At 43.6% G+C, this 68,203-nt stretch overlaps 9 protein-coding genes and 2 pseudogenes across 9 annotated transcripts; 6 read left to right on the forward strand and 5 right to left on the reverse strand.

The window, feature by feature from the left end:
* Positions 1-231: 231 nt before the first annotated feature.
* Positions 232-4,613, forward strand: LOC127784781 (oryzain gamma chain). Its single transcript, XM_052312151.1, has 8 exons — positions 232-520; positions 643-764; positions 840-958; positions 1,657-1,730; positions 3,449-3,713; positions 3,806-3,937; positions 4,061-4,196; positions 4,305-4,613. Exons 1-8 carry the CDS (start codon positions 315-317, stop codon positions 4,340-4,342), a joined length of 1,092 nt encoding a protein of 363 aa, XP_052168111.1. The 5' UTR covers positions 232-314; the 3' UTR covers positions 4,343-4,613.
* A 1,524-nt stretch (positions 4,614-6,137) lies between these two features.
* On the forward strand, positions 6,138-9,236 carry LOC127784199 (protein GAMETE EXPRESSED 1). The gene is made up of 7 exons (XM_052311389.1): positions 6,138-6,263; positions 6,463-7,040; positions 7,119-7,706; positions 7,785-7,911; positions 8,042-8,228; positions 8,343-8,499; positions 8,605-9,236. The coding sequence occupies exons 2-7, from the start codon at positions 6,535-6,537 to the stop codon at positions 8,957-8,959; spliced, it is 1,920 nt and encodes a 639-aa protein (XP_052167349.1). The 5' UTR covers positions 6,138-6,263; positions 6,463-6,534; the 3' UTR covers positions 8,960-9,236.
* Positions 9,237-16,595: 7,359 nt separating this feature from the next.
* LOC127785016 (probable GTP diphosphokinase RSH3, chloroplastic) lies at positions 16,596-20,158 on the forward strand. Its single transcript, XM_052312440.1, has 6 exons — positions 16,596-17,589; positions 17,693-17,878; positions 18,335-18,795; positions 18,898-19,056; positions 19,134-19,485; positions 19,580-20,158. The coding sequence occupies exons 1-6, from the start codon at positions 16,912-16,914 to the stop codon at positions 19,871-19,873; spliced, it is 2,130 nt and encodes a 709-aa protein (XP_052168400.1). The 5' UTR covers positions 16,596-16,911; the 3' UTR covers positions 19,874-20,158.
* Positions 20,159-23,110: 2,952 nt separating this feature from the next.
* Positions 23,111-29,177, reverse strand: LOC127785288 (ATP-dependent DNA helicase DDM1-like). The gene is made up of 15 exons (XM_052312722.1): positions 29,011-29,177; positions 28,700-28,844; positions 28,098-28,592; positions 27,903-28,004; positions 26,837-27,183; positions 26,582-26,768; positions 26,315-26,490; positions 25,290-25,546; positions 25,098-25,202; positions 24,921-25,015; positions 24,694-24,813; positions 24,394-24,513; positions 24,005-24,103; positions 23,828-23,929; positions 23,111-23,699 (listed from the first exon to the last, which is right to left on the reverse strand). Exons 2-15 carry the CDS (start codon positions 28,802-28,804, stop codon positions 23,472-23,474), a joined length of 2,538 nt encoding a protein of 845 aa, XP_052168682.1. The 5' UTR covers positions 28,805-28,844; positions 29,011-29,177; the 3' UTR covers positions 23,111-23,471.
* A 3,422-nt stretch (positions 29,178-32,599) lies between these two features.
* Positions 32,600-36,097, forward strand: LOC127784459 (uncharacterized). Its single transcript, XM_052311775.1, has 8 exons — positions 32,600-32,877; positions 33,857-33,908; positions 34,119-34,167; positions 34,679-34,774; positions 35,006-35,059; positions 35,159-35,224; positions 35,451-35,529; positions 35,665-36,097. Exons 1-8 carry the CDS (start codon positions 32,683-32,685, stop codon positions 35,740-35,742), a joined length of 669 nt encoding a protein of 222 aa, XP_052167735.1. The 5' UTR covers positions 32,600-32,682; the 3' UTR covers positions 35,743-36,097.
* Positions 36,098-38,545: 2,448 nt separating this feature from the next.
* LOC127784458 (O-fucosyltransferase 35-like) lies at positions 38,546-43,304 on the forward strand. The gene is made up of 9 exons (XM_052311773.1): positions 38,546-39,293; positions 40,415-40,537; positions 40,625-40,694; positions 40,778-40,848; positions 40,925-41,013; positions 41,173-41,305; positions 41,389-41,621; positions 41,961-42,437; positions 42,568-43,304. Exons 1-9 carry the CDS (start codon positions 38,781-38,783, stop codon positions 42,773-42,775), a joined length of 1,917 nt encoding a protein of 638 aa, XP_052167733.1. The 5' UTR covers positions 38,546-38,780; the 3' UTR covers positions 42,776-43,304.
* A 1,281-nt stretch (positions 43,305-44,585) lies between these two features.
* On the reverse strand, positions 44,586-47,229 carry LOC127783923 (F-box/FBD/LRR-repeat protein At1g13570-like; annotated as a pseudogene).
* Positions 47,230-48,152: 923 nt separating this feature from the next.
* Positions 48,153-50,600, forward strand: LOC127783792 (F-box/FBD/LRR-repeat protein At1g13570-like; annotated as a pseudogene).
* A 1,329-nt stretch (positions 50,601-51,929) lies between these two features.
* LOC127783793 (uncharacterized) lies at positions 51,930-54,242 on the reverse strand. Its single transcript, XM_052310956.1, has one exon. It carries the CDS (start codon positions 54,240-54,242, stop codon positions 51,930-51,932), a length of 2,313 nt encoding a protein of 770 aa, XP_052166916.1.
* A 6,404-nt stretch (positions 54,243-60,646) lies between these two features.
* On the reverse strand, positions 60,647-63,981 carry LOC127783929 (mediator of RNA polymerase II transcription subunit 20a-like). Its single transcript, XM_052311087.1, has 4 exons — positions 63,898-63,981; positions 63,445-63,802; positions 61,788-61,877; positions 60,647-61,094 (listed from the first exon to the last, which is right to left on the reverse strand). Exons 1-4 carry the CDS (start codon positions 63,912-63,914, stop codon positions 60,867-60,869), a joined length of 693 nt encoding a protein of 230 aa, XP_052167047.1. The 5' UTR covers positions 63,915-63,981; the 3' UTR covers positions 60,647-60,866.
* A 695-nt stretch (positions 63,982-64,676) lies between these two features.
* Positions 64,677-66,348, reverse strand: LOC127784260 (serine/threonine/tyrosine-protein kinase HT1-like). Its single transcript, XM_052311456.1, has 4 exons — positions 66,235-66,348; positions 65,472-66,138; positions 64,937-65,079; positions 64,677-64,850 (listed from the first exon to the last, which is right to left on the reverse strand). The coding sequence occupies exons 1-4, from the start codon at positions 66,346-66,348 to the stop codon at positions 64,677-64,679; spliced, it is 1,098 nt and encodes a 365-aa protein (XP_052167416.1).
* Positions 66,349-68,203: the final 1,855 nt, after the last annotated feature.

A 68,203-nucleotide genomic window follows, 5' to 3' on the forward strand; every position in this document is an offset into this window, starting at 1 on the left:
TAAAGTAATAACTGATTAAAAAAATCAGCAGAGATGCATGATCCCAGTGCTAATGTACATGATACTGTAGATCAAGAAGTTGTAAAATGATAATGAAAGTAAATATGTTTCTAATTAATCGGATTTCAAATATAGCTAACTGAAATTTTCAAAACTGCAGAAAAAGACGCAACCAAAGTTATCCAAGTCATACCAGTGGCCAGCAAGGCTGCGAAGCCCTATATAAAACCCAGAGATCCATCCAAGCTTCCTGCCCCCACTGTCCACTCTCACACCAAAACCAGTAAAAAAATATCGTCACCATCGCCGGCGAGATGGCCCACCGCCGCATCATCCTCCTCCTCCTCGCCGCCGCCGCCGTCGCCGCGACCTCCGCCGTCGCCGCCGCGTCCTCCGGCTTCGACGACTCCAACCCGATCCGCTCCGTCACGGACCACGCCGCCTCCGCGCTCGAGTCAACCGTCATCGCCGCCCTCGGCCGCACCCGCGACGCCCTCCGCTTCGCCCGCTTCGCCGTCAGGTCGGCGCCGCCCCCCCCGTTCGGTTCCCCCTAATCCCACCCCACTGCCGCTGCCGCCGCCGCCGCGGCCATTCGTCTTCCTCGTCGTCCTGACCTCTCGTTCGATCTCGTCCTACGCGCAGGCATGGGAAGAGGTACGGCGACGCGGCGGAGGTGCAGCGGCGGTTCCGGATCTTCTCCGAGAGCCTCGAGCTCGTCCGCTCCACCAACCGGAGGGGCCTCCCCTACCGCCTCGGCATCAACCGTAGGACCTCGAGCCGAGCGCCTCCTAATCCTCCTAATCCTCCTCTCACACACCCCCGTCGCGGTGCTTTTGCAGGTTTCGCGGACATGAGCTGGGAGGAGTTCCAGGCGAGCCGGCTCGGCGCGGCGCAGAACTGCTCGGCGACGCTCGCCGGCAACCACCGGATGCGCGACGCCGCCGCTCTCCCGGAGACCGTAAGTGCCAAAGCTCTGTACTGTAGTAACGTGGTAGTAACGGTAGGTAGCCACACACACACACATGTGGGAATTGCTTCTTGGGGAATTCTTGCATCATCCGCCATGCGTGAGCTGGGGATCAGGCTCGGAGAGGGTTTTAATTTCTGATCTGAACTCTGGGCTTTGCAAGGAGCAGCAAGATTTGCTTTGCTCATCGCTGCAGCGTTCGCTCGATTCGATTGGCTGTCCCTACCACGTGTTACTGTGTCCTCGCGGTCGCGGCTTCTATACCCCGTAAAGAACATTTTTTAATGACCACTTAATTTCTTCTGTGACCTCTGCACATGATGTAGTTACTGATACGAACAACGAGCCTGCTATGCCTGGTTAGTTTTCTGAAAAATAGAAATCATCCATCTTTTTTTATGAGGGGTTGAACTGTAGTGTACAGCATTTCTGCCCGTATTTGTAGGTGCGATTGTGAGTTGTGAGAGTATGGCATTCATACTCGCAAGACTGTGGTCCTTGCATGCTTATTGTGTCGCTTGATCCGGCCATACAGTGTGTCGTTACATGCTTATTGGGTCGCTTGATCAGGCCATACACTGTGTGTCTGTGTCCTTGCATGCTAATCGGTCCCATCAGGTTATGCATTTTGTACGTTTTAGCACTGAATTTTGGGGGACTTTTTTTCCTGATTGTTTTAGTTACTGCAGAAAGACTGGAGGGAGGATGGGATCGTGAGCCCCGTGAAAGACCAGGGTCACTGTGGTTCCTGTTGGACCTTCAGGTAACTACTTTCTGGTGCAAACTGTGTGAGTATTTTTCTAGATGCAAACTGTAGTAGTAATTTGAGAAATTTTGGTCCTCAAGGTACCTAAATTTTACACTAATTTTTTTTTACCCCGAGGTATTTACTAACTTAAAGATACCAAATTTTATATTACAAAGTGTGATATACTGATATCTACTACTCCCTCCGTCCCACAATATAAGGGATTTTGGGTTTTTGCTTGTAACGTTTGACCACTCGTCTTATTCAAATTTTTTTTGCAAATATAAAAAACGAAAAGTTGTGCTTAAAATACCGGAGATAATAAAGTAAGTCACAAATAAAATAAATAATAATTTCAAAAAATTGTGAATGAGACGAGTGATCAAACGTTGCAAGGAAAACCTCAAAATCCCTTATATTATGGGACGGAGGGAGTAGTATTTTTTTAAGGATGATAAAATTACTTAGTACTATCTTTTGAGGTGCAACATGTATTGGTAATCCTGTTGTGCTAATAACAATAGAATCCATCGAACGAAAAAGAAAGAATCCGTGCTATTTTTCTAAATATCTTCCCTGAACTACTGAACCTATAAAAAAAAGTTACGGCAAAGTGTGCTAACAAACGGGGGTTGCTTTGATAATTATTGAACTGAACTTTCGAAATTACGTGTAAAAGGCTATCTTACCAGACGGGAAGTACCAGTTGGAGTCTGCTTGTCTGGCGTCAGGACTCGCAAACTCTGATTCAATCATGGTCTTGAAAGTAATCGGGGTGGATGCACTTTCCAATTGTGCTGCTTTTTGGTAAATAGTTTTAAACTACGTTGAATGGGGACTGGCAGATCAATATGTCGGTTAAGCTGGAGATTGCTAGCTCTCGAGTACAGTAGGTGAGAACTGGAGAACTTTCACCACAGAAACGATTACAAAAATATTTGAAAATGTTAAGCATGGGACTTAAACTATTGCACTCGTGTGACATGCGAGTAATAAAATAATGGAGAATCTGACATTATTGTCTAACTAGGGTGTGTTCGCTACTAGAGGTTCCCAACCAGGAGCGGTGCACACGAAAAATGGAGCGGTCCATTAGCGCGTGATTAATTAAGTATTAGCTATTTTTTTTTAAAAAAAATAGATCAATATGATTTTTTTAAGCAACTTTTGTATAGAAACTTTTTGTAAAAAAACACACCATTTAACAGTTTGAAAAGCGTGCGAGCAGAAAACGAGAGGGGAAAGTTGGAACCGGCAGTAGTGACGAACACCCCTCTAGTGCTGCTTGCTCGGTTGCTGATAATGGAGCCTTTCATATCTCCTGTCTATTTGACGTGTACTTCCTCCGTCCCAAAAATAGGTGTCCAGATTTATCGTTAGAATTGGACTTTTTTTTTTTTGGATGGAGGGGTATTTGTCACTACTCTCAAATAAGCATACAATTCAATTATCATATGTCTTTCATGAATTTATTCTGTTACTTTTCGTCCATTTGGCATATATTCTTGCTACTCCACAAGTATAGTGGCAAATATGCTTCACATACCAATTGACAAACCTATGTTGAAAATGTTCCTGGAATGTTACTTTCGATTATAACTTTATATAGTGTGACCGTTGTAGAAAAGGTGCCTCATTTCAATTATAGCAGACAAAGTAGAACAAAGGAAAGTCACGGGTGGGGGGTGTCCTATAATCAGATCATTTGAGTGACCTTTAACTTATTCTGGCAGCACCACTGGTTCTCTTGAGGCAGCATATACTCAGGCCACTGGGAAGCCTGTCTCTCTTTCTGAGCAGCAGCTGGTTGATTGTGCTACTGCATACAATAATTTCGGATGCAGTGGAGGCCTACCATCTCAGGCCTTTGAGTACATCAAATACAATGGTGGCCTTGACACTGAAGAGGCTTACCCTTACACGGGTGTCAATGGCATCTGTCATTACAAGCCTGAAAACGTTGGAGTCAAGGTTTTGGACTCCGTTAACATCACCCTGGTAAGGAACCCCGTTGTAAAGTTTGATGGGAGCATCTAGAATATACTGTTCTGATTTATTGATCCTCTTTTTTTGGTTATTGCTCTGGTAAGGGTGCTGAGGATGAGCTGAAGAATGCTGTTGGACTTGTTCGTCCAGTTAGTGTTGCCTTTCAGGTGATCAACGGTTTCAGAATGTACAAGAGTGGAGTTTACACAAGTGACCATTGTGGAACTTCTCCAATGGTGAGTGTACAAGAGATCTAGCTCATTTTTCAGTATATGATTTGATTTGTTTGTGTAGAGTTTTTCTTTGTATGATTACTGTCCAATTATACCCTGAATTGTGAGTTCGAATGCTATTACTAGGATGTGAACCACGCTGTTCTGGCCGTTGGCTATGGTGTCGAAAATGGCGTTCCCTACTGGCTCATTAAGAACTCATGGGGTGCAGACTGGGGTGACAATGGTTACTTCAAGATGGAAATGGGCAAGAACATGTGCGGTAAGTTTTCCATATTGACGTCCATGGCTACGATGAACTGATATCGCATTTGTTACGCTGGATATATTGCACTGCATCACAATATTGACTTGAATATAAATTATGCAGGTATTGCTACTTGCGCATCCTACCCTATTGTTGCATGAGGTGCCCACGGATTAGTTCCATTGTGTCAATTTAGTTGGCCTCAATAATATATTTTTCTGTCCAAGGATGAAGATGGGTATACAGAAACTGAAACTTTCTTGTGAATATAAGATCATAAGGACATGAATTAGCCCAGTGCATGTAATCTTCTCCTGTATGGTTGTGTAGGTAATCCAGCAATTGGGGTTTCAGAGTACTCATTACATGGCTGTAAATTCCTATTTATGCGACAGAATGGCCTATTCATATTTCATAGTGCAGTTACGAAAATTCCGGGTCATGTGTAGATTATTATTCGAGTGATTTTACAGCCATCTATTATAGTTTCTGGTATAAAATTTGATAACTCTTGGTACTTCCGGTACTAGAAAATTTATACTAAAAATTTTAGTACCACTGGAGGACCTTCAAATCTCTTATTATTCTCGCCGTGTTTAGTTCTAAAGTTTTTCTTCAAACTTCCAACTTTTCCATCACATCAAAACTTTCCTACATACACAAACTTTCAACTTTTCTGTCATATCGTTCCAATTTAAATCAAACTTCTAATTTTGGTGTGAACTAAACACAGCCTCTGTCTTGTCTCTCTACTCTCTGAAGTTCAGTTCAGTTCACCGCATGGATGTTTCATGATCCATTTGGAACGCGGGTGACTTTTCTTGTTCCTGTGAAATTCCTGTCGAGTTTAGTATCCTTCAAAGTTCAAACAAACAGGAAAGAAAAATAAAATTGGAGAAATGTGAACCAACTTTTTTTTTGCGCATGATGTAGCATCTCCAAACAGAAATGCAAACTTTGCCAATTTCAGACGGTTGCTGTACCGAACACTTTCAAACTTTTGCTAATTCAGTGCTCACTCAACGAGCGTAAAGAGTTGCCAAATTTTTGTACTACTACATCCCAACCGCGTGCATGGCACACGGCACGGCCAGCGCCGCCGCCGCCTCTTGATCTCCGTCTGTTTCTCACGCGGAGGTTCGCCCGTTCGCGCCGTTTCGAGTTAACCGGCGCGCGTTTTCACCGCGAACTACCGCCAGTGAAATCACGGCCGGTTTAACCTCTACATATATGGCGGCCGCTCTCCCTTCCTACAGCTTCGCCTCCCGTCGCGCTCCGTCGCCTTCAACCTCTGCCAACGTCAGGCGATCCGGTGAGTAAGTTCTTCCTCCATTTTTTTTCCTCTGCTCTTGCCTCTCTTTTCCGAATCAAAATACAGCGAGATTTCTTTCTTCTCTCTGAACTTCACCGGTGCAACAAAATTGAACCATCGTTGTAGGTTCGTTCGTTCTGAACTTTTCAGAATTTCGCGGTATATGTTCAGTGTTCATGTCAGTAAAGATAGCCCGCAAGGTATAGGAGAGGAGAATTTGATTGGCCCTCTCTCACTGGCATGGTGGGCCAAGCGCTTGCGCCTCTTGGAGTAGTATCTTGTGGTGTAAGCCAGTGCATGCAACCGACTTAAATTAGCACCGACTTGATTTGTCATTAACTGATCAAGATCTTCCTTGCTGGGAACGGAACATAGAAACGGCAAGAGATCTGTGCCCCACCATTCAACTTGGCATCCAAGTAGCTTTCCACACTTCCATTGGTGTAACCGTGTAAGATAACTAGCACATTCCAAATGTAAACCGCCATTACTAATATCAAGTTCAGTGCTGTTCACCGTGTGTTTGCGTGCGTGTCGCTGTCATTTTCGGTGTCAAAAGTCCTAAACATTTGGTTTAGTTTAGGGTGATTCTCTCTTAATCTTCCCCTGCATGTGATGTGACAGGCTCATCTGGATCTCTCTGGCTTGCCGGCTAAGGAACACCGGGTGCTATTTATCAGGGAGCCCTTCACACCGCAGGGGAAAGTTGCAGCTATTTTGTCACTGCCCCTTGTTGCATCTTGCTCCGGCGATTTGATTTAGAATTTTAGGTTGTTACTGGCTTCGATTAATCATATTTTAGTCTGAACAAATTTGCAAGTTAATTCCTATTCTGTTCAATTTGGTGATTCAATTCGATTGGGGTCTTTGGGTTTAAGAATTTCAGAATGTTATTAACACGGGGCGTAACAATCTGCATCAAATGAATAGGCTTTAATTCTTGCCTTCTTGATTGTTCCTTCCTGGCAGGAACTGCAATTAACCCGTGATTTTACTCACCAAGATCGCTTCTTGCCCGGTGCAAAGTTCACCGATTTCACCATGAGGAGACACGCAGGGACGATTATCCTGTTGTTGATCTTGGCCTGCCTATGGCTGTGCCCTGGGAGGAGCAGCGGCTTCTCGTGGAACATTTTCTCCTCGTCGTCGTCGTCTTCGCCGCCGACGGCCGGCGAGAGCCGCGCCGCCCCGATGCTGGAGCTGGACGGCGCGGTGGCCGACTTCTCGATGGACGGGGCCGACGACCCGAGGGCGGTGAAGCTGCTGGAGAACGCGAGGAGCAAGCTCGCCGGGCCGAGCAACTGCTGGCAGGAGGCGTACCGGAGGCTGTTCGCCAGCTGCGGCGACATCATGGCCGACAAGGAGATGCAGTCGCGGCTGGCGTGGCACCTCAGCAGCTGCTTCCAGGAGGACTCCGGCCGCCCCCCGTTCCCTCGCTGCGGCGAGGTCTCCGACATGGTGCACTGCCGCAAGAGGCTCGGCGTCTCCGAGGACCAGGTGTTCCTCGAGTTCTTCCTCGAGACCAACACCCTGTGCCACCAATTGCAGTAAGTGCAATTCTCCCATTTTCAGTTTGCAATTCACTTCTGCTTCTTGAATTTTTCATGTTTTGTTGATTTGTGTAGAGCTGAAGCGTTCAAGCATAACACGGAGAGGCTTGTCAACGACCTGACAAGGACATCCAAGTCAGCCGAGGAGAAGCTGGAGGTGATCGAGGAGAGGTCAGACCAGATCATACAAGAATCACGCAAAGTTCAGGAGACGATCTCGTCGATCGAAATGCAGGCAGATCATCTCGCAGAGGCGTCGAAGAATGTCGGAGACCAGATCGACGACGTGCTGGCTCACTCCAAGGCCATCTTTGAGCAGTCCAAGGAGATTGCAGACTCTCAGGCAAAGCTCAGAGAAGGGCAGACCGAGATGAGGGAGACGATCGATGCCGGCATGACGCGTATTCAGGAGTCGTATGAGAGCCTTGGCAATGGGATGGATAAGCTGAAGGAAGAGGCTGTTGATATTCAGAGGGAGATCAAAACTGTTGGTGATTCCATGTCCACCAAGATGCAGGATTTGCAGAGCACTGCAAATGATATTGGGAGTGTGGCTGGCAAATCATTGGAGAATCAGATGCAACTTTTGGATGGACAGAGCAAGGCCATGGACGGTCTGAATAATCTATACAGCTTTCAGGCACAAGCTCTTGAGGAAAGCAGGTATCTTTCAACTTCTCGCTTCCATTATTCTTTTTTTATTTCATTGTAAAATATACTGATTTTGACTGGAATTTTCAGGGAGACAGTGCAAAAACTTGCACAGTTTGGCCAGCGTCAGCAGGAAGAGTTATTGTCCAGGCAGGAAGAAATCCGGCAAGCTCATGAACACCTGATTCATAATTCACACTCAATACTGGAAGCTCAGGTTATTGTCTCCTCCTGCATATCAGAATGCGAGAATAGTTTTCCTTTTGTTTGACTGCTTAACCATGATCAATGAGTAGGCATAGGATTGACTTCTTTTTCAACTGATCTTTTTTCCTTTTGTCCTGCAGGAAGAGTTCAGAGCAAAGCAGGCCAACATTTTTGCTGCTCTGGACAAACTTTACATCCTCCACAACGCCATCTTAGCCGAGTCACGTTTCATCAAGGCGTTCTTCTTCTACTGCTGCATCGTGTTTCTCATCTACATGCTCACAAGCGCGAAGCAAACTTTCAGCATCAGGGGACATCTTTACTTTGGTAAAAAAAAAAAAAAAAAACATCTCAGGATATTTCACATACTATTAGCAGTTACTACCTGTATTTACACCTTGTAAAATGCTCAATTGCTATTGCTTTTTACTCTCCTGGCAGGCTTGTGCATCACGCTTCTGCTCGAAATTGGCCTGATCAAGCTCGGAGCTGACGACATCGACAAGCAATTCTGGGTCATATCCAAGGTGTTCCTTGTCAGATCAGTGTTCCTTGCTCTTGCCACCGTTCAGATGTTGCATGCCATATTCACATTCAGGTAACCACCAAATCCAGTCCATGTTCATCACGATCAGATCTTTGCATGCATTCGTGATTCATCTCAATCTCCTGGTAATTAATTAGCCTGTAAACTTTTCTTCAGGGATTACGAACTACTCAACCATCACCTGCTCCAGACGCTGGTCGAGAAGGTCCGGGCGCTGGAGGAAACCGCCGCCGCCGGCGAGAAGATGCTGCCCTACGGCGGCGGCGGCGCGGAGAGCGAGAGGAGCCTGATGGACTACTCGTGGGTGTTCGACGAGTTGGCCGACGAGGTGGACAGCAATGCGGATCCGAGCTACGCCTTGCCGGGGGATGAGCAGCGGCAGGTGGCGGTGGTCGCTCCTCGCCGGAGGCACTGCGCCTCGCCGGAGGAGGTCGTCGGCGAGAACTCCATCACGACGTCGGCTGGCCGGAGGTACAACCTGCGGCCACGGAGTAGTTACAGGCAGACGTGAGTTTGGTTGGGGAATTAACTGGAGATCGCTTTGTGCGCGTAATACTGTGAACGTTGTTGTTTCTGGGTTTCCAGTGTGAGTTTGGTTTGGGAGAGGTAAAGTCGTCGTGTACCGTAATACTTGTACTACGTTTCTGATTTTACGGGATGTTGACGAAATCTACACGAAGTGATGCTCTTGTTACCGAGCGATGTTTGTAAAGGTTTGCTCTTGAAATACTATGGGTGTGTTTGTTATTTTTAGAGTAGGTCAGAGACTCAGCTTTTAATTGAAAGCCGCATTATGGGTACTCCCTCTGTTTTACGATGTAAGGCTTTCTAGCATTGCTCATATATATATATATATATATATATATATATATATATATATATATATATATATATATATATATGACATTCATATGGGGCACCATAGTGTCCGGGCACCATGGTATCAAATGCACAAAATCACTTAAATTTTTCAAAATTTTCAAATTGTGAGTATATACCTAGTTATAATAATTCGATTCATACCTATACCTATCAACAAAACAACTCAAATTTAACTTTATTTCACAATCCATGATTACATACCTAACTAATTATATATATGGATGCTATATACCTAGAAACAAAATCTAACAAAAACAAGTTCAAATTCAGTTCAAACTTGCTTTGAACTAGCTAGTAAAGTAGTTAATGTTAATACCTAAGTAATTGAAAAAGTTTCATACTCATTTGAATTGGGTATATACTCAATTTTAACAATGGTGCCCGGGCACCATGGAGCACCAAACAAATTTACTACACATATATATATATATATATATATATATATATATATATATATATATATATATATATATATATATATATGTGTGTGTGTGTGTGTGTGTGTGTGTGTTAATGAATTTAAACACATATACATATCTAGATTCATTAACATCTAAATAAATATGGGCTATGCTAGAAAGTTTTACATTGTGAAACGAAGGAAGTAGCTTTTAATTGAAAGCCGCGTTATTGATGTATTTGTTCCTGGCCACACTTTACCACAACTAAAATTAGATAAGTTATGATGATCACAAAAAATGTGGTGAACAAATTTTAGTCACAAACTGTGTTAAGAAAAAGTTAAATCTATGATATACGAGACATGCTATTAAAAAAGTGTGGTCAGGGATGAATCTACCGTGTATTGGGCCGGTGTCAGATGACACTGACTACTGACGACTTTCAGTAAAACCTATATTTAAACTATTTATCCATAAATTAGAATACTATAATTTAAGTATAATTAGTATACTATGACTCTGATAGACACGTTATGACATCAAGGAACTAATTTTCTGGATCCTTCACTAAGTGTGGCAAGCCAAGACTATAATTGTGAAATAGTGAGTCAAAACACATACCTAACAAAAATAAATTGTAGCGTGGTCAAGTGTGGCTATAGATGGCCATATGGCCCGAGGCCCACGGCTCGGCCCGAAGCCCACAATTTTGGCCCGGCCCAAGCACGGCACGGCCCGCCTGGGGTCGTGCCCGTGCCGGCCTGATCCAACAGCCGGGCCGTGCCTGGGCTACACCCTCGGCACGGGGTGGGCCAGCCCGGCACGGCCCGATCAAATAAAAAAATTAGGGATGCAAAATAGACTTATATAATCATGTAAGGCAAGACCCAAGACACGAGGTATAAAAAATAGACTTATTTTCCAGCCATTTAAACACAGTCCGCAGAGTTGAGGGACCCAAAAATAGACTTTTTCTGAGAGGAAGCACAATGGGTCTTCGTGCCTTCGAGCTGGCCCCGAGTAGTATTGGGTCGTATATGCCGCCTGTGGGCTGGCACGGCACAACACGGTGAGTCGGTCGGGCCGTGCCAGCCCGACAAGCCTCGGCCGAGGCACGGCTAGGCTTGGGCCATGCTGTGTCGGGCGGCCCAAATGGCCATCTATAAGTGTGGCTAGGAACCAAACATACCCTATATGCAGAGTCCCTAATAAGACCATTCTTAGCATTCCAAAGTGAAATTAGTGAAGAGTAAAAATGATCAAAATGTTTTTATTATTAGAAAAAGTAGTAATGGTGATAGATAGAGGACATTTAAGGGATAAAACTTCCTGTTTATATGTTGAGGGTAGGTAGAATAGTATAAATTAGTTTTTTATGGGATAAAATTGAGGGCTTATTTGGTTTGATACCAATTTACTACCCTACCAAAATTTTGGCAACTTTAATAGTAGCAAGTGGATGTTTGGTTTGCTACCAAATTTTACCCACCATAGTTTAAATTGAATACTACCTAATTTGGTAGTGCCAAAATTTGCCAATGTTTTAGTACTACCTAAATTTTAGTAGGGAAAAAATTGGCTCCAAACCAAACAAGCTCTGAAACAACACAAGTTAACTTTTTTTTTTTTTTGAACGGGGGAGTATGCTACAAGGCTGCAAACGAACACAGTTTTTGGAGCAAGTTTGCGGCCCACGACAGTATCCTGCCTGCGTCCCTCAACTCCCTTTGACGCTTCCTTTTTCTTTTTCTATTGTTTATTTATTTATTATACAAGGAAAAAATACTCAGCAAACTGTGGATTGTTTAATTTTCTGTATCCTACCAACCATTTGACTACTTTTATTTTCCCTGTGCAACAGGGGAAACATTGTGAGACCTTTTGCTATAGAAAATACGGAGTAGTTGACATTCTGGCAGTACGGCAACATAAACCCAAAAACTATACTGTTTTTTATTTCATTTTCTGAAGATTTTTTTAATTCATTTTTCTATTTCATAGTTGACCTTTTTTATTTCATTTTTGAAGACTAACCATTTAATCATGTTTCTTCTTCTTCCACCTCTCACCTTTTTTTTTTAAACTTGATCCTATCGTGCACGTATGCTCTGCCCGTGGAGTAGGAACAGACGAACAGTCGTACGCTTGCCACCGGCACCAACCAAAGCCCCCGGTAAAATCCATTTCACGGGTCAAGAGACCAAACCAGAAACCGGGCACGGGGGCACGCATCTACCAGAAACGCAGTACGTGCACGGCCCGAGCTCCCACCGTATCACTATCCGCGATCGAGTATCCGTCCCTCTCGCACCCGCGCCGAGCGTGGCGTACCTTCCGTCCTTCCACCGGAGCAAGTGAGTAACCAGGCCAAAGTAAACGGCTAGTACGTACGTATACGCACACCCAGTCGTCGTACGCACATTTCCCACACGTTTTCACCTGTAAAATCCCGCCCGCCAGCGACGGCGCGGCGTATGCGTCCGAAATACCGGCGCGCGCATGTACGGGTAGGCCATCGGCCAGCGGCAGCCGTAAGCCGCCACCTCGGCTCAACCGCAGAACGGTTCGCCTCTGCAGCCACGTGCTCCTGGCGGGGCGGAGCGCGCGCGACGCGTGCCCCGGCGGATCGTTCCGCCGGAGGCAACAAGGCCCGCTCCACGCGTCCACGTTGCTTGGCCGGCCGTGTCTATCTTCTCCGCCGACCGTTCAGGGCTGCGTTCGTTCATTGGGATATTGTCACTCATTTTCCGCGCGCACGCTTTTCAAACTACTAAATGGTGCGTTTTTTTAAAAAAAATCTATAAAAAAGTTGCTTTAAAAAAATCATATTAATCCATTTTTAAAGTTTAAAATAGTTAATACTCAATTAATTATGAGCTAATAGCTCACCTCGTTTTACGTATCTTTCCAAACTTCCTAATCCTCCCTCCATCAAACACACCCCCATAAAGTTCAGATCAGCAACAAAGCCTACGGATAGTGTGAGATGAGCATGTGAGAGCGACACTCGGTTCCTCCTAAAGAGTAAATTTCATACTAATTTGATTAATCCATCGTAAAACCATGTATTTAAAAACATATGTGTATAAAAATCCAAACAGATTTAATATCATATTTTCACAAAACTACAGATTTAATATATCGTATTAGAAAACTACAGATTCAACATTAATTTTATCAACATAATTACAAATTTTACGACCTCAATATGTTATGGATATAAACTCTAAAATTTATAGTTTTGTGATATGATACTTTACATCTAAAGTTATGTGTTAACTTTGACATTAAATTTGTAGTTATGTAATATATATTTAAATTTATAGTTTTGTGATAGTTTGATAATGTGTTGACGCAAAAAGCACACACTGGCCTAGGAGATCTGTTTAACTCCAGTGCAGGTCCAAATCTTGGTGAGATGCGGGCGTGCCAGTCAGTTTGATCCTACAACTGACAAGATATGTAAACAGTAGATCAAATAGCCGATCGGCTGACAAGCCGATAGAGCAATCCCAGCCGATGCCGATACCAGCCGATAACGATAGAGTTTTGAGTAATTGGCTATATGTTCAATGTAGATAATGATATAAAGGCGATCGGCTGATGATGATAAATAACAATAATATAATCCAGTAGAAACTAATCGGCTAACAATGATATGATAGAACAAATATTGATCCGAAAGTTAAAGCATACATCGGCTGAAGTTCCGATGTCATAAAATCCACAAGATTAGATAGATCAATGAAACATTTGTTATCATCGGCTAAATCTAACTTATATATATATATACAATCCTTATAAGCCGATGCAACGTCCAGATAACTTATCGGCTAGCACCCCAATAAAACATTAGCATGAACCTATCAGCTTAACAAGACTTATATTATCAACAACATCTAGTAGGTCGAACCTAACCGATGCAGCACGAGATTGTATATGATAATCTAATACTCGATGAGCCGATTGATCTATCTAATGTGATGGATATAACAAATCTATTTAGAACAGCATTGTGATTGTAGAGATATATTGGCTAAGACAGAAGATCGGACCTAACCGAGACAGTTCCAACTAAACCGATGCGTCTCTAAACACAATGCAATTAGAGATAGAATTGAGATATCAGGTAGGCAAATATATCAACAAAACCAGAGCGATCCAAGAGATCGAAGCGATACAGCCTTGAACAATACCAATGTAGCCGATAGATTCACCAGGACCGGTGGAACATAGGGTTTACCCCTTCGCCGGAGATCGAAAGCCGATGCAGCCTTGCGTCAGGAGCCAAGTTCTGCCGAATGATAAGTAAAAACCTCGGTAAAGAGGGTGGCAATGCGTCGAGAGTAGTTGTATTGATCGAGAGATTCTTTTACAATGACCCCGGGTGTACATATTTATACCCATGGGGAGATACTAGTCCTTGTAGGATAAGAAAGAAACTTTCCTAAAGATAAAAGGAAAACATAAAGCAATTATCGGACACTAAACACACTTTCCTAAAGATAAAAGAAAACTAACAAACTATTCCTAATTAATAGATAAACTATCATGCCGCATCCTCCTTGAACTCGGTCTCTTCTGGATAAGTTTCCTTGAATACATTAATGTCCTTAACCGAATCCTCTAAGAATCCAACTGCTGGTGACTTGATAACTCTTATCGGCTAATGTCAGGACTCTGAAGCCGATACTGACTCTAAGCCGATGATTACTCCAGACTTACCAAATTTCATTGTTAACATAAAGTAGATGTAATATATATTTAAATTTATAGTTTTATGATAGTTTGAAAAGTTCTGTGAAATATACTCTAAAATAAATAAAGGAGTAGTTTTATCTTGCGGTGAGGACTTCTTTAAATGAACGAAGCCCTATGGCAGGATTAAGTATTATTCTAGATCATGCACCTGTCACATAAAAAATAATCTAGTATTAAATGTGACACATCCTAATACAACAAATCTAGATATATGTATATCAAGCCCGGTACTAAATTGATTTTTCTGTGGGACGGAGGGAGTAAACCATTGGAAATGTAAAGACAAAACAGAGAATAAATAAAGATCGAAACATGTTCTTTTTTCCTAAAAATGAAAATGAAGATTAAGTTTTTTATGCAAAACGAGGTAGTATTAATGTATGATTGATTGAGTTTTAATTATTACAAACTTTAAAAATAGATTAATATGATATTTTAGAGCAACTTTCATATAGAAAGTTCGGACGAAACGCACCGTTTAGCAATTTAAAAAACGTGATCTTAATCTTCATCCAACTCTCTTATTGAAGAAAAGAACTGGTTAATGCACACGAAGCATCACCCAATTTCAAATCTCATTTATTACATCTACGGATGAAAACCCGTCGGAAAAATATTTGTCGGAAACTACTCTAGTCGGTCAGGAATTTCTATACCTGCTAATTTAACTATTTATCATCGACTGTAGTACGTCGAAAGGAATTTAAGAAATTAAAATTTTACATACAGATAAAATCAAAAAGGTAAAAAAAAAGTACTTCCCCAATTTTATATTATAAGTTGTTTTGATTTTTTCTTAGTCGTTTGTAGAAAAAAAATATATGATAATTTAGTAATATAGATGTTCACTAATTTTTCTATATATTTTGTCAAACATAAAGAAGTTTGATTAGAGAAAACGTAAAAACGATATACTATGAAATGAAGGAAGTATTAATTTATAAAACAATACTCCCTCCGTTAAAAAATAATGACGGGAGAGAGTACTCGATTGGTTAAAAATTTTATGTTACCGTTTCTATCCCACTTTATAGTTTAAAATAAGTGAGAAAAAATTGTGCTACTACATGGAAAGATGTTTATAGTGATTTTCCCTTTCTTGGGAGTCTGAAGTCCATGCTCTAGAAAGTGGACTAGTCGTAGAATTGTAGAAAGCAGAAACGATCATGCAAGAAGCTTCTATTGAAAGGCCATGAGAAGGTCACCGTTTCAGCGGCGCTTAAATATCGTACTAATCACTATCAGTAGCTGTACCTGTTATAATTAATTCTATGTATGTAAGCGACCCGCGTTGCCCGTTTTACAAACAGTGCCGCACCTGCTGTTCGATTGGTTCTGCACATGTTTGAAAGCTCAAACTAAATAATACTAAAACAACATTACATAATTTGGAATATATATATATAGTGGCCTCTGATGATTGGGTTCAGTTTGAGCCGCGAACTGCTCTTTATTTCCAGTGGCAATCATTAAACAAGGCTATACAAAGATTACAGTGTTAGGTATAATCTTTTTCCCAATATGTTACTTAGTGGAGAATTTTATCATACGAAATAAAAAGCATTTGCCAATGTTCTTGTCGAATAAAAGGATCATGCATATAAGTGCCACTGGAGAAAAATACTGGATGGATTAGAAAATGACCACCACTAGCTCCTCCCGGGCTTAGTGGATTAGTACATTCCAGATAGAACTTTGAGATGATATTTGTGTTCCCTTGGTTTATCAGTTGGGCAACTGGCATCGCATCAACCCCAATTATCTTTGGCCAATGGAGCATCAAGTTTTGGATAGGGCAGAACTTTAACAAAAAGGCATATCTCGATTTGTTCAAAGATTAGGCCTAAAGTAGTAGTTACAGTAACACCACTACAGAGTTTGATGCCAATTATCTAACCAGGCGACACCAACCTTTGCAATCGATTAGCCCGATAATTAATTTGTTTACGAATATGCATTTTTTATATTTGTTAAATGTGAGGTTAAACAAAGGTTAATTGCTCAAGCAATAAACTGATGGAAGAAGATTCCTCGCAGACAGGGGCAATAGAGTCATTTCGAAACCGGCCGCCTTTCTATAACTGGGGAGCAGAGGGTCCCAGATTCCTCACAAAAATCCACACCGCAAACGCAGCAGTAGAAGCAACCCCACACGCTCACAAGTCACAAGAGCGAAGAAGATTTCCCCAATTTCTTTCTTACCCTTGCCGTTGCTCGTCCCGCGAGAGGCAGCATCCAAATCCGCCGAATTTAAGCGCGCCAAGACCGAATTTTGGCCATTTTTCATTCAATTTTTGGTCCAGGAACCCCGAATGCGCCGAGTTCACCTCGCCAAGACATCAAATTCGTGATTTTTTTTTTTTAGTTTGCGAGTTCGCGTGTTTCGAGCTCGTCGGAGGGATCTCGGGGTCAGGCGGCCATGTCGTTGCCGGCGATTTCCCTGTACACCAGCCCACCACCGGGCGCCGTCTACTCGTCGGAGTTCGATCCGAGCTCCCGCGGCTCGTCGCCGCCCTGCTCCACCGCGCCGCCGTCCACCTCTCACCGCCCGCCCGCCGCCGCGGGCGGGCTGTCCTGCCTCTTCTCCTCCCCGGCCGCGGCGGCCTCGCCGCCTCGTGCCCCGCCGCACGACGAGCTCGGCGCGCTGTGGCAAGATAGATCCGACGAGCCCGCCTTCGCCGGCGGCGGTGGCGGCGGCTACTCGTCCTCGCCGCTCAAGTGGCGTGACCTCCACCACCACCATCACCACAGCCCCGTGTCGGTGTTCCAGGGCCCGTCGTCCTCTCCGGCGGCCTCCCGCAGCCCACCGGCGTCGTGGCTCGCCGGCCGCGACCGCGACCGCGAGCGCCTCTTCGCCGGCTTCGTGCGCAACGCGCTGGGCTCCTGCGTTGACTACGCCCCGGCACTCAGCCCGCGGTCGGAGGTCGGCGGCGGCGAGCTCGCGTTCGAGCTCGACGAGAACCTCGCGGAGGCGAGCCCCGCCTGCGAGCCGTGCGCCCGGGAGCTCCTCGCCGGCGCCCAGGCTCGCCACCGCATCTTCCACGAGGAGCTCGTCGTGAAGGCCTTCTTCGAGGCCGAGAAGGCTCACCGTGGCCAGGTCAAAACCGCGAGCTACACAATCTTTAGCTATTGGTTCTTGGAACACTTGAATTGCTTCTGCATCAGTCTCTTATCTTGTTCAGTTTGTGATTTGTGATTAGACCCGGGCGAGTGGCGATCCATACTTGCAACATTGTGTAGAGACAGCCGTGCTTCTGGCCAATATTGGGGCGAATTCGACGGTCGTCTCCGCCGGGCTTCTGCACGACACCATTGACGATTCATTCATTGATTATGATCACATCTTTCACATGTTCGGAGCCGGCGTGGCCGATCTCGTTGAGGGGGTACGTGTTCCAGTTTCCTTGGATTTTGATAATTGTTCCCAGTGGATCGGTTAATGAGTTTTATAATATGAACATTGAACTTATTTTGGATTATCACGCTGCTGACAGGACCAACTTGAATTATTTGATCTGAATTACCATGGTTTATCCCTTTATATACTTAAAGTCAATTATCATGTGTCTGCATTTTTTCTAATGTAAGACAACTATATTTTACATCCCTCACTAATAAAGGTTCCTCCATTTGGGGTCAATGTACGACTTCTATGATATGATTTAAGTAGCTTAGGTACTAAGTCTAGTGCATTAAAAGGTCACTTTCTCTGTAGCATTATTTCTCATATGATGAATTTGTGACAATTGGCAATATATTTAGTGAAATACGTCATAGCATTGTGTACAGAGAAAATAGATTGTATTGTTGCAAAACTAATGGTTGATATCTAATATGTTCAGGTCTCAAAGTTGAGCCACTTGAGCAAACTTGCTCGTGATAACAACACAGCAAGCAGGATTGTTGAAGCAGATCGATTGCACACAATGCTTCTTGCAATGGCTGATGCACGGGCAGTTCTAATAAAATTAGCTGACCGTGTGCATAACATGAAAACTTTGGAAGCTTTACCTCTTGGTAAACAACAAAGATTTGCTAAGGAGACCATGGAGATCTTTGTTCCTTTGGCTAATCGATTAGGGATTGCCAGCTGGAAAGACCAGTTGGAAAATCTTTGCTTCAAGCATCTGAATCCAGAAGAGCACAAGGATCTATCATCTAAACTAACCAAATCCTTTGACGAAGTGCTAATCACATCTGCTGTGGACAAACTAGATAGAGGTCTGAGGGATGCAGGCCTCTCATATCACAATCTTTCTGGGAGGCACAAAAGCCTATACAGTATTCACAACAAGATGCTAAAGTATGTTACAAGGCTTTCTGTTTGCATTATTTACGGTTTTAAAACTTGACGATGAACCACATTTTTCTTTCTTTCTGCTAACTGGTCTTCGCACATTATCAGGAAGAATTTGACAATGGATGAGATCCATGATATCCATGGCCTGCGTCTCGTGTTTGAGAAGGAGGAAGATTGCTATCGAGCACTTGATGTTGTTCATGAACTATGGCCCCAAGTTCCTGGAAGATTTAAGGACTACATATCTCGTCCAAAATTAAATGGGTACGCTGAGTTGAACATTGATATGACCATTCTTCATTCACTTTCTGCTATACTTTGCACTGATTTGCTTTCTACAGGTATCGATCATTGCACACTGTTGTCATGAGCGAGAATGTCCACCCATTTGAAGTCCAGATCCGTACAAAAGAGATGCACCTGCAAGCTGAGTATGGATTCGCAGCACACTGGAGGTACAAGGAAGGCACCTGTAGGCACTCCTTTGTACTCCAGATGGTGGAATGGGCTAGGTGGGTGCTTACATGGCAATGTGAAGCAATGAACAAAGAACGACCTGCATCTCTAGGCGACAGTGATGCAATTAGGCCACCCTGTCCATTTCCCATGCATTCAGAAGACTGCCCTTACTCATATACTCGGCAATGCGACCATGATGGACCGATATTTGTCATCCTACTGGAACATGACAAGGTGAGCGCAGTCTCCAGTTAAACCCATTCCTAGAAAATTGCAACCGTATCGCCTTTGATTATAGTTCTCACTAAGTTTGTCCCTGTGATTCCAGATGTCTGTGCAAGAATTCCAAGCAAACTCAACTGTAATGAACCTCATGGATCGAGTTGGGACCAACACTCCAAGATGGAGCCCCTACCGCATCCCCATGAAGGAAGATCTGCGACCGAAGGTTAACCACGAGCCCATAAGCGATCTGAACCGGAAGCTCAGCATGGGGGATGTGGTGGAGCTGACACCGGCCCTTCCTCACGAGTCGCTCCCCAATTACCGGGAGGAGATTCAGCGCATGTACGACCGTGGCGGATTCGCCCTCGCCACCCGGGGTGGCAGCTCGAGGCGGTGACAGTACTTCGACAATCTTAACAGCCCCACCGCATCATTGTACAATGTTGTCCAACCTAATTCAATTCATTGTAAATACAACCCTAATTCTTCGCAGCCGCAGAAACCGGAACAACACCCCCACCAAGTTCTGTAAGCTGGGGGGAGTCTGTTCTGCTGCCTGGAGTCTGTTAGCTTGACCCAGGAGGCTGCAATGTGTAAAAGTAAAAACAGTGTATAATCTTTTCCAAGGTAGTTCCAGCTTCTCCCAGGATTTGTGGAGAGGAGGCTGTAGCAGAATCTACAACCTGTGTCCTTGTTTTAGATCTTTGTGATGGAAGCAATGCCAAGTTGTCAACTGCACAGCTGCTGTGAGAGCAGCAGTGACGTCAGCTACTGGCAGCTGGCCGGTGTCTGCCTGCCTGCTTGGCTTCCAAGCATGCAGCTGTGTGTGTGGACCAGAATCTTGGGATGTCCGTTTCTGGCGAGGTGAACGTGTCTCGGTGGAATCTTCCGGTGCAGGAGGGTAGCTGGACTGGAAGAAGACGGCCGGCCTCTTGTTCCAGTGGATCCCGCGTCTTGGGGTGAATCCTCCTCGGCTGTGGGCCCAACCACTGTACGCGTGGCTGCCGACGTCGCCGCCGCCGAACGCTTGGGCTGGTGGTTGGTGTCGCCGGCGTGCCGCCGGTGGCTGGACTGGAGCTTTTGTTCACGGCTCTATATGCCACCTGGGACATGTTCACTTCCATTTCATTGCTGCTGTTAATTATCACTATAATCACTCTCACTTAAAAACGACGCGTTGTTAGTACACTGATCACTATTAACTTCGGTTTGCTCAAATTTGACATGGAAACTAAAACTAAAATGCGTCATGCCGTTTGGCAATATTTGAATGCAGATTTTGTTCCTATTTAGGCAGCTTCTCCTAAATCCACAGCTCTTCCAAACAATGCATATTTTGACTCGGATCATAAAAATGTCGCTATAGAATCTCATTTAGGTTATCAAAAACTCACTACCAACCAACCATTTCTTGTAATTTTAAATTTTCTAAACAAAGTACTTTGAACCTTTTTTGAACGGATATGACGATGAATACCACCACTATACCAGTCAGCTATAGAAGATAGGAACGAGTCGCCTGTTGCCTGCTACAGTTGAAACGTGAGCATGCATCTAGCCTGTCTCCGGTGCGTCTTCTTTCCGTCGACGTGGACAGGTCGAGAAGCGGCCAGGTGCAGCGAACGAGCACGGCAGCAAGCAACGGGGGCCACTTGCGTTTGCGTGCATGCGCTCGCTGCCACTTGTGATATCGAGGCCACGTCGGCTGTCGCCACTCCGACGTGGACCCGACCGCGAGGGAGATAAAGATTTTGGGATGGGAATAATGGTTTTTGTCTCATCTTCTCTCAAGGGCGAAAATTCGAGGGAGAGTATACGTGTAGATGCACGTGTAGTGTTCGTACAGGATGCGTACTATGGTTAGGTCAGTGTAGGAGCTTGACTTGGCATGGGACATTGACAAATGGCCTATGTATGGTACAGTTGTTTGTTTCTTTTTTTTTTCTACGTAGTCGGCAATTCGGCATTGCATTTCAAACAGTTGTTTTGGTTTTTTTTTTCGAAAAATAAATATGAAGGTAAAATTAACCGCAGAGTTTGTACTTTTCTAAATGACACAGATTTGCCATGAAGAAGTTTATGAATACATGCAATTTATTTGCCCGTTGATCGTGGTACGCACCAACCATACAAGTTCTATAAGGTTTAGTAGAGAACAGTATTCCACTAACCATATGTTATTTAGGGATAAGGTGGGATAGATTGAACTCATCCTATTTTTTGGATAGGATGGTCCAATATATTTGTTTGGCATGAGAGATATTCCTATTTTTTCTACATGTCAGCAAGAGAAAAAAGTGAATTGGATTGGTCCACCATTTTTTAAAAGAACAAGCCAACCCGGATCTTAGAAGAATATTCACTGTCAGCACCATCCTATCCCACATGTCTCTAAACCAACATTTTGAAAAAATGGGTATAACCCAACCCTACCTATCAGAACCCTTGACCAATATTTCTACAATGTTTTTATCCTATGTGTTTAGATCTTGCCAGCTTAGTTGTCAATAGTCCACATTGATTTTTACCATCCTAAATCATCCTATTAAAAAAAAGGCAATTTTTACAACCCAAGATCATCTCTGTTACTTTAAACAGAGTCGTCCTCATTCCATCTCCTCCCACCACTTGCAGAACATTTCGTGTAACCACCGGATTCAATATTTTATCTTCAGTGAGTCTCATAGCTCTTCCCTTATTATGTGGGCGTAGCCCATTACAAGATACAAATAGATTCCTAGTACTCCCTCCATCCAAAAGTATTAAGACATATTTCTTTTGTCATCAAGACTATGGGAAGGTAGAGTCAGTAACATGCACCAAAGAACATAGCCACAGCATGCCGAATAAGGGCAATAGCAGTGCAAGGCACGCTTTCCGTGCCTCCAGCCCATTCCAGCGAGGCGCAGTCTCGTGACCCCACGCCTTCCTCCTTATCCTCACGCGTCACGCCCACGCGCCGCTTTTCTCCTCATCCCCACGCGCAGCTTCTCGTCATTGCCGCACCGTCGACGAGCTAGGCCCCCTCCTCCCTCCGCCGTCGCCGGCCTCCCCTCCTCCCTCCGCCGTCGCTGGCCTCCCCTCCTCCCTTCGCCGGCGAGAGGACGGAGACGACGACGACGACGCCGGGTTGAGGAGGCCGAGGCGGCAACGTGGATCTAGAGCGGCGACGGATTGGTCTCTCTTCTCTTCCCTTGCCAACTCCCCTCTCACCTCACCTCTCCGGACGAGCAGCGGCGAAGGTAGAGAAAGAGGAGACGAAGGTGGAGAAAAAGGAGGCAAAGGTAGAGAAAAAGGTCACGTCAAATCGAAGCAACGACTTCTACAGTGCGAGCTTCCTTCGCCACACGCCCTCGTTGCAGTGAGAAAACGTGTCTCCCAGTTAGGGGGCAAGCAGCCGAGCAAAGGTGCGGGTCTTAGCGCCATGTACGCGTGAATCCGAGCTGGCACTGTAGGAGAACTGTGAAGGGCCTAAGTACCTTAGCTCTTTCCATGAGAAATCATTGGTTCGAACAATTGGCATACCAGTTCAAGCTATCGGCATTACCATGAGAAAGTCACCCCCCCCCCCCCCCCCCCCCCCGGGAGTCCCAGTAGAACTACTATAGCATTCTGGCAATCATTGTAAAGTCTGAGCATTTGACGCTGCTGTAGTGTACTCTGTACCTTGAGAAACTATTTATAGCATTGCATTGCATAGCTTGCTTACACATAAGCTGGGTAGACAATTGTATCATGACAAAAACCACTTCCTTGCACGGCTTGCTGGAAAAGGCTTCTGGCCTTGCAAAATGAATTCCAGCAGCTGAGCCTATAACAGTGCACACTACTACATCACCTCCTACTCCTAGTCAGTAGGTGCAAGTGCAACGCCCAGTCAGTCAATTACTTGGGGGATATTGTATATCACAAAAGCATCGTCTCATCAGCACAGGTGAAGTAGGCACCCCACCCGGTCGGCATGCATAGACGGCAACAGCGAGCGAATGAAGAAGCTAACTGGTGAGCGACGTCAGCATTCCGCAGCCGCTCTTCGTCGGCACCACCACCTCCCAGCCGGGTCCCTTCAGGGGGACGAGAGGGGCGGCGTCGGCATTGGCAGGAGGGCCTGTAAGGTCGCTCCGGTCCATCACCTTCAGGAGGTCCTCATCGCTGATGTCCGTCTGGATCATCCGGTCCTCGTCGCCCTGCTCGTCCCTGAGCAGCGCCAGCAACTCCGCTTCCTGCATAATCATAAGAAATGGCACTGTCAGAGAGGATTTTCGTGGTGTCGACATTCTTTCAGTGTCTTTTGGTTCATCTATGAAGAAACAATTTGTTTACAAAAATAGTCCAAACAAAGAAACATTACATCTAGGGCATTAGGCTTGGCTCTGTCTTGTTCAAACTGACCCTTCCCGATCACCACATGCTCCAGCCTCAACTTGCCAAATGCTTTCTTGATGATCCGGCCCTGCAACATCATTAAGATGAACAACTATCCAACAGGTGTAGCCGACGTCTGAAGATAAAGGATCATCTAACATACCTCAACAGAATGTGATGTTGCTAACCGATAGACGTGAACTGGGCGTGTTTGACCAATCCGGTGACATCGATCCATGGCCTGCAAATCCATCTGAGGATTCTGCAGAATGATGGCAAAAGTTTAACAAATCACAACTAAACCAGCTAATAGAAAGTAAAGTTACAGTAGGCAGGAGCGAAGAAGTCACTACATGCCTACATTCCACCCATTCAAACAGGCAGTTAGCTAATTTTAAGTAAAGTTACAGTAGGCAGGAGCGAAGAAGTCGCTACGTGCCTACATTCCACCCATTCAAACAGGCAGGCGGCATGCAAAAACATCTTGTAATGTTCTTGCTGTAATATGAATATTTAGCCTGAAGAAATACAATAATATCAATAGGGAATTACCCAGTCACTATCATATAGGATACAGCTATCCGCTGAAGTAAGATTGATACCAAGCCCGCCAGCCCGTGTGCTTAGAATAAAGATATTCATGCTGCTGTTCAAGTCATTAAATTCTGCTATCTGCAAGAGTAGTGCACAAAATGGTGAGAACAGTATTAGACTAAAAATGGATGTTAAAAGGTAACATGGCGAAAAATGAGAATCCTAATTGTATTTTAGGATAGTATAGTCAACATATATGCGTCTAGAACTTTACACGCCAAGTAGTAATCAGTAATGCACTGGCACAGCCTGCTTTACCTGCCTCCTCCTCTCTTCCAACTTAACACTCCCATCAATTCGGCAAACCTGAAGGCCTTTTGTTTCCAAGTAGTACTCGATAATGTCCAAAACTTTTGTCCACTGTGAAAATATTAGAACCTACACAAAATACCGGCTGAGGTCTAGTTTTTTTCCTTAAAGAGTTCGAGCTAGCATTTGCATTAATGTAATCCCTGAATTAAACAGAATAGGAGAGAACAATATACCTTGTGCTTCCGTGCAAGCAGCAAACTTAGCAATCTGTTCAAGAGCTGAAATTTGCCGCACTGTTCCAAGAGCTTCTCAACAGGTGGATACAGACCTACAGAAAGACAATAAAGCAAATAAGTGTTAGGAAATGAGCACGTGAATCAATTGATAACAGATGTCCAATGTGGAACAACCTGATGAGTCATACGCAGACTCCAGAAGATCAGGATGGTTGCAATTTTTCCTCAACTGAATTAACAGATTATTTAGCTTTGCCTTAATGCCAGGTTTCCGCAGAACTGCAATATTCCTCAGCACTTGTCAGATTAACTTGTCAAGCCTACAGGAATGTGTGTGTAGGAGACTAGGTGTACAAGCATCCATACCAATTTCTGATTTTTCATGCAGGTATTGATCAAATGTTTGTTCAACCAAGTGATTCTGGATTTGTTTCTGATGGTCAGTCATGTTAGCGTAAATGATTATCTCTTTCTTTCGTGGAAGCATATGCTCTACATCCTCCTTCATCCGCCTTAGAAGGAACGGGCGCAATATGGCATGAAGCTTTGAAACAACATCGACTTTTCTCTTCTCTTCACTATCCTCTTGTTCTTCTTCACCTCCTTTCGCAGAAAAGTCAAACCTGTATGGCACTCGTAAGGCCAATGCAGGCAAAACAAATCAATTTTAATGCATAGGGTACCTAAAATGCATTAGTATATTCTTTGTAGCAAAGAATGATCAAACATGTTAATCGCAGCCAAATCCATCTAAATAGTCAATGGTAGACGCAAAAGTAAAATACCATGTCAGTACACCATAGAAATCAGTAGGTGTACAGCATAAATTTCTGCTAATATTCAAAAGACACATTAGCAGACACCACATACAAAATAATATGCATACTCACAACAACACATAGGGCATTCAACTTTACACTTCATAAGTAAAGGCAATGAGAAAAATTAAAGCAATGTCTTAAGAGTAGCAACAAACTAATGGAATAACATATATATAGACAGGGTTAGTTGATGGGAATATAATTGAAATTGCTGTTAAGCAGTTTAAGAGGTTCTTTTACATTGTTTTGACCAAATTGCTAGCCCTCAAGGACCCAGACAGATGCTGACAAATGTCTCGACTTGAGAAAAAGAATATCTGCTCTGCTCAATGCATACACAAATGAACAAGTTGACAATAAACAGTCAGGAAATGATTCAAACGTGAGACTAACAATTATTTGCCGGAAAGGTTAAGATGGTTACAGGAATGATTGCATGGTATGAAAATCTTCAGTTACTATCATATTTGTATTTCAGTGCTGAGACGTGAGACTATAAAAGCACAAACCGCCCTAGTGAAGGTATATATGGGGAAAGGGTGGTACTATTATCAGCAAAATGAATAATACCATGACTCAAATTCTTGGTGTGAAGAGAATATATCAGGCAAAATGAAGTTCAGCAGGGACCACAGTTCTGCTAGATTATTCTGAAGAGGAGTTCCAGTCAAAAGGAGCTTATTATCCATTGGCAGGCGCTTTAGCTCCCTTAATAATAAACACTTGGAATTCTTTAGCCGATGCCCCTGGAAAAAGCCATGGAAGTAAACATGTAAATACAAAACTAAAACAGAAAACCAGAAGGATGATAACTAATTGCAAGGTTTCTCCATGTACCTCATCCACAATAACATACTTCCACTTATAGTGAGCAAGATGCTTTGCATCTGACATAGCCATCTCATAGGAAGTTACGATTAATGGAAAATCTGGGCCAGTGATTTTGGGCATGAATTTTCTCCTTATCTCTGCCCGGGCTGCTTTATCCCCATGATAAATCAGACCAGTCATAGATGGAACAAACCTGAAAGCAAGCAGCTTCACTTAAGAATATCAATCAAGGATAATGAAAGAATAATATGGATATGTTACCTTGAGATCTCGTTCACCCAGTTTGAGAGAGTGGATAGGGGAGCAATTATCAGGTATGGACCATCAAGACCCTTCCCCTTGAGATGGGCAAGAAAACCGATAGTCTGTATTGTTTTCCCAAGGCCCATTTGATCAGCCAATATCCCATTAAGCCCATTCTGCCAAAGTGATATTAACCACTTAACACCCTTTATCTGGTAGGACTTCAACTTCCCGCCAGTCATTAGAGGAACAAGTCTGGCTTGCTCTTTTTCCCACCTTTCTTCTTCTGTGAGAATACAATCCTCAGGTGAGCAATCTTCATGAGATCTTGTAAGCATGACTGCCACTGCTTTCTTGGCTTTTTTCTGAACAATATTTTATTTTGTCGGTTAGAAATGAAATGGTTTGCTTGAAATTTTGATCTATGTATAAAACAAGTTGCCACATTCATACAGAACACTGAGCAAGCTATTCACTTAAATAATATAATTGATCCTACGAAAGGATCTGAAATTCTGAATAAGTGTGCATGGTTCTAGAGAAATTTGAAACAAGCCCAAAAATATAAGGCACAAGCAAAAGTTAATGGTTTTTAAACTTTTTTCCTTCATACGGTGTCCCTCTATCTTCAGCATTCATGAATAAACAACCTCTAATTAGCAAGATAGTAATAACATATATAAGGTGATTTTCCTCTGACACTCACTAGTATTGAGCATTTTACTCTGGTATTTTCTTGCTTCTCTAACCTCCTGGTTCACTATCTAACAGTCAAAAGAGCCTATTTGATCGATATACTAATCGCTAACATTTGCCACAAATTTGTGCCCCACATTCAAACCCCTAAAAATATCAGGGTACCAGAAGAAGGCGGTTGCAAATGTGTTATGGCGAGTCTTTAAACATCCCTTCTAATTATGATTTTCTAACAATGTACTACAGGTGGAAAGCTATTTAGTAAATATTGAAAAACTGGCAACATTAGTACTATTTGAAATCCAGATGAGCAAGGTCAACATAAGCATATCCCATTAATTTAGAATATAGGAAACCAAATTACTCCATGTATGAAGCTAGAACTCACATCATTGTACTTTGGTGCAGAAGTAGCTTTCCTCTTTCTGCCACGCCCATTCTTCTTCTCTTCTACTGGCTCCTCTTCAGCATGAGTTTGGACGCCCTCCACCTTAGCCAACAGCACAACCATCAACAGAAAAATCAAATAAAGCATAGGAAGAAGCAAAAAGAGTCATGTGGCGCGTGGAGAAACAATACATACATCAGCGATCGTTTCCATCTTCTCGAGTAGAAATTCTGAATAGAGTTGTGTCTGTGATAGTAGCTCGTCCAACTTGTTAAAACGTGCATTTGGATCAAAAGCAAGTCTTGCAGCCTCTTCCCTCTTCCGTGCTACCTCTTCTTCTTCAGCCTTAACCCGGGCCTCGTGCAACTTCTCTTCCTCCTCCTTCATCGCATCAGTGATGAGGGATGCATCACCATTCTTGGCCTCAAGGTCAATCGGTAGAGATGGAACTGCATCCACAAAATCATCAGCTTTTTCCTCCTTGACAGGCTCCAATAACTGACCTTCTTCCTTCACCGGCACAGTGAGAGGTGACAAATCACTGTTGTTAGCCGCAGGTTCCACATTCAGGGAAGAACTTGCATCCACAAAACCATCAACTTTCTCCTCAATAAGCACATCGAGATGATCCTCCTCTTGCTTAATCGCCTCGGTGGTATCCAAGACATCCCCATTCTTACATTCAGAAATCTTCTAACAACAAGAACTCAACGTCAACCAAAAAAAACCCGAAATGCGGAAGCATAAAACAGAAATAGAGATATCTGAAAAAAAAAAGGCATTCACAAATAAATCACCTCATCATCCTCCAGAACGGATGTCGGGGAATCCACGGTGGCAGCGGCGGCCGCGGCCGGGGATGCTTCCACCTTCATCCCAGGGACGGATCTAACTTCCGACATTGTGGGGGTCAGATGAACCTTCTTAAACCGCCCCTCCAAACTTTTTGGAGAACAAACAAAAACAAGCCGTTAGTACTCGTATTAATGTTAAGGCAAATCAATAGGAAACGCTAGAGAAGCTAGGGTTTAACGCACGTGAACTCAAGAAAAGAAAAGATCGAGAAAAAAAGTGGGCGAGAGAAAAGGAGAGGATGCGGAATGCTCACCAGCCAGGATTGTGGCGGGAAGCAGCAGGACGACGGCGCCCCTGCCGCGCTCCCTGCTCGCGAGGAGATGGAGATCGGCGGCCGGCGCGGCGGAGGCGGAGGAGGGGGGAGACGAGACGGGAGGTTTTTCTTTTGAACGCATATAGGGGACGGGAATGAAGGGGAAAAGCCGTGTTGCGTTCCCACTTTGGGACCTGCACTGGGTGGTGGGACCCACTCCTTCGGGAGATGGCGTGCAACGGTTCAAAAATTGAAGTGTGTGGGCCCAGGCCACACTATCTGGGAGGTGAGTGGCTACAGTCCTGTGTACTTGAGGCTGTTTAGGCCCATTTGATTAAAAAAATTTATAGGAATTTTAAAAGATTTTATTTCTATAGGAATTTTTCCTATATAGCCCTTTGAATCAAAGAAATAAATCCTATGTAATCCCATGAAATTCCTATGAAATACCTCTTCCTATACAAGTTTTGGAGGAAATTTAGCATGAGGTTCTACCTCATGTTAAGAATCCTTTGAGTCTTTATCTCTCCTCAAATTCCTGTGTTTTTCCTGCGGCTTAATCAAATGGTCATTCCTATGTTTTTCAATCCTCTGTTTTACACTTGTATTCCTACCAGAATCCTATGTTTTTCCTATTCCTCCGTAGTTCAGATTCAAAGGGGCCCTTAGTTCGGGGAAAAAAATGTGATGTAACATCGTATATTTGAAAAAACTAATTCATAACTCGTCTGGAAACCACGAGACGAATCTTTTGAGCCTAATTAATCTACCATTAGCACTTGTGGGTACTGTAGCACTTATGACTAATCATGGACTAATTAGACTCAAGAGATCGTCTCGCGATTCCCCCCCCCCCTAACTGTGCAATTAGTTTTTTTAATCTATATTTTAATGCTCCATGCATGTGTCCAAAGATTCGATGTGATGTTTTTAGAAAATTTTTGGGAACTAAACCAGGCCTTAATTTGAATATCTATGTCCTTGGGTCAAAATTTTAATTTGGATAAGGCTGTGTTCGGGAGATAGGCGCACATAAAATGGAGCGACATATTTTTTTCAATTAAGTATTTGGTATTTTTATAAATTTAATTAATACTTTTGTATAGAAACTACTTTTTGCGAAAAAGTATCGTTTAACAGTTTTAAAATGTGCGTGCGGAACACAATGAAGGTGAGTTGGGAATGGTGGGGAAAAACACAGCCCTGTTGTCCGTTGATTCTTTTTGGACAGAGAGAGTACTCTTTTTTTTTCTATAATAAGGCTGTGTTTACATCTCATAGGTAAAAAATTTTGCTGTATCACATCGGATATACTGACACACATTTGAAGTATTAAACGTAGTCTAATAACCAAACAAATTACAGAATCCACCTGTAAACTGCGAGACGAATTTATTAAACTTAATTAATTCGTTGTTAGCAAATGTTTAATATAGCACCACATTGTCAAATCATGGAGCAATTAGGCTCAAAAGATTCGTCTCACAAATTAGTCGTAATTTGTGCAATTAGTTATTTTTTAGCCTGCATTTAATATTTTATGCAGGTGTTCAAACGTTCAATGTGACAGGGTATAAAATTTTTATGTTGGAACTAAACACCCCCTAATACACTTTTTTTGACAGGAGAATAATACTCCTCCCAATATTTAGGTGCACAAAATTATAGACGTATGCGTGCATTCAAAATTTTGCTCTTAATACTGTACAAATTTTCTCACAGAAGAAAAAAAAAAGAAGCTACAATACATTTAAAATGTTAATATGTGGTACATATATAATTTCATACAAAAATATGCTCACATAATAATTAGACAACACATAAATGTTCAAAATGTGATACAACTGATACATTGCTCTCTTACAATACATGAACTACAGAATTATACATTGGAAGTGCTCTTTATGGCATGTTTACTTCCCAAAAAGTTTTTCCCAAAAACATCATATCGAATCTTTGAAGATATGTATGGAGCACTAAATATAGATTAAAAAAACTAATTGCACAGTTATGATGGAAATCACGAGACGAATCTTTTGATTCTAATTATTCCATGATTTGCCATAAGTGCTAAAGTAACCCATATGTGCTAATGACTTATTAATTAGGCTTAAAAGATTCGTTTCGCGGTTTACAGACGAGTTATGAAATTAGTTTTTTCATTCGTGTCCGAAAACCCCTTCCGACATCCGGTCAAACGTTCAATGCGACACCCAAAAAATTTTATTTCACCAACTAAACAGGCGTATAGTATGTTTTCGTCCGTCGCGCAAGTGTCCGCTTCGCTCACGTTCCAACCTGCCCCTGCGTGCCCTTCGCTCATCTCTCCCAAAGAAACGAACCGAATCAGACACACAACATACAGTAACAAGGCAATAAAGATGGAACCATGAACATATGAACAAAGCTAACCAAAAATCCCTCCCCAAACCCAATCTTATGAACAAATTAGGGCTAACACACATGTTCTGTTTATGGTAAAGACAAATTGAATCCAAGAAAACGAAGAGATTTTGAGTTGGAGAAAAGACAAAATCAAATACAGACGGAAGTGTCATAAATGTAAACTGATCCAGCCAAGGTGGAAATCACCTTGTCATCTTTAAAGATTGGGCATCATTACGTCCAATCTAGACTTATCTGTGTAGCTGGCACTCGTCAAATAAGACCTCTCATGCGAATAAACACATTGGGTGAGACAGCGCCCCACGTGGTCCCACACCCTCCGATCCACACACTCGTCAAACAAGGCCTCTCCGAGGCGCAATTGACTGGTGGGTGACAATGACCAAGTGAGGGAGGGAACCACCTTCACCGCCGTCATGCACCAACTTCTCTTACCCTCCCCTTCTTTCTATGTTGTGAGAGAGAAGGCAAGATGAGACGAGGTTGGGTTGGGGATCGGAGTCACCGCTCAAGATAGTGCAAGTGGGAATAGAAGGGGTAGGGCTGCGATATTCTTCATGTAGTCCCGATGAAAAACAATGGATAGCACTATAATCTAGTGGGAATTATAGGTGCTTTTTCCCCGCTTTGCACTCTAGCACAATTTTTCAGAACTATTCTGTTCCGCTTCAGTTTTTATTGAATCTATACTATGTTTAATTGAACTCCAGCACTCTATAAGTTAAATTTATTAGAAGCTTGCGTTATACTCCCTCCATTCCTTAATACAAGGCGTAACTGTTCACAACACAAAGACCAAGGAATAGTATAAATACCAATTGCAGTGATTAATTTTTGTCTCATTTACGCTTCGTTCACTTTGCCTGCAACCAATCGCCAACGCTGCTTGTTGACCCGATATCTTCTGCATACATAGGAATATAAGAGGAGATGATAGTTTTCAATGCTTGCATGCACATCAAACGGGAGCAAAAGTAAATGCCGCCAAACGTTGATGAAATATAGCTACGTCTTCTATTTAGGAATAGAGGGAGTACCAAACATATCCATGTTTGGATACTACGGAGTCACGAGCTCACAAAGAGAGTGGTCGCGTTTCTTCTTCCATTTTTAATTAGAAGAAGAAAAATACAGAAAGGAGAAAAACTGAAAAAGAAGAGGGGGGGGGGGGGGGGGGGGGGGGGGGGCGGCGAGATGCGCTAATCCACGGACGAGCTGTGACGAGCTTGACCGCGAGTCCGCGACGCGTGGGCTCGGGGGTGAGACATGGCTTCCCCGGCGCCGCCGCCCACCGCCCGGCTCCGGCCTTCTCAGGCCGCCAGCAGTGCCTCCTCCTCCTCCTTCCCTACATCCATCTGCGGCCTTCGCTCGCTCGGCGACGCCTCTAGGGTTTCCTCCGTCTCCTTCCGGCGGCGTCCACCAGCATCGCCTCTCGTCCGGTGCTCCCAAGACCCTGGCAAGGTAGAGCGGCTTCTTTTCGTTTCGTTTACTCGGTTTTTAATCGAACGGTGCTGCGCGGGTTCGCTTTGGATTTGGCTAGATTGGGAAGAATGCTCTCGCTAGCTGTATTATCAAATTTTCTGGGTGAACTACAGGAAAGCGAAATGTGGGTCGTTCGTCACACATAGGGTCATGCCAGTTGCCAAAATTGATGTTGGGCGTTCGTTTTAGGCTCATGTTGTTAGTGTAAATGTGGCACACCGATAGAGATGCGGAAAAGGGTTATTCTGTAGAAATGGGAGTATGGGTTGGTCCTGTTGGACAGGGTTAGTATCTAATTTTCTTTATATCAGGAATGATTCTGGCAGTATGTCAATGTAGGCATCATTCAGTTATTCTGCTTTTGAAAGAGGAACCACCTGTCAGAAAAAAAAGGAACTGGTGCATAACAAGGGAAAAAAAGTAGCCGCCAAGAAAATTTGCAAGCAAAGTTAGGTTTAGACGTAAAACCACAGTAATGGTCTCTGGTTGACTTTACTAAAAAAGATGAGTGGTCTTGTTGTAAGAACGTTAACTGAGAATTTTCTATATAATGCTTGAAGCAAGCACACACGTGTTGGCTGCTTACTGATATCTGAAGATGATCATTCTGGCATTTGTGTGGTGAAGCTAAAAGAGGATTTATGTTGCGGTGAGATTAGAGGAAATGTTGATTGCTGAAATTAGTTGCAGTTTTGTTATGTGCAGAGAACAGCTTGTTTATACCTTCGGAATATGGAAGTGCATTTTCATTTTACAAACTTATCTAGCCAATGTAACACTGGTGCAATGGGCTTATTATTATTCTTTTTTTGCAAATCTAAATACATAATTATTTAAGGAAAAAAACTATTGGGCATGAACTCTTAGTGTAAAAAAGAAACACTGGTTAAAAAACAACTTTTGAGGTTGAGTAAATGTGATTGAAATAAAAATTAACTTGGCTGCATTTCCTTGTTAGATTGAAGTGTTTAATACTGAAGGAACCGAGCAGTCACAAGGAGGCTCCACTGGTATGATGTTTGCGCTGTGCACTAATTGGGTGTGTTCGGCTGGCCAACTACAGCGGCTGTGCAGCGCTGCTGCTGCAGCGGCTACAGTAGAAATTGTATATTGCTACTGTAGCTGCTGGCTGCCATCTAGTCACACCGAATAGGCCCAATTTTATTCTTCAACTTGCATGTGTTCTTTTAGAGCTGAATTATTTTTTTTCTGTCGTACAGGTTCGATAAATCATGGCAAATACTCAACAAGGAGTTTCTCATCTAAAGAGTATTCACAGCTAACTGTAAATCCAATGACTAATAATGATACCACTGTTGTTCGCTATCTAAATTTCTATGGCATAGCATTTAGGCACATTTGTTTCATGAAATGCAATGTCTCATTAGAAATTTTGGCTGGAGCTTGCACTTTGCACCAAATTGTATTGCATGAGTGAATACCTCACTGAAGTCGATGATCTTGGGTCTATCTTGCTTCTTGTGATTATAAGCAACAATCTGCTGTTAATGTTTAATTGAAATAACTGTTGGCAGAAGGAAACATCTTACAGAGCTTATGAGCAAAACTTGTATTGGCACTGGGTTAATGATTTCAGATGCTAACTGGATATAGAAGCATTTTGCATGCACACTTCTTGTTGAGAATGAAACTAATATATTTGAAATTCAGGCTTTCAGATATTTTCGTGAATTATGATAACTGTGCTTGGAATGGCATATTCATTTTACAGTGCTAATATTACAACTTATAACCATTATCTACACTGCTTCTGTGTCAGCTTGCTTGAAAGACTAAAGAGGTATGGTGCTGCTGGTGTTTTGTCATATGGACTACTAAATACCGTCTATTATGTCACGACATTTTTATTAGTTTGGTAAGTAAGTCAATGATTGGTACTGTGATGGATCATTAATTTTTATCTTGGTGTTACACATCTGGAATGTTCACCTGTGTAAGAATGTTGGTCAAGTGTAAAGTGGTTGATATGTTGGTCATGAGAAAGAGGGTTCAGTTGGTAGCTCAGCATTTCCACAGGGTCAAACGACTGCACATTTATTCGGGCCATCGGATGGAAAAGAGAATAACTGAATGACTTACTTTTCAGGTTTATTTTTTCTCCTGCTCCTGGTAAGATGGGTTATGCTGCGGCAGTAGAGAGGTAATAGCTGCAACCAACCCCCATCCCGCGCACGCATGCACACAAGCACGTGCACACAGGGTTTTCTGATCTTAATTAGTTTTGTGTTACTAAAAGCAGATTCCTCAAGTTGATGGCAATGGTATGGGCTGGCAGTCAAGTTACTAAAATTTTTCGAGCAGGAGGGTGAGTTTACTTTCATAGGACTGGTTTCTAAAACTCAGCAAATTTAGTGATCATTTATAGGATTTTCTTTCTGGATCAGCCAAGTATTTTTTTCATACTTTTCAATATTACCTTGAATTACATTCTCAGATGTCAGATGTACCTTTTGAAATTTTATAGAACATGTATTGCTTGTCAAAACTGACTAGTTTCTGTTCTGAGAGATGACTTGTTTGGTGTACAATAGGGCACTTGCATTGGCTCCTTTTGTTGATAGAGGGCTAAGATGGTTCACAGTCAGGTTCAACTTCAAATCAGAAGGAAGGGTAAAATACTCATCTCTTGCTTTGTTATCCCAATGGGGAGCAGTTAAACCGGGAACGAGAGGGAAACTACATGCTAGATTTAAGATTTAATATCAGTCTTCTAATGTCTGTTGCTTCATATTTATCACCATGCAGGCATTTGCTACAATTGTTGGGTTCTGTTTTGCACTTGCTGCTCTACTGTTCTTTGGATTAACAATACTTTGGGCGTAATACACCTGTCGCTGCTGAAGAATCACATAGAAGACCAAGAACACTGGTGAAATAAAAAGATTGGGTTCCTCCTCACATTGCGGAAGTGAACCTTTATGCAATCAGTAATGTGGCTTCCACTTTACTATTAGTTGGCTTAGCTCTTCAAAACTATGGTTCTCTCGGTACCATGTGTTTGTTTTTGAAAACAGGTTTCCATGTATTCTTGTATGAGTAGCTATTCTCAATTCTCATTTACATAATTCACCTGCAAGTCTGCAACCTGGTGCTTCATTCGTTAATCGTTCATAATCTGGAACATCTTCAGTGTACAACTGTACATATTCCTGTAACATGATCCTTGGGGAGTTGTGTGTGTTTTCATGTTCCTTGGTGCGTGCAGACATTGTAAAACAAAGAAAGTTTGTTCTGGAATCTTGACAAAGAAAACTTTTTGAATCAATACACATTGATGCTTCTGGCGAGCCTCTCTTGACTACTGTAATTTGTAAGATCAATAGGCTGTTCCACAGCCAGCACGTTTGTTTCCTCTGAAGAACTTCCTTCACTTCACTGCTCAATGCACAGTCGTTTCTCCGTTAAAATCAGCTGCATTGCCTGCATTTGCTGCTGTCACATGGATGCAACTATCAACAAGCTGATGATTTCCATGGCTTCTTGGAGAGGGTGGGTTGGAAGCTAAGGTAGTAACCTCCCCATTCCCATAGCCATGAATCCCTCTCCATACTCTTGTCAGCAATCTTGCAAGAATGGGTTCCTGCACTGTAGCTTGATGCCAATCCCTATCTCTGCTGATGTTTCTGCCCATCCGATGATCTGCAGCTATATTGGTGCAGTGCATCCAACCTAACAATGTTGTCACTCTGACCTTTCGTCAGTTGGCCACCCTCGATTTTTCTCAATTTCGTTAGCATATTTTTTAAACTGCTAAACGATGTGACTTTTAAAACGGGCTCTTAAAATCTTACGACAATACATCTGTATTTTTTTTCTTCACGAATCTGTACAGGCTGCCACATGGTCTCCGAGCCAGGAGGAGCGGAGAGCCGTATCCATCCCCGATCGCCGGCACATTATCGGTTTCTTTTCTCAGAGTGAGTGCAGCGGCAGCACATTCTCCGTGATTAAAAACTCTCGTTGAGCAATAATTATTTCTTGTCTCCTACACATCGTGAGCTTCTACTCCAAATCAACCCAAGACCAAATGGATTATTCTTTGTAAAAACCCCATATCCATGTGAACCGCACTACGACAAAAACTAAAGAAATTTCCACTTTGCGTGTCGACTACAAGTACACAGCTCCAAAGTAAACGCTCATGCGTCGAGTTCAGGTTTCATTCGTTCCATCTGCCAGATAACAGGAGGCGGTAAGCTCGTGAGAAGGTTCACGTTTCTAATAAGAACAGGTCGAAAACCGTGAAATTTCAAGCTTTTTCACGTGGGACAGAAACAGATTTCGAGGCGGAGAAATTCAAATTCCAAACAATAAATTTCAGCAAATTTTGTTTAAAATTTATCGAAACCCATCGTATCACTAGGAGTCGAGATTCGGCAGTCTATAGGCATTTAACGAAACCATCCCTGTGATGACTCCCTCCGTTTAAGGCATTTGATTTCGTCCTAGATAAATTAGACTTCTCAAAATTTAACCATTTTTTTTAAAAAGGGGATATTGACATTTATGATACCAAATAAATACACTGCAAACTCATAATTCACAGTGGATTTCAATAAATTAAATTTGTTGCTTTAAATGTTGGCGCACTATTATATAAATTTGATGAAAATTCAAAAACTTTGATTTAGAACAAAACTGATTGTCTTATATTACAATACTATATGGAACCGAGTAACACTAGTCTACAACTCCCTTCACTATTAAATACTTACATCCGTTTTTTAATATATGACGCCATTGACTTTTTACATAATATTTGACTATTCATCTTATTTTGAAAAATTTAAGTAAGTGTTTTTTTTTCTTTTATTGCGGCTTGATTTGTCACTAATGGAACTTCAAGCAATACTTATATTTTGGGATTTCCATAAAATTTTTAAACAAGATTTTAACAAAAGTCAATAATGTCATAGAGATGGCATATAAGTATTTTGTGGGTTGCTTAGACGGGCCCATTTGAGTTCATGTAAGATGAAAATTAAGTACGGGCGCACAAAACAATAAAACTATTAGCTCATGATTAATTAAGTTTTAATTATTTCAAACTTGAAAAATAGATCTATCTGATATTTCGTACGAAATGTACCATTTAGCATATTGAAAAACATGCTAACAAAAATCTAGGTAAAATCTGTATCTTAATAAAAAACTAAAAGGCTAGTAAATATTGAGATTTTAAAAGGTTACCTTCCAATCCTTCCATTGGTTGACTAAGAATGCTTTAATTATTGTATATTAGAATCCTTGTCAAAATTGCTATGTACTCATGGAGCATTGTTCGTTATGGTGAGGGCTAAAGAGAATGAAGAATAATTTCATACTATAATAGATGTGTAATAAATCCTTTATATTTTCTCACACTTGATTAATAAGTACTATATTCGGTTATGTTTTAGGAGTAATGATACAATCTTCAAAATATATCTTTCACTATATTTTTTCTATTACAATATATATATATATATAATATTTATTTTTCCTATAGTACTTTGTAAGATAAATCTACTAAATAATTTAATCTTATTTTTATCCAAAACTCCAAAAATCATGAAACGGGGAGTAGAGAACAAAATGAAACCGCGTCCAAATTGCAAAGGCGTAAATCACCCTCGCCGTGTCTGACCGTTTCTCTTCGGTGCGGCTCCCACTACGCGCCTCCTCCTCCTTGTCCTCACCTCTCTCACTCTCCTCCCTTCACTTCCCAACCAAAGCGAGCTCCATTAATGGCGCCTCCCCTAATCTAGCCGCCGTACTCGCCTCCTTCCCTTCCGAGACCACGCGCGAACTGCCCCCATGACACTCCCTCCCCCTCCTTAACTAGGAAAGCTTCGCGCCAGCTGATCGTATACCACGTACACATGGGCTACCACCAGCCCGTACACGGCGGCGCCGCGGCCGGTGCCGGCGGGAGTGGCGGCGGTGGCGGCGGCGACCACCTGCATCAGCATCACCACCCGCGGTTGCACAGCCCGCGGATATCCGGGGGCGGGTCGATGACCCGGCGTGCCAACTCGTTCAAGCGCGGCGAGATCGAGCTCCAGATCGGCTCGCCGCGCTCCCCCCGCGGCGACGGCGTCGGGAGCCCCCTCGCCGAGTCGTCGTCGGCGTCCGAGGCGTCCGCGGGCGGCGGCGGCGCGGTCCACCACCACCACCACCAGAGCCAGCAGCAGCAGCTCCGGTTCCGCCTCTTCAAGCGGCCGGGGTCCGGCGCCGGGGAGGTCGTGCTCGGGCTGGGGATCCGGGAGAGGAGGCGGATTGGGAACCTGCTGTTCCTCGCGTTCTGCGGCGTGTGCCTGCTCCTCGGCGTCGCCAAGATCTGGGCGGGCGGCTGGTTCGCCCTCCCCGGCGACGACAAGGACGCTGATTTGCAGGTATGGAAGCTAGAAATTCCTTTCCAGTTTTAGACTTTCTAGCTGCTATTTTGGCAAGCTTTCTTCTTCGGAGTCAACAACACGTGTAGTTTGAGGAAAGTTGCATGATCCGCTGAAATGTTCTGTCCGTACATTTCTTAACGAACAAACTATATATCCTGCTGTTACTTAATTCGAAGGTCTTTGAAGACTATGAAATCATGCTAGCTTGCTAATGTTCAACTGTAATTTCCGCACGAACTTCTGATCCTTGGTGTTCCAATTTGTAAGCATGCAGTTTGGCCATCCTATTTGTTCCATACCGTAACTCTGCAATTTCATGTTCTGGAGTCTGGACAAAGCAACAAGAGTTGAAAACAGAAATGTTTGAAATCTTGACAGGTTTTTAGACAGTTGAATGTGATACTTGGGGAAAAAAAATTGTGGTGGAAGAGATGTTAGAATGGAGTTACTGCATTTTAGATTTGCATGGACCATATATTGAATAGGGATATTTTACAGGAGATTTAGCATTTTAATTTTTAGGACAGTGTCTTACTTGCTTGGTATGTCTATACCAACTAATTTACTACGAAAACGCTTCTTTGGTGCTTTTGGCCATTGGCAGTTGGATGCAGTTAAGTTTTGGATCTTACGAAATATATTTTGTTTGTACGTTCAATAGTTTATTGTAGTAGTCAGGCAGTCAACTTGAGTTTATTGTATAAAAAATTTAGATAACTCGAGAGGTTCCATACTCCATTTGTTACCAAGGTTAATTATAAGGGACATCATGTGGGATGGAGATGGGATTCAGAGCGCTGCAACCTTGAGCTAGCTTACCAGCCAACCGTTTGTCATTGTTTGATCTTCCCAAGTAGGATGTGTTGATCTCTTTATCTCAAGTCAGTAATTTCACTTCTAGTTTTTACCATGGTGCCCTCTCTATCTCTAGTAATAACTCAATGTCTGAATCATAGCATTGCATCGACATAATTTAGTTAATCCTTTTAGTAACATTTTTTCTATTACAAGCTTATTTTGCTGTTCTAACATTTCACGAAGTTTGTATCTACTTACCTTGTTGACCCAAATTGTTGATCTTACAGTGTAATTTGGTTTTGTGCTGTCCATGTTTCTAGGATCTCTCAATCTCATTCTCCAGTGATGGAGGGTATCAATTTGATAGCCACTTTGGACATGTTGGAGGGAAAGAGAGTGACAGGATGTTGATGACAGTGGGATCAGAAGACAGTGTTCCTGAGGCTAGTAATACATCTCTGCCTCGACCTTTTTGGTTCACACATTAATTAGTGGAACATAACATTTATTTTGGCTGGTGCTTCATGTAGGCCCCCGATGTCTGGTCCCAGCCAAGCAGCGGAAAGTTCAGACAATGCATTATTTCGAACTCTCATAAAAGTAAGTTGGTCTATATTAATACCTTTTGGTCTCTTCAATACTCCTTTATTAACAAGGTATGGTCTTCTGTTCTTAATTTGTAGAGGAAGATTCTCACACAAATGGATACATTCTCATTAACGCAAATGGAGGTTTGAATCAAATGCGGTTTGGGGTGTGACTCCTGTCCTACTTTTTGACTTTAGGTTACCATTAGTGTGCTATGGTCTGATACATTTTTCATGTTGCAGATATGCGATATGGTTGCTGTTGCTAAGATCCTGAAGGCTACATTGGTTCTACCTTCACTTGATCATACATCTTTCTGGGCAGATGACAGGTTGTGCTTTAACATAGTTTCTTCATCCATAATCTCCTAAAAACTAAAGGATCTCCTCTCTTTCTCAAAAAAAAAAAAGATAGAAAGAAAGAATAGAAAACTAAACTTTTCAATCAATGTGTGGCCATAATGCCTATTCTGATTTCCTCATTTCTGTAGTGAATTTAAGGACCTTTTCAATTGGAGACACTTCATTGAGTCACTCAAAGAAGACATTGATATTGTTGAAATGCTGCCCCCAGCATACAAGCATATTGAGCCTGTGGCTAAAGCTCCAATATCTTGGTCAAAGGTTGAAACTAGGTTTTTATCTATAATTTACATTAATATATGATGGATAGTCGGAAACACTAACTAGTGTTTTATCTTGTGCAGGTGAATTATTATAGAGATGAAATTCTCCCTCTTTTGAAAAAACACAAAGTCATTTACTTTACGCATACAGATTCTCGCCTTGCCAACAATGGTCTTCCTAGTTATATTCAGAAATTAAGATGCCGAGTTAACTATAGGTCTTTGAAGTATTCCCAAACAATTGAAGATCTTGGTGCTACCTTGGTTTCACGGATGCATCAGGATGGAAGCCCATATCTTGCTCTCCATCTAAGGCAAGTTCGGTGCTCCTAACATTGTTGTAGGATGCTTCTCTCTGCACTCATTACTTTCGTTCTTCTGTGCATAATAATCTAAGTTAAGTAAAGGCAACCCTGATTTTCTTAATTTTGAAGGTTTTCCACAAGCTGCAGCTTCTATTATTTCGAACCCGAGCAAGAACTGTTTATCTCTAAACTATTGAGCATATGTGAGCTAGATATGGCTAACTTCTTGTATTGATAGATTATGCATGTTGTTTTATAATGTAGATGCTTGTGTAGATGAAACTATCACGGTGCCCTTTGAAATAAGGCTCACTGAAGCAGGGGTGTAATTTTGGTGAAAATTTGCAGGTTTGAGAAGGATATGCTAGCTTTTACTGGTTGCAGCCATAGCCTGACATCAGAAGAAGAAGAAGAATTGCGTAAAATGCGTTATGAGGTTAGTCATTGGAAAGAGAAAGAAATAAATGGAACTGAGAGAAGAAGTATGGGTGGTTGTCCTTTGACTCCCAGGGAAACTTCGCTTTTACTCAAAGGATTGGGTTTCACACGAAGCACCAGAATCTACTTGGTTGCAGGTGAAGCTTTTGGCAATGGAAGCATGCAGGCGCTGATGGATGATTTTCCCAATATATATTCTCATTCTACCCTTGCAACAAAAGAGGAACTTGAGCCCTTTAGAAATCACCAAAATATGCTTGCTGGTCTTGACTACATTGTAGCTCTCCAGAGTGATGTCTTTCTTTACACGTATGATGGTAATATGGCCAAAGCTGTACAAGGTCATAGGCGTTTCGAGAACTTCAGGAAGACGATCAACCCGGATAGGTTACATCCTTTCCTCCTTGGAAATGCTCTGTGGTTATATTTGTTGCACACAAGACGACGTTGAATGCCAAATAGCTGTCTTTGACATGTGTTTCCTTTTTTTTGTAATGTCTTATTCTTTGTATTGCAGGATGAGTTTCGTGAACCTGATAGATGAATATGATGAAGGAAGGATGTCTTGGGATGACTTCAGCTCAGAAGTGAAACGTATACATAGAGATGGAGAGCGAATAGGGGCTCCATATCTCAGGGAGCCTGGGGAATTCCCCAAGCTAGAAGAGTCTTTCTTTGCAAATCCGTTGCCGGGCTGTATATGTGAGAAGCTTAATGACGAGTGAATATGTATATATTTGACGATTCTTTAACCATCTACGCCACAGGTCAGGAATTCAGGATATATAGTGCCCCTCTGCTCCTTGACAGTGGGTCAGCAGCAATATGCACAATTATTTAGTCATGATCACTTGACCAGTGAATTCGTGCTGATGAGAGTTCAGAGACGAGACACCAATTTTCAGGTTCATCCCACAAAAGTTTGCTGCATGAAGATCATCAGATATTGCAAATACGAAAACCATGTGAGAAGTCTGGCAGCTGCTAATCAATTTTCCAGCAGCCAGAGCATGCCATCTGAGAAGGCTGGAACATCAGAGCAACTGCAATCAGTATACGGAAGGTAAATACCGCGGAGGAGATTACACTTACGGCTTTGTATTGCCAATTTACCATATCATAGGTTTTTTGGTGCACATGGTGCTTCCCAATCTTGCTGTTGCTAAGCTGTATTTTGTGTAGACTCAATACAACTGAATTTTGTCACTTGTATTTTATCTGGATATATTGAATTAGACGAAAGAGATTTTGTCTGAGGCTCAGAGTCAGTCTGGAGCCCCTGCTGTTCCTGTCCCAGCATTTTTTCCTTTAAAGGCATAACTTATTCCATTGATTTACTGCACTGTTTTGCGTGACATCTTTTGTTTTTATGAGTAGCGCCATGCGTCTCTTTGCTTTGACACTAAATCATCTGCCTATCCAATGGCATTCTCTGCATTTTTCAATCCACAGATTGTTTCTAATAAAAATGGGGAAACAATGCACATAACCTGAGAACTTCCACACTGCTGCCAAAGTACCTTTTTATAATATAAGTAGTAGAATTTCGCACTACACTGTATCTTCGAATGACCTAAAATTACTATAAGCATGCAGGTTTCTGAGATATTTGTAACAGAAGAAACAATATATATCCCTTCGAGGCGACATTTCCTGCTAACCCAAAAGACTGCTTCAGACAAACGATGGCACTGTCTGGTTCAAGTGATCCGACTTTATATTTCTTCAGCATTTCATAAAATGTGCCGGCTAACCTAATAACCGTCTGCTTTGCCTGCATAATAAGGAAAATAGTCAATATACTGTTTATGCAGCTCGCCACAACAGATATAAAACCAGAGGTAACAAATATGTGACCAAAAGCACATTTCTGCAAACTGAACAACATTCAGCAGAAGTTAGTTACTACTTAAAAATTGTAGCAGAAGCATGCATAGTCCGAAGGAGCGAGGAAAATATCATATGATCCTGTTGAAGTGTGTTAACATTGGATTCCAACAACTACTTTCTGATTCTAGTGAAGAATAATCTAAGATTTCCTATGTCGAGTCACATGAAAAATTGACTTGGACCTCAGTGCCTATTACTTTCATTGTCAAACTACAAGAGGAAACAAGTTGTATACACCAATTTGACATTATGGCTATGTTTAGATCCAGGGTGTAAAGTTTTGGCGTGTCACATCAAATATACGGACACACATTTAAAGTATCCGTCTAATAAGCCTAATTAATCCGTCTAATAAGTCTAATAACAAAACAAATTACAGAATTCGTCTGTAAACTGCAAGACGAATTTATTAAGCCTAATTAATCCGTCATTAGCAAATATTTACTGTAGCACAACATTGTCAAATCATGGCACAATTAGGTTTAAAAAGATTTGTCTCGTAATTTACACGCAATTTGTGTAACTACTTATTTTTTTCGTCTATATTTAATACTCCATGCATATGTTCAAATGTTCGATGTGATAGGATGTAAAATTTTGCCAGGGGATCTAAACAGGGCCTATACTTATGAAAATAGTTCTCTTTTAAATACCCATGTTGCTCTGTATTCTCACCATGCCACCATGCTCATCACAATTATCAGGCTCTGGGTAATCCCACGAAAACTAACCGATCAACACACACAGAGAAGTTTGACATTATATTCAATCAAATGGGGACACTCGTGCCGATTCGTTAAAAAAAAGTAGTTTGAGGTTTTGGACAATTATTAAGTTCTGCCTCACTATGCTGCATAGATATCTGAAACTACATTATGGAAAGTAAAAATTCAAATTTCAATTGACCATTTTGTAAAAAGGAAGTAGTTTGCAATGCAGGCTATCACTGTCTGACTATGTAGTATGAGTATGAAACGCTGGATACCAGGGAGGGACCTGGTATCGATTATATTAAGAGGGCAGCATAACTCTCAGTCTGGAGCCATACTATTGTGCAAACTCAAAAGTAAAATATAACACAAAATGCAACAGCAACTTTTAAAACCCCACAAAAGGATGTAATAGAATATCATTTCAAATCAAATGTATAAGATGGAAATTTCCTAAATAATATTAACTACATTTACCTTTAAACAGGATCTGAGCTTGGGGTGAAGCTCTTTTGTATTTTAGTAACTCACTGAGCGCATCCTCATTAGACATTAGGCATTTATCACCATGAGTAACAGATATTGTGCGAAGAAGACTTGCTTTAGAGAGAATCAGCTCTATAAAAGACATTTCATTTGGAAGCCAACTAATTCTCGTTATCTGTACAATTTGAAGGTTGGCGCACATGCCACCAGTCCACTCTGCATTTTGGAAAACCCCATTTGCCTCAACTTTCTGCTCGTTATCAGTGATCTTCACAAACAGAAATAAAAAATTGTAAGGAGAGAGAGATAACCTTCAAACAGTGCACATATATTCAACTTGCGAGGCAACATTCAACCTTACCATTATTTTGAGTTTTTCGAGATTCGGAGCATTCCTTAGCAAAAAATCGTTAAAATCGGGGGCAGTTCACAGAAGTCCATGTATAACTTCAAGCTCTTCAAGCTCTTCAAGCTGTCAAAGGTGCATGGAAGTGTCTCTAGTATCTTAGCTCCATTTGACTGAAAGATATGAAGAAAACAGGTACTCCATCAGAACTTAAAAGTTGAAACTGGATGGATAGAAATAATCAAAGGACATATTATGTTTTTTTTCCCTTCTGTCCAAACAAGACCAAAAACACATATCCCTTTATTGAAGGAAATGTTCCACATTGTTAATTTGTCAAGGAGAACACAGGCCCACAGCCCACATATCCAACTAGGGGATAAACCTTTTTTCTAGAGCGAAAGTAAGGAGTCTAATGTAGCAAATCAGAAAGGTAAAAGGCCATCGGACTACCAAGTTGGAAGACAAATGAGTTACTGAAAGCATACGGATGCCAATATATATTCACCATAAGAATATGTGCACAATCACATAATCCCTTGTATGACAGTAATATCTACAATTCTTTGTATGACAGTAATATTTACAGATTAGGAGACAGCACAGAAAGTTTGCTACGTTTATGTCACCCAGCAAACATGATCCTAATATCCTATCCACAAGAGGTTATGCAACCAACAACAGTCATGATCATAAAATTGTTGTCGATAAATCATATAATTTCACATATTCAACTCTGCAGTTTAATCAGCGAGCAAGTATTTTGATTCAACCTAAACATCAACCATTTTAAAGTAAAATGATCACCTATTTTTTTTAGAGGAAACTAATTATGAACTGGCAAGAGAAAAACAAGAAACATTTGGAGGCATCAGAATGTACCGGTTGATAGGACACAAAGAGGTGAAGCTTCCTAACATGAAGAAGCTTGCCGAGAAACTCGGCGAAATCACGGCCACCAAGATAATCCCACAAATCGATGACGGCAGAACGCAGGCGTGGCAAATCCAAAAGGTTCCATCCACAATCGTTCGGCGAACAAATCGTTAGATGCTGGAGATTGGGCGCTCGAATCACCCAATTTATGATATCGTCTCCATCGATGAAGATTCCAGATAACACTAGCATCTCAAGCAATGGGGAATTCTCGATGATCTCCTCCAGTTGGTACTCCCCGCCCGCTCGCAGCCACACGTGGTCGAGGGTTAGGCTCCTCAGGTTGGGGAATCCGGCGAAACCCGGCGGGAGCGGCGGGATGTCGCAGGCGAAGAGGTTGAGGTAGGCGAGGCGGTCGCAGGAGAAGACGGAGGAGTGGACGGCGAGGTGGTTGTGGATCGGCGACGCGAGGTCGAGGGACTCGACGCCGCGGCGCGCGAGGACGAGGATCCAGTCATGGGCGCGGCGGGCGGTGAGCTTGTCGACGTATGCGCTGAAGCTCCGGACGCGGCCGGGGCAGGCAGCGGAGGAGGACTCCGTCGACGGCAGCCAGCGCCGCGCCCTCCTGGTGCGGGAAGGGGAAAGAGATGTCGAGGGACGGGAGGGACTCCCACCGCCGGCGCCAGGCGCGGGAGAGCGCGGAGGTGCGGACGGCGTCGCGGAGGCCGAGCCGGGTCAGGACGCCGTCGAGGACGTCCGGCGGCAGGGAGATCAGCGCGTCCTTCGCCTCCTCCTCCTCCTCCCCCCCGGGAACAGCAGCCTCCGCCGTCCGACACTTCTTGTGACGGTGCGGCGGCGGCGGCGGCTCCATTCCTCCGGCGGTTTCGAGGCAGTGCACTCTTTCCGCCGACGCGGTGGAACAAAATGGCGTGCAGCTGGGTGGGGAAGGGAAAAAAAGCGCGGGAAAAGAGCACTCGCGTCGCGCCGGCGAGATCATGTGAACAAGCGCAACTACGGGCCACACCACAAGCCCATAAGTTTTCCGGCCCAAAATATCCCGCTTTCCAAAATCTCCATGTCAAATATTCTAGTTGAAATTTATCAGAAATTCTAGTTTTTAGTTTGATTTTCGTGTTTCCTACTAATTAAAGTGGGATATTGATTATTGAAGGGGTTTCTGTTCAATTTTCTCTTGACAGCTGAGGCATCAATATCCATGTCCAGAACGTATTCGGCAATTGATTATTCGCGCATCAATATCCATGTCCAGAACGTATTCGGCAATTGATTATTCGCAATAGGACACTGTTTAATTAGGTCCCTTTTAAAATTATTAAATCACTAGAAAAAATACCAGTGTGTTACAACAGGTATATGCTATTTAAATTTTATTGTTGTTATATGGTTTAGCTAGGATAAAATTTACTGTGGGAATTCGCTTAGATATTTTTTTCGAAAATCATAAGCTGCAAGGTCCGTATTTCATCTCAAGTTAGCATGCGGGTTTTTTTAATGATATTTCTTATACGACTCCTTTTATATTTCCAAAAACAAATGAGCTTAAAATACAATTTAAAAACGAATCTGTATTTCTAAAAGCGAACGAACTTAAAAACCTATTTAAACATGGATAACCTACCAAAATACTAGTAGAAACATCTTTAATTATCTTTAATTTTTATAATAGTAGATATAGAGAAATCTTGCGATCGCGGTAACATAATTGTCGAGGCTGTGAGGACCAAAGGGAGGAGCCGAGGAGGGGTTTTGTCGAGCTTTGCTTGAAGGCCGCCAATGGCGAGCAGAAGGGGCATCCCCGAGCTCCCATGGGAGCTTCAAGACGCCATACTCGCGCGGCTGCCGCTCCGCGACGCCGCCCGCTCCAGCGTCCTTTCCAGCAGCTGGGGCCGGTCCTGGCGCCACCTCGGCGAGCTCGACTTCGTCTCGTCGCCGCCGCCGCCGGCGGCGTCGTTGCCGGTGGCGGCGGCGACGGCGGTGGCGTGCGACAAGGCGGCGATCGACGCCATCCTGCTGCACCAGCACCCGGGCCCCGTGCAGCGCGTCCGCCTGAGGGTCACCGACGAGCTCCTCCCCGGCGTGCCCGCCTGGATGGCGTCCCTCTCCGAGAAGGGGATCCAGTCGCTGGACCTCACCGTGCGCGCCATGACCGGCCGCCGCCGCACCCCATGCACCGCTCCATCTTCGCCTGCCGCGCGCTCAGGCGCCTCTCCCTCGGCCGCTTCGCCCTGCCGGCCGCGCCGGAGCACTTCGCCGGGTTCCCGGCCCTCGCGACGCTCTCCCTCACCGGCACCGCGTTCCGCAATGCCCGCGACCTGGAGGCGCTCGTCGCTATGTCCCCGAGGCTGGAGGAGCTCAGGATGTGCTGCATCGCCGTGGACGTGGACTGCCGTGAACATGGCGGCGACGGGCGCCGCAAGGTGAGGATGGTGTCGTCCAGCCTCCGGTTCCTTCGGATCGACGGGATGGGGAACGTCGAGTTCGTGGGCGCGCGCTTGCCGCGCGTGTCGCAGGCAGACTTCGCACAGGCCTCCTATCCAAGCGCCCCAAACCTTCTGTCCGCCATGGCTACCTCGCTTGAGACGCTCGACTATTACTATTATGCCTTGCCGTTATCGCCGGTATGTATGTACTTTTGTTCGAACACTATCTAAATCATCGTTAAAAGAATCTCAGAAAAAAAATTGATAGCATTCATACCATTTAAATAATAAAACACATTGAGGAATTAAACAAAAGACAAACTCAGACGTGAATAGAATTTGTCTTTTTCGTTTATCAATGTGCAGATCGAATTTGGACATGATTTTTTTTGGAGTTATAGATCTTGCTATACTCTATATTAACAATTTTTTAAATACTTTTTTTTACAACCATTTGCATTGATTTTGAGAGAAAAAATTACACGAGGAACACATCTCCTCGAGAGATCAGAAATCCTCCCCATTTTGTTTCACCTCAAATTTCGCCCGTATCTACTTCCTCCGTTTGAAAACAGAAGGGTATTCCTTTGTTTCTTACATTTACAAATTTTGACTAACAATTAAACTAAAAATATAGTATATGTTTACTGTCATGCATATAATTATCATATTTGACAATATTTTCGTACTATATCAATTTTATACTTACAAATATATTATTTTCATTAGTTTACATTTTCAGTGCCTCGTCGGTTGCCCATATTATGGCTTATTAGGAAATAAGTGTTAATTTATAGATAAAAATTTTGTATATTTGTTCGTAGCGACTTATTAGCCAATGCTAACAAGAAATTATGTTGAAAATATTTTAAAATCAAATTTCAGCTTATTAGGCCAACCGATGGGGCTCTAAGAACTTATGGATATAGTATACTTTGTTGACATTACTCAATGTCATGTTTCAGACTAAATTATTGAAGGGACTACCATCTTCCTACAAAAATTTGAAGAGATTGAAAGTTCATCTAGACTTCAACCATGCTCCACCGATTCTGTCTACGCTTAACTTCCTAAGGACCGCTCCAAACCTGACTCAACTTGTGATTCAGGTAATTTCCATATTCCTCTTCTTTAATGTAGTTTTGGAAACTTCCTACTTAATTTATATATAATTCCTCCGATTACGTAATTCTTAATGTTTTGAACAACACCATGGTCTTAAAAGATATACATATCTATTATGAATGTATAAAAAGTTAATATCTAGTTTATTTAAAATACTTTTTAGAACTTGTATATACATTGTGTTCTAGTGGTTCAAACTTGATATTTTAGAAGTTATTAATTTAATCTTATCCGTGACGTTAAAAATTTGAAATTATGAAACCGGAGAGAAAATCATGTATATTTTTGTATTCATGCTTTCGATTATTGTCAGGGATATGTCCTGCCTTTTTCTGAATAACATTTTTCATCTTTGTAGGACTTTACTGATGACTCATAAGCACAATCTCCATACCCTTTGGCAGCGGAGCTATATGGAAATTTATGCCCCAGCCTTCTTTTTCTCCAAATGTCTTATGTCACTTCGCAGAACAACGAAATGGATTTCATTCGTCTGATCTTATCGAAAGCGAGAATGCTTCAGGTAATGGAGGTTAAAATGCGAAGAAACAGCAGAGGCATAGAAATCAAGGAAGAAATATGTGGATATGATAAAGTATCTCCGCGCGCTCAGATCCGTTTTAAAAATTAGTAACCATTCACCACTCTGCAGATATGGAGTATCATGTCCATGTAATTTTTAGGATCGTCGTTGAGTAGTTGTCATCAATAGCATCTCTAATAGTCCTCCGCCATCCGGCGCTTCTTGTGACGGTGCGGCGGCGGCGCCATTCCTCCGGTCCGGTGAGAGGGAGAGAGCGCGCGCCGCGGAGAGCGCCTCGAGGGTTTGGAGGGAGCTCTGTACCGGCGGTTTCGCGGTAGTGCACTCTTTCCACCGATGCGGTGGAAGCGTGTAGCTTGGGTGATAACTGGTTGGGGAGGGTGCAGTCACTACACATGCTATTATGTTGGGAAATTTGGTGCAAGAGAAACAGGCGGGTTTTTAAAGATATAGAGCTCCAAATCCCGCAGTTAGTGATAAAAATTCTAGACAAAATTCATGTATGGTCAGCGTGTGGTGCAAAAAACTTACGAGAATAGCGTCTTAGTTTCCTCCATGGAGGTGTAATTTTTTTCTTTTGTGCTGCTCCCTCCCCTGTTCTTCTCCTGTCACCGTTGGTGACCTCTGTACAGTGCTTTTCTTCAAAAAATAACTGGAAAGTGCACTCGCGTGGCGTCACGTGGGCACAATCATCTCTCTCTTCTCTTCTCGATGAGGGTGAACAAGCGAAAGTACGGGCCACAAATGCATAAGTTTTCCGGCCCAAATTATCCCCCTTTCCAAAGTTATAGATGGCCATAAGGCCCGCCCGGTACAGCCCGACCTAAGCATGGGTTAGGCACGGCCCAAGGCAGTCGGGCCGTGCTGTTTGGAGGGATGTATGAAATGATAGTAGATGTATGAAATGCCGGCCCGAAAGTATGGGCGGCCCATCATATCTTCTTTGAAATAAGTTTATTTTTCCTCCTCCCTCTTTGGGCTGTGACATATATATAGCTAAAATAAGTCTATTTTATGTCCCTACTCTTTGGGCCGCGTCATATAATACGTCTATTTTGCAGACAAGCAGACAATTAATAAGAGGTATGTATGAAATGATAGTGGATTAATACTCTACCTGTGCATATAGGTGTTATATTTACACTTCTTTTTACTTGTCACAATATTTACAAATTCATGGTGCGGTGTTTATATTAGGATGGATATGTACACACACACTAAATTGTTGCATGAGATAGCTTTTCATTTCCTTGAGGGGCCATCCCATCGTTTGTTGCATACCATCTAAAATAGTCAATAAATTTTTTAAAACAATTAATAAAATATATATTAATATAAGACGTATATCGCTTCACAAGCATTGACATATAAGGTCAAATTTGACTAGTACAAGTTGTGATAAAAAGAAGCAAATCTGAACCCGAAGCAGGCTTATTTGAACACCAACCTATCCACCTACATGTACTACACAGAATAGTCTTCTTGCATGATCTCATACATGGGATAATCTCCATCTCCATCGTCTTCATTGGAATCAACTATCGTTCCTTGCCGATGAAAAATTGGAGTCCTCGGCGCCCTAGGCAGCGTATCCAATGGCTGGCAGCCGTTATTCTCCTGAAGCTTGTTGACAACTCCGGCATGATTCAGCAAAGCCCAGACGATGGTCAAAAGCTCGCCGCCGGTCGCCAGCTTGGAGGCGTGCGCAGACGCTCGATCAGACGGCGCGATGTACAGCAACAGGTTTGCCCAGAAATGGGCGAGCACCTTCCACCTCTCCTCCGCATCCTTCTTTCGGTCCACAAGATTGAGCGCGAGCACCGCTCCCTCGTACAGCAGAGGGCATCCTGCTTCTTGCTCCTTCCAACCATCGCGACCCAGCTTCATCAACTTGTCATACTTGTCACTGGTTGTCCTGCATTCTGCGAGGTATGCGTGTGCATCCTTTAGCACACGGCAAGACAGTAGCTGGCTTGTGTAAGTCCCATCTGGTATGAGATCCGGTGCGAAAGCTACGAGGTAGGAGCAGTATCCCGAGAGCACTGTGGCTACTTCGTAGTGATACCTCAACTCTGCATCAGCCTGCGCCATGTCAAACTTGGACTCCCCATAGCAGCAGATGCTTGTGGCTATGTGCCATACCAAAATGTAGGGGGCGTATGTTTTATGGCTAAAGAGGTCGTAATCCAGGTCTCGGTCCAAAATGCCATTCTGGTGTAGCCACCTTCTTCCATCGGTAATTTTGCCATTGGTAGGTTTCAGGGCGTCCTTGAGGGCGCACAGGACGGCTTGCTTCACTTGCGGTGGCAAGACGATGGATGACGCCATAATCCACGGGTCAAGCAACTGAAGTGTCAGAGTTGATAGCAAGAGTTTCACACGGTATAGATAACCAGCATTATCAAGCAGGGAGTACTGATTAATGGCATTCTTCCAGTATCTGGAGACGTTGAAATGGCACAGCACCTTCAACGGAGTGTCGACCCTTGCACGGTGCCATGACACTTTTAGCACGTACTGACACATCAATTTAACCTTGTGCCAATCGGACAACACCAACGAAAGAAGCTGGTATGACTCTAAAAAGATGTAGAGGGCAACGACCAGACGAGTAACAAAAAGATCAAGGTTGAAGCTATGGATGATGATGTTTACTTTGGCTGTAGTACTGGGTCGGTAGTGAAGAAGAACGGAAGAGAAGAGGGTGAAAAGGCTGGTAACCATGGTGAGCAAATAAAGGATCAAATCGAAAACGAGATTATCTTTCAAGGAAGGATACCGAGCATAGAAGAAATCAAACAGGAAGCCCAGCTCAGCCTCAACCACCCGAAAGGCTCTGTCAAGATCGCGATCATCCGAGAGGAGCCTATCGACGACAAGAGTTCTTGATAGGTCGTTATTAGAATGGAAGTTGAGATCACCAACGTGGTCTGCCCCGAACCTCAGGCGCAGCAGCCTGAAGAGCGCAAAAGAGAGGCACAAGTCTCGCCGCCTCGCCGCGCCGCGGCTCCCTGCAGATGAGCTGCAGCTTAGCAGCTCGCCCTTGCACTCCCACACCTTATCAACGCTCACCGTGTCAGGCGCATCGTACCGCAAGTGTATCGCCATCGCCGACTCCTCTTCCGTCCCATCGACGAGGTAGATGTACTCCTTCATACTGGACGGGTCGGGATCGTACTTACCGACGATGGAGCCATCTAACAGCTTGTGTTTCATGTACTCGAACACGATCTGGTTCTCCCTGATCAGCCCGTTATCTCGGCTCGTCGTGCGGTACGCGTTGATCCTCAGAACCAACCGCGCGACGCTCAAGCTCCAGAGGATGAACAGGGGGACCTTGAGGTTCATCCTAAGCTGGGCCTTGTAGTACAGGATGAGAAAGAGCAGGTAGATGATGTGGAGTGCTTGGTTCATCATCGACCTGGCGTGTTGCTGGGTGTCGTTGAAGCTGAAGGCCGTCATCGCGTCGGCGCTGCCGAGGAGGAGGAGGAGGAAGCAGGCCCAGACAACGAAGAGCTCGTTGCGGACGGACGATGACTGCATGAGGCCGATGGTGTAGGAGATCACCGGGTAGTTGAACATGAAGGCCGCCCACACGAGGAAGCCCAGGAAGCCGTTGCTCTGATGGCGCCGACGGGAGTTGGAGAAGACGAGGATGACGACGAGGAGGCAGCTCAGTGTGACCAGCCCCTCGATCCGGGCAAGCTGCCCAACAGAGCTCGCGGCGAATTGCTTCGCAACCTGGGTGACATTCCCCAGGGGAACAAATCCATCCATTCTAATTTTAATTCCTGTCTCTCTCTTACTCGCTCGGTATGTTCTTTCTTCTATACGAGTTCTTCTATCAACCACTCCGCCTTATATATTATACTCCCTCCGTATTTTAATGTATGATGCCGTTAACTTTATAACCAACGTTTGACCACTCGTCTTATTTAAAATTTTTATGTAAACATTTATGTCATACTTAAAGAACATTTAATGATAAATCAAGTCACAATAAAATAAATTATAATTACATACATTTTTTGAATAAGATAAAAGGTTAAACGTTTGTCAAAAAGTCAACGGCGTCATACATTAATATGGAGAGAGTAGCTTCTATGGTGAATGGATCAAGCCACAATAAATTCATACGACTCTGCTCTTCGCGTCTTTGTGAGTGCTATTATTTGAAGGACCGACTCTGCTACAGGTCATTTCTTTTCCCTCTTATTTGTGAAGACCAGGAAAGGTCTTTCTTATCTGTTGCTCAAAATGTCCTAAACAAACACAAGCGTGATTGAACTGCTAACCATTTCTTTTGAAGAACGTACTGTTATTTTTAGTTGCTGCTGTAAGCCTGCAATTAATTATCCATGCGAAAAATTCTGACCGAGCTAGCAACCGTGCAGGTCTTGTTAGTTTGAGGATTTTTTTTTTTCTATACCAATTGAAGTTTGCACTCAGCCGGGATCTATTTGACACTAGGAATTCATGGTATTGCCAGGTCAATTCATGGTATTGCCAGGTCACAGCTACTGCCCACTCCTTGTAGACCAAATTACTACATGTCAACGCATAAGATACAATGTACTTACGGATGTTATGAGCTTCACGGGAACAAGTTAAACAGGGTGATGCTCTAAAATTTTCATGTAGACTAGCCACTTAGTTGTGCGGTACGCAACTTTGTACCCGTTTATAACCCCTATATATATATATATATATGGACCGTAATATTTAATAAAATTTAATTACTTTTTTATTAAAAAAAATATGACTCTTTAAAACAATGGTATGTTCCTATGTTGCATATTTGATGTTCTGAATTTGTGATTTTTTTTTCGATGTTTTAATCCTTGGAACTTAATGTTTCATACATTGGACGTTGTGTTGCAGTCAATATACATCGAGTGTTGAGTCACTTTGAAACATTTCATCAAGGGAGCTAAAATAATATAGGCTCTGTAATGCCCCGCTTTTCGCAAGACGATAAATATAAGTTAATAAAATCCTATTTGAGAAAATTTAGTTCTTGAGTGTAAGTCTAAGTCGTGCCATGGATCTCAATTCAAATATATCCTTTTCCCCTCTCATCGACATAAAAAATCGCCACCTCGAAATTCCAGCTCCAAATTGAATATACAAAAATCAAATTCCGGAATTCAATCTCTCCCAGTGAAATCATCGCCAAATACTTGTCCTGATTCCAAAAAAATTACCAAATTTCCACCTTGAATCCCTCCCTAGGCTCTCCACCTTGAACCCTTGAGTACAGATGCCCAATTTGATTTCAAATCCAAACTCCAATTCCTCTCCAATTCAATTTCTCTATAGAAGTCTAAATCGCCTTCCTCCTTATTGGGCTGTTTTTCTTCCCGGGCACATCTCTCTCGCTCCCTTTCCCTCTTGGGCCGCAACCGTTTCCTGGCCCATCACCCCAGCCGCTCTCGCTCTCTCTCTCTCTCTCTCTCTCTCTCTCTCTCGCTTCTTGCCGCGCCAGCGCCACCGTCTTTGCCTTCAAAATTCCGCCACCGCCTTCGTTTCCTTCACGCCGCGCGTCGTGGCCGCTCGGAAGGACGCCGCCGTCACCCTCGCGTCACTCCGCCTCTCGCGGCGACCGCCTTGCCTCCGCTCGCCGCCAAACTTTGCACCGCCTTTTTGGCGACATTGCCATCGTCATCCATGGTCCCCGCCGCTTGTAGCCAAAACCCGGATGCCGGTCGTGCGACCGCACCACCTCGGCATCCACCCCCACGGCTTCCTTCTCCTCCAAGCCCCGGTTCAATCCACCCTTTAAAGCCTCGCCATCTCCCATCCTTCTCTCCTTCGTTCCACCCCAACCGAGCCGTGCTTGCCATTCGTCCTCGCTCGGCCCGTCTGCGTCTCATCATCCTCGCCCACCGCGCGTCACGCTGGGAGTGCCGTTGTGATCATGGTGCAACGGCGGACGCTTCTTCCCCTTCTCTAGCCTTGCTCCTTGCCAAGGCCGGAACCGATTGCTTCCGCACCGATGGTCGACCGCCTCAACGCCTCTTCATCTCGGTAGCCCTCCGTATTTTTCGCGGCCCAACCACCTCCTTTAGGCTGCTAGCTAGCTGGCCGCCGCTCCGTGTTACGCGGAGCTCACCGCCGCTCGCCGCCTCTGTGCCGATGCTAGATCGCCGCCGTGGGTCTCCTTGGAGCCGCGTCGTGCCCCCGTGAAGCTTGAAATGAGATCGTGAATCCTTGAAGTAGCACGAGCTCCGAAGAATCGAGCCCTCGCCGCTCCGGCGAGGTTGCCGTTTTCGGTCGTCCTCTGGCGAATCCGAGACGTAGGCTCATTTTTCCTCGCCCCGCTCGTCATTCAGGTGCGCTTCCCTCGTAGCGCCGTGCGCCGCTCCGGTGAACGTCGCCGCCGCCCGCCGTCGGATCCACGGCAGGGTCGTCTTCCTCCTTGCACCGTCCCGCGTGGCTGCCACGTCCTCGGCTCTCCCCTCTCCCGTGCGCACGGTCCGCGGTTAGCCGTGTGGCTGCACATGGGACCGCCGCATTCCGTCCACACCGGTGCACCAATCGCCCTCCCCGTCCACCCCAAGCCCTAGCGCCGCCGCACGTGCACCTGGTTCTCGTGAACCTTGTAGCTAGTAGGTGGGTCCCACCCAGGATCCCGCGCGGTCCACCGGCCTGCCTCGCGCGCCTTGCCTACGTGGGCCGTGCCTCGCCCTTCGGCTCGCGCGTGCACGTTCGCGCCCGCACTTTGCTCTGGGCACGCCTCGTGCTCGACCAAGAAGTTTAATTTCGGTCCCTCGTTCCCATTTCCTTTCCAGGGAATTGTTTAATTCCTTTTCATATTAGACATAAAAACAAATAATTCTTAGGAAATTCATATCACTTGATCTGCAGCTTTGTTTGACCTCATTCAAGTTCCAGTATCCTCTAAAATTTAGATATATCTAATGGCACTATTAGTTAGTCTAAATATAGATATATCTAATGGCACCATTAGTTAGTCTAAATAGGATCTTTCTTTTGGTCTTGTGTAGGTCTTTAATTGGTTGTGTATAGTTGCGTATAGTTGCGATTGTGGATTTCTGTTCGAGCCCGGATTTCAAGAAGCTTCGTGAAGGCCTTGAGCAAGGCAAGTCACCCTCGACTACATTGCTCCTATAATTGAATAGTCATTATAATTTTGTTTACAACTTGGATTGTTAGGAGTACACACATAACTTGCTTGGCCTCGGTTTGCGATCCAAACCAACGGACCTACCCAGTAGTCGCATTATTTCCGTAGGCTGACATATTCTGATTCCTTGTCACTCTACCTTTGTGGTACTCCGGTATTCGTGCTCTCTGAGCGCGAGTACGAATTACTCCACATGCATCGTTGTTTGTCAAAAACTTGGGAAATGAGTTTGAGAAGCCTTGAAAACCCGACACGTGGTGTTGGCGTGTTTGAAAATAAAATAGTTCATGAAAACTCGCGATGCGGGTGTTGTGCCTGTGTGTCGTTGTCCCGTATTCGCATATGAGGACCGATTCTTGGGGAAATTCATCAAGCATAGGAAGTGCAACCACATGGTGTAATGGGACACCCTGGCTAAGTAACTAGTCAGTTCAGGGAAACCTCGCATGCCAATAGTTGGGGAATGCCGGGATGCGGTGGTCGGTGCATCTCCGGGTTCCTGGTAAGGCAAGGAAGAGAAGCTTGCCAGATTACTGGTCGAGGTGATTGGAGTTGATTTGTGAACATAAAATGATTCGTTTATGTGATGATCTGATCCTTCTATGTGCCATGAGATAACCTTGGGTTGGGTTTGGAAAGGCTTTGTCACGAACCTCCGACACCGACTAGTTTCTGGAGTAAGTTCGTGTTGTGTGGGTAAAGTATATCCCTCTACAGATGTGAAGTGTTTCCAATTGCGTAGTTTTGTTTGCCTGTGCTTTGTGAAAAGTATTGTGGATTGAGACTCATTACCAGAATCAACCTTTGTGGCAGATGGATGACCTAGGTGGTCAGGAATGGATTTGTGTGTTTCGGGATGTTTGCGGCATCATAGACTATGCTTACTGAGTAGAAGAAGATTATTGTGCTATGGGGGCAGTGAGAAGTCCGAGAAACTGACAATGGCTCGAGGAGCCGCTTAATCAAGTGAAATGGCTTTGGGAGCCAAGAATTAATGAACCGACCTGGGAAGTCTCTTAAGTGGAATCGAGAAGCAAGTCTCTTTTCGACCTAAACTTAAAAAGAAGAAAACCACTTAGTGGTTTCAAAATGGTTCCAAATAAAGGATTTGCAAAACAATCTTGCCTCTCTTTCATGCTTTCACTCAACACCTAAGTTCCCATGATGTGTTGAGTACGTAAGTACTCATCCTTGCTCTATATATATATAGTTCCTCCACCCTGAAGGTGAAGTTGAAGAGAAGTGAAAATTAGGGTTTCATCATGGTTCCCTGCCGTCGTCTATGGTGTTGGGTGTTAGTCCGTTGGTTCCATTGCTGTCGGTGAAATGGGAACCAGGGTACCCCTTTCCCCGAGGACCCGAGGTTATATTCTCATTATATAAAGAAAACACATTGATTAGCAGCGATTAAAAATATCCACGTGGCAAGGAAGGGGGCTCGAGAGTTACCCCGTGTCGGGTCTCGAAGTCCCCTAAGCCCTTCTATGTAGCACACCCCTCTTTCAAGAGGAGTGTCGAAACATACAAAATTCATATATAAGATTTACATCTTAAAATTACAAGTCAGGGAGAAGCCCGGGACCTGACCTAGGACCCGTCCTAGGGCCCTCCTCACCTTGTTATGTCATACTTCCCTCCTTGGGAGGGGTTTAGAGACATATAAGATCTACATCTTAAAATAACAAGATAGGGAGGAGCCCAGGACCTGACCTAGGCCAGGTCCCAGGGCCCCCTCACCTTGTTAGGTCATACATCCCCCATTGGGAGGGGTGTAGAGACATATAAGATCTACATCTTAAAATAACAAGTTAGGGAGGAGCCCAGGACCTGACCGGGTCCCAGCCCCCCCTCACCTTGTTATGTCATACCTTCCTCCTTGGGAAGGGTGTAGAGACATATAAGATCTACATATTAAAATAACAAGTCACAGCGAAGGCATCCTACTCGTGGACTTGCTGCACGAGCTGTCCTAGCTCCTCCCATCGGTGAAGGCGTTGCGCTTGCCGCTCGTCGCCAGATTCACCTCCTCCCCTCAACAACGTTGCCTGGAGCCATTGGAGTTGTGGAAGTTAAAAAAAAAAACATGCATGTGGATCGGGTTCGGATGGAAGCGGGCTGAAACAAAACGGATCCTATCCTGACAAAGGACTGTGGGCCGATAACATAGCACGAATCTTGACGTCCATCCAAAGGCTAGAAATTTGAGTGCAATTTGGAAAAAAACATGCTAGTGATGTATAGCAAAAACCAACTTCAGTACGACGAATCTGGACATAGAGAGAGTATCCAGATTCGTTGGAGTACGAGGTTGGTTTATTTTACGGGAGAAGTGTTTTTTTTTTTTCACTAGGACCATTAACTATAGCATGGCTTTTATTTTTCGGTTTTTGCTCTGTTCATGTTCTGCGGTCAGGCATTTTAGTAACTTAACATGCAGTTTGTATTTTTTTTATCGTCTCGCCTTTAATTTAATGTTGTTTTTAAGTGCTTTTGAAGGATTTTTCAAATCCCACATCAAGCTGTGGGGTATCCACTAGTTCTAGTACTACCTCTCTCCCCTAATATAAGGGATATTCACTATTTTCTTATAATGTTTGACCACTCGTCTTATTCAAATAATTTGTACAAATATAAAAAACGAAAAGTTATGCTTAAAGTACTTTGGATAATAAAGTTAGTCACAAATAAAATAAATAATAATTATAAAATTTTTTGAATAAGACGAATGGTCAAAATCCCTTGTATTAGGGGACCGAGGGAGTACATGGTTTTCCCCCCATCCTGCCTAGAGATACCTGGCTCTGCCTCAGCAGGTCTAGGTGCTAGACTTTGGGTGACCACCTGACTAGCGCATACTCCCTCGATCCCATAAAAAACCAACCTAGTACCGGATATGACATATTAGTACAAATCTGGACATACATTTATCTAGATTCATAGTACTAGGATATGTCATCCATTTGTTTTTTATGAGACGGAGGGAGTAGCGCCTTCTTCAACCATGTTGCAAGTTGTAAAATCATGCTACGAACAGTGGCGCTAAATAAACTTGCCACACCATTGCTGTTAGGGTAGCAATATTTGCTTACCATGCCGAATTTGGTGAGTTAGTCCACATCGACAAAATTAAGGATCTACTGACAATAAGAACTCGTGATAATACAGGTCATAGCTACTCAATTGTTCAGAATTATCACTACCTCAGTCCTTGAAGACCAATAACATTTCACCGCATGAGACACACCTTGTGGATGTCATTGGGGCCTCACGGCAGCCATAAGTTGTTGCAAACAAGTTGCGTACTGAACGGCAGTGTGCTGGAAAGAATAGTGATCTGAAAGACCATACTCTGAAAAGTTAGATTCTACGTGGATGAAATGACCAGGTAATGACTTCTTAGCAACTGTTTCCTGCCATATGTCAAAGAAGTCTTCCATTACTGCCCTGGATTTTTCAATGGAAGATAGGGGATAATACTCTACCTGCACAAAAAGAAAAAAAAAATCATGCCAAACTTGCTAGCAATATTGAGTAACAAAAGCAAAATAAGGATTACTCATAAGTACAACAATTGGAGCCAAATGAATGCAGGAGAACCTATCAAGTTTCACTCTCTCTTACGATTAACAATTCAAGTGAGAACTACATGCACAAAAGTACAGACCTTTTATATGCTTACAATTTAGTGTTCAAGTCCAAATAATGCACCGACTTTCATAAATATCCCAGAAATGACAACAAGAATCTTCTAAGTTTAAAGCTGTGAAGAACTACTTAGTAGTTCCTTAGCAGCAAGACACAAACAGTAAGTTGCAAAGTTTGCTTGCAAACTAATGGAGAGACAATCAAAGGTCAGCATGCACGTCTGATAATTTTGTCAAGCTCAACACACTTACTGCATGATTCATTTAATATCCCTACCAATACTGATGTTGAATACTAGTAGTAATCGAGGGCTAGTATGAGCCAGAACATCAAGAATCGAATTGAAAGTCTAAGCAACAAAGCCCTGTTAATCTGTGACAATACTTACTCAAACCTAAATTTTATACTGTTGCTTCCCTGCATTTGGTTTGACTATCATATTATACTAAAAAAGAGCAAACAATATATCATAGGTTTAAAGGCCAGCAGGCTAAGTGTAACAAATAAAAGAAAATGAAAAGGAATGTCACCTCCATCATGATTCCCCTCAGTGTTTCCGAATTATTAGGAACACATTTTCCAATCCTCAGGCAAAAGTCACCCAGTTGATACTGAAATCCCTGCAGATGAAAGCATCTAGTTTAATAGCAAGTGGATCCAATAAACTGAACTTGCATATGAGACAATGAACACTCGCACCGTGGTAGAATAAACACTACCAAGATTAAAGCACCAGATAGAACTTGTAAGGTATCTAGAAAAAAAATGAAGGGCCAACATAAAAACAAAATAATCGAGTAGCTTCGATGTGAGATATATGATCATTTTTCAAACATTTTTGTTGATCACCCACTCTTGAGATTAGAAGCCCTAATGGCAAGTGGTTGAATCATAAAAGAAAATAATAATAAAAAAAAGAAGTGGTGGAGAAGGTTTCTTGCAACCTCACCAGACTTGAGGAACAGTTTTTGAATCATCCATAATTTAAATCACTAAAGGCTTATCTAAAGTAGTGAAAGAATCAATCTTTCTCAAATCTTGATTGAGTCACGTAAGCCATAAATTAAGCACCATCCAATGCTACGACAGGCAGTATAAACTGTTGGATTTACGCACCCTTCTAGTCAAAGACCCAGCAAAGAATTTAAACCAGAACCTGCCTTCAAGAGACTTCTAGCAGTCCCCCAAAAAAAGAGAGAGAAAGACTTCCAGCAGAAGCCTCACGAAGCTCCACACAGCGCAATGCACAAGTTGAGCAAGAGATTTTAAAAAAAAAATCAACCACACCTGCATCTAAAACCTACGGTGTGATGGTAAATTAGCAAAGAGATCTTTTGATAATTTCTATTTACTTTTTGTCATCTCATGTCTCGTCTTTTTTCATTTAGCCCTTTTCTCTTTTGGACGTACTTCTCACCTGGAGTGTTATTACTTTTTTTTAGATAATGGAGCATTATTAGTAGCTCTTAATCAAATTCATTTGTATAAACATTTATATTGGCATCAATCAATGCTGGTTAACTATTTGTGTGAGAAATCATATGATGAATTAGTATCACACACCTGGTTCTCTCCTTTGTGAACTACTCTTTCTTTTGAGAAAAGTATGAAAGGATAAGAGTTAAGAGATACTGATTCCACAGTTCCATTTTTCACTAAGGTGTAATTATTTTCTTACAATCCATGTAACTTATGTCTCCCTTGAAGTCTTGAACCCCATTTGTAACGGAAAAACTTGTTAACCAAATTAAGCACAATTCATTGTGTTTCTTGAGACAGTTTTCTGTTGTAAACTTCTAACTAACATTTCAAGGAACTATGAAATCTTATTTTACAGTAATACAATCTTAATTTATCTTGATCCAACTGATAAGCAATTCAGAATCAGTTGCCCCCAGACAACAATCTTAATTTCTCGTGTGACAACATACTCATGGTAGTACCGTGTCTTAAGATTCTCAGATAAGTAATGAAATTTATTTAATCAAACATAAGTTCAATACAAGCAAAAATAAGTTCAATACTCAATCAGAAGACAACACCATATTCAATTCAGTAGCTACTAGAAGCAAAGCAGTATTTTGCATGTTCAGCTTAGAATCCTCATGTTATTACCAACCTAAAAAGACCTAAACATGGGCGTCAAATAACAAATCAGAAAGGTAAAAGGAAGGAAAGCAATCTGACCTCGAAGTTGAGGGTGACGCGGGCCTTGTAGGACTGGAGCTTCTCCATGACCTGGGGAAACGCGGAGTCGGCCTGGAGGACGAGCCGGTGCGCGCGGAGGATGGAGAAGTAGAGCCCCGGGCGCTCGTGCAGCGCGACGCCGAGGAGCTCCCGGGGCACTTCGGAGTGCTGCTGCGGGGGGCCCCCGCCCCCCGCGGCGGCGGCGGACGCGCCGTCCCGCGCCATCGCGCGGTAGAAGATGATGGAGGTCTTCCACCTCCCGTCCTTGGATCCCCCCAGGGACTCCGCGCAGGCGCACGCCTCCGCCAGGATCTGGCTGTTCAGCGTCGCCCCCGGGTTCGGGTGCCAGTGCATCAGCCTGCGCCGAGGGGAAACCATCGATCGATTAGGGGGGATGGCCTGGCTGGCCGCGGCGGCGCGGAAGAGAGAGAGAGAGAGGTGAGAGTTGAGTACCACTTGACGGCGGGCATGGCGGCGAGGCGGCGCGGCGACGGCGGCGGCGGAGTCGGCGTCGGGGAAGGGGGTCTTTGAGGGCTGGACCCGTAGTACAAAGACTTGTACGGACGCTACTACATCTACGCGCATGGGCTTAAAGCCCACAAGAAGGCCCGTTTGCGATAGATGAATTTGGCCCACTCTCCATTATTCTGTTGGGCTTCGAGGTGCTGGTCCCTCCAGCAAAAGGAAAAAAGTATACTTTGACTCCTTCAACTATCACCCAAGTATGATTCATGTCCTCCAACCACAAAACCGGGTATATCGACTCCTCTAACCATCAAAACTGGTGCAAACAATGTTCCTTGGTAGTTTTGGCTGACATGGCGTCTACATGGCGATCTTAGCTGAGTCTTTATCCTACGTGGCGCTTACGTGGCATTAGCTTGGACATAAGTTGGAGATGTGGATAACAAGTTTGAAAGTAACTGCAGTAAAACTATACTACTTTGTCCAAAAAAAGATAAACTCTAGCTTGTGTTCAGATTTATAGTTAGGATTGAAATTTTTTTGGGACAGAGGAGGTATTCAACATGTAGAGGTTGAGTGTGTCATGTCCTATCATAAATCAGAAACTCAGAGCAGTGCAAGTGATGAAACCATCAGAGAAAAAAAAAAGTTCAGAGCAAGAGCAGCAGTAGACTAGTAATAGTATACATCACATTCCTTTCAGTTTTTTTCTCGTGAAATAATAACCAATGCCCCAATAAATAAATATGCTAGTTTTGCCATTTTTGTTACATAAGTTGCTGCTTGATTTTCCGGAGTGCAGAAGTTATAGTGGCAAATGAAGGCCTTTTCGAAGGCTCTGCATCCCACATTCCACAAATGAGATCATTCAGGACGCTAGAATTTACGTCTCTTTCTGCAAGTTTGGGCCTTAATTTTCCATCTGATACTTCCAAAGCAATCTACAAAAACACAACATTGTGTCAGCCAAGAACAGAACTGATTATTGTTTACCTGAAGGAGCAGATTAGCATAATGAAGATTTTACCTTACTAGGCCCGTAACCGGTATCTATGTATGGATGCTCCCCGGTTACTAGTTCATTTAGTATGATGCCGAAGCTGTACACGTCGCATTTCTCAGTGTATGGTTCACAGCGAATGATTTCAGGAGCCATATAAACATAAGTCCCTAGAATGTAAAACTGATCAGTGATTTATCAAAATTCAAAACAAATTAGTTAATTCAGCGACTGTAAATTTTTTGGTTGAAGTGTAATTAGTATGATGAACATGCACGGGGCAAGATCGGTGTTGTACCCGTCTCGCCGGTGAGCGCCGCCGTGCCGTCCGGCAAGAACCTGGCATGGCCGAAGTCGGCGACGCGCACGCGCGAGTCGCCGTCGAGGAGAACGTTGCTCGGCTTCAGGTCGCGGTGCACGACCGCCGGCGTCTGCTCGTGGAGGTAGCGCATCGCCAGCGCGATCTCCAGCGCCCGGCTCACCCTGTCCACCAGCGGCGGCGGCGGCGGCGGCGAGGACGGCTGCCGCCGCCTCTCCCTGCTTCTGCCGCCACCGTCCCCACCGTGGAGCCACTGCGCCAGCGTCGCGCCGGTCAGCAGCTCCGTCACGAGGAAGCAGCTCGCCGGCGGGCGCAGGCACGCGGCCATCAGCCGCAGCACGTGCGGGTGCCGCTGCCGCGACAGCGCGTCGAGCTCCTGCGCGAAGAAGGCCTCGCCGCGGCTGCGCTGGTCGGCGGCGGCGAAGAACTCGGCGCGCATCCACTTCACCGCCACGTCGAGTCCCCTCCACGTCGCCCTGTACACATCCGCCGTTGACCCTCGCCCGATCATCTCGTGCAGCTCGATCTGAGTCCATGGACAGGAGATCAAGCTTTGCTGTGATCGATGGACAAATGTTTCACGCGAACGCACCTCGTCGGGAGCGACGGACCAGCCGTGCTGCACGGCGAGGTCTCTGGTGGCGGCGAAGTAGGGGTCACAGGGCGGTGCTTCAGCAGCATCTTCGTCGTCGTCGGCGGCGGCGGCGGCTGTTGCCGGCTCTTGATCTCCGGCGTCGCGGTGCGGCTCGTCGTCGCCGCCATTGGAGTTGGACACGAGGTGCAAGAAGCCGTGCACCTGGGCGACCTCGAGGCAGAACCTGAGATACGCCTGGGTGCTCTCCAGCCGAGCCATGTACGTCTCCTTGAGATCTCGCTGCTTCTCCACCTCCTCCTTCAGCTTCGCCACCACCTTTGCCATTGCAGCACACGATCAAACATCCGCAAGCTACATACATCATCTCGTCGATTAATCAGGATTTCATTGGATGCATGTCTGGCTGGCTACCTCGTCGGAGTGCTGATGGTGGCAGGGTGACGGCGAGGAGAAGAGGCCGGCGAGGCGGCCGCGGAGCCCGAGCCCGTGCGGCGTGCGGCCGGTGTTCGTCGGCGAGCTGCCCATGACGACGCCCGGAGTGCAGAGAGAGCGCAGCTTGATCAAAGCCTCGCGCTGTTGATGTGGATTCTTGGTATCTATTGCGGATAATACAAGAGATCACTAGATCAGAATTCAGAACAGAACAGAAGTTTGTGTTCACTTGTAGTGAAATTTTGCAGTAACAAAGTGACAATTAGCAACATGCAGACAAAGAACAGCGATGCATCTGATGCAGCTCAGCTGAAAATTTTGGAGACAGCGTGGGCTCGTGGCTGGCCGGCCGGCCTGCCAGTTGCATAGACTTGGATGGACTGGACTGGACGAGTCAACATGGGCCTTCAAGACGGGCCAGTATTGTACCATAGGCCCATTAGCCACCTTACAACTCAGCCTTCCTTTTTAGCAAACGGGCTGCCATGGGGGGCCGCTGATGAGCGACCAGTCGCGCGGCGCGCGATCAGTTGCCCCCCTCTAGTATATACTAGTGTATATATACCACTATATCCTCTAGTCTATACTACTCTATATATATACACATGTATATGCTGTCTATACTACGTATAAACTTTGTATATATACTATCTACACATACATATAAACTTTGTATTATACAAAGTTTATACGTAGTATAGACTATATATACATACGTGTATACATATACATACATACATACATACATACATATATATATATATATATATATATATATATATATATATATATATATATATATAGTAGCAAATAGGTGTAACTACTCCCGGTAGTAGCAAATAGGTGCCCCCCCCCCTCTTTCTCTCTCTCTCTCTCTCTCTCTCTCTATATATATATATATATATATATATATATATATATATATATATATATATATATATATATATATATATATATATATATAGGGGCACCTATTTGCTACTACCGGGAGTAGTTACTCCCTCCGCTTATTGGATCGGGTTAGTGGAATAACCCATAATCCAATAATATTTGCACAAAATATTAGCATGTAGTTAGTTCAAATAATTTCTAAATCATCGGTTGCATGCAAACCAATTTTAAAAACCGGTAGAACGTCAGCTAAAAAAATGGCAGAACATAACTGTTTTGAAAATATCGTTGGCAGAACATAATGTGAATCGGGAAAGGAGCAGAACATGAAAATGAAATACGCTGACAGAAGATATTCTGCTCACGTGAAAAAAAATTTAAGCGGACAGAAGATATTCTGCTCATCCAATTAGGAGCAGAATAGAACTGGAAAGAGAGCAGAAGATCGAGCAGAAATTCTGTTTGAAAGGAAGCAGAACATCAGCTGTTTGGCGGCACATGAAATTGTTGATGATCTGCTCTTTTCAAATTGATTTTCTGCTACTAGCCAGCAGAAGATATTTATTAGAGCCAACAGAAAAAATTGGCAGAGCATCAACTAAAAAAAATGGCAGAAACTAATCTGCATCAGAGAAGTATGCATGCGCATGCAGCAGAAGCTAATCTCCCGTTCCTTAAACTATGGAAAATGTAATAGAATAGCTTCTGGTCCTTCAAACGATTTAATCTACTATTAGAGCAAGGCCCGTGCAGAAACGAGAGCAGAACATTCCTGCTTCTTCTGCGCTTGTAGCAGAACATGGATCGTAGTTTCTGCTTGTGCTTGTATTTGGGTTTAGAGATGTAGCAGATTATGGCACACGGCAGAACTAGGAGCAGAACTTCACTTCTTTTTTTGGGTTTAGAGATGGACATGCACTGATTTGGAGCAGAGCATGATCTGCTATCTGATTTCTGAGGAGCAGAACATGTTGCAGATTTGGTAGAGATGTAGCAGAACATGGCGTACGGCAGCAGAACTGGGAGCAGAACATGACTTCTTAATTTCTTACCGCCT

Source organism: Oryza glaberrima, chromosome 9 (assembly GCF_000147395.1).
Source record: "Oryza glaberrima chromosome 9, OglaRS2, whole genome shotgun sequence".
Classification (NCBI taxonomy): Eukaryota; Viridiplantae; Streptophyta; class Magnoliopsida; order Poales; family Poaceae; genus Oryza; species Oryza glaberrima.

Coding starts and splice junctions, on each gene's coding strand:
- LOC127783793 (XM_052310956.1), bottom strand. CDS start 54,242: ATGGATGGATTTGTTCCCCTGGGGAATGTCACCCAGGTTGCGAAGCAA.
- LOC127784459 (XM_052311775.1), top strand. CDS start 32,683: ATGGCTTCCCCGGCGCCGCCGCCCACCGCCCGGCTCCGGCCTTCTCAG. Junction 33,909..34,118: donor GTCACAAGGAGGCTCCACTG/GTATGATGTTTG, acceptor TCTGTCGTACAG/GTTCGATAAATCATGGCAAA. Junction 34,775..35,005: donor ACGACATTTTTATTAGTTTG/GTAAGTAAGTCA, acceptor CTTACTTTTCAG/GTTTATTTTTTCTCCTGCTC.
- LOC127785016 (XM_052312440.1), top strand. CDS start 16,912: ATGTCGTTGCCGGCGATTTCCCTGTACACCAGCCCACCACCGGGCGCC. Junction 19,057..19,133: donor TCTCGTCCAAAATTAAATGG/GTACGCTGAGTT, acceptor TGCTTTCTACAG/GTATCGATCATTGCACACTG. Junction 19,486..19,579: donor TCCTACTGGAACATGACAAG/GTGAGCGCAGTC, acceptor CTGTGATTCCAG/ATGTCTGTGCAAGAATTCCA.
- LOC127784781 (XM_052312151.1), top strand. CDS start 315: ATGGCCCACCGCCGCATCATCCTCCTCCTCCTCGCCGCCGCCGCCGTC. Junction 521..642: donor TTCGCCCGCTTCGCCGTCAG/GTCGGCGCCGCC, acceptor TCCTACGCGCAG/GCATGGGAAGAGGTACGGCG. Junction 1,731..3,448: donor GGTTCCTGTTGGACCTTCAG/GTAACTACTTTC, acceptor TTATTCTGGCAG/CACCACTGGTTCTCTTGAGG.
- LOC127785288 (XM_052312722.1), bottom strand. CDS start 28,804: ATGTCGGAAGTTAGATCCGTCCCTGGGATGAAGGTGGAAGCATCCCCG. Junction 28,593..28,699: donor CCGTTCTGGAGGATGATGAG/GTGATTTATTTG, acceptor TGTTGTTAGAAG/ATTTCTGAATGTAAGAATGG. Junction 24,514..24,693: donor TGGAAGAGAGGAGGAGGCAG/GTAAAGCAGGCT, acceptor CTACTCTTGCAG/ATAGCAGAATTTAATGACTT.
- LOC127784199 (XM_052311389.1), top strand. CDS start 6,535: ATGAGGAGACACGCAGGGACGATTATCCTGTTGTTGATCTTGGCCTGC. Junction 7,041..7,118: donor ACCCTGTGCCACCAATTGCA/GTAAGTGCAATT, acceptor TGATTTGTGTAG/AGCTGAAGCGTTCAAGCATA. Junction 7,707..7,784: donor CAAGCTCTTGAGGAAAGCAG/GTATCTTTCAAC, acceptor TGGAATTTTCAG/GGAGACAGTGCAAAAACTTG.
- LOC127784458 (XM_052311773.1), top strand. CDS start 38,781: ATGGGCTACCACCAGCCCGTACACGGCGGCGCCGCGGCCGGTGCCGGC. Junction 41,014..41,172: donor TCTTTCTGGGCAGATGACAG/GTTGTGCTTTAA, acceptor TCATTTCTGTAG/TGAATTTAAGGACCTTTTCA. Junction 42,438..42,567: donor AAGACGATCAACCCGGATAG/GTTACATCCTTT, acceptor TTTGTATTGCAG/GATGAGTTTCGTGAACCTGA.
- LOC127784260 (XM_052311456.1), bottom strand. CDS start 66,348: ATGGGCAGCTCGCCGACGAACACCGGCCGCACGCCGCACGGGCTCGGG. Junction 65,080..65,471: donor GCTGGCGCAGTGGCTCCACG/GTGGGGACGGTG, acceptor TTTACATTCTAG/GGACTTATGTTTATATGGCT. Junction 64,851..64,936: donor CCGGTTACGGGCCTAGTAAG/GTAAAATCTTCA, acceptor GTGTTTTTGTAG/ATTGCTTTGGAAGTATCAGA.
- LOC127783929 (XM_052311087.1), bottom strand. Junction 61,878..63,444: donor GCGTCACCCTCAACTTCGAG/GTCAGATTGCTT, acceptor TTTCATCTGCAG/GGATTTCAGTATCAACTGGG. Junction 61,095..61,787: donor TGAGGGGAATCATGATGGAG/GTGACATTCCTT, acceptor CTTTTTGTGCAG/GTAGAGTATTATCCCCTATC.